This window comes from Myiozetetes cayanensis, unplaced genomic scaffold, assembly GCF_022539395.1.
Source record: "Myiozetetes cayanensis isolate MyiCay16 unplaced genomic scaffold, myiCay2020 scf4, whole genome shotgun sequence".
NCBI classification, from domain to species: Eukaryota; Metazoa; Chordata; class Aves; order Passeriformes; family Tyrannidae; genus Myiozetetes; species Myiozetetes cayanensis.
The window spans coordinates 70809304-70870251 of NW_026087631.1; the positions used below are offsets into that span (position 1 = coordinate 70809304).

A 60948-nucleotide genomic window follows, 5' to 3' on the forward strand; every position below is an offset into this window, starting at 1 on the left:
AAGGGGGGGAGGAAGCAGTAGTGGGGTTCGTTTGTTTGTTTGTTTTCTTTGGGTTTTGGTGGGGGTTTTTTTCTGTTGGTTTTTTTTTTTTTTTCTCTACATACACCCATTAACACGAATTTTTTAATTTTTTTTTTTTTTTTTTTCTTAACAGAAGTTTTAACTCAACAAGCAGTAGGATGGCTCTACACTGCCACCAGTAATGAAAGTTAGGCTTGCCAGCCAAGGAAGGCAGTTTAACCCCTTGGTCACACCTTGCCTTTTAATTCCCTTTGAATAGGCCTGATACAGCTTTGATGGAAAACGCACCCGGTGCATGGTTCAGAAGGCTACAGAATTGAGAGCTATTAAATACTAAAAAGACAAGGTGAGAAACAATTTGCAAAATCTCCTCTTTTTATAGACTGCAGCTATTGAGAAAAATTGAGTAAATTCCCCAGCTACCAAGACTGCAGTCTGTTTCAAGATTCCATCAATTTTTTACGGTACAATCAATATTTATGAATCCCCAAAGAAATATTGCAAAGAGAAACATGGTGAAACATTTTCCATGCAGTTGCAAAGATGTAACGCGGGGACCTAAATAACTTTTAAAATAATCTCAATGACAATCAAAGTGCCTTACATAGCCAATATGGTTTAATGTCAGCGTTTATATTAGCTCTCTTCTAAAGAATAGATGGAAAAAGGGGGGAAAAAAAAGTAAGGAAAATGTTTGCAGTTTAATCTCTCCTAAAGAAGACATTTTACTATAATAAGTATTCTGTAATTTGGTGCTTAAAAATTCAAAGGAAGTGTCATATTGAAAGTTCTTTGATTTTTTTTAATGCATTAAAAATATTCACCATCATAGAAGCAATGGATTTTTCAGTCAGCTGGAAAAGAAAAAAAGATTCCTATAAAAACTAGGCAAACAAATCCACATTCCTTTAATGGCTACTTTAGGTTTAATATCTAAACTTATTTAAATAACTCTGAACCCTCCTGCTGAGAAATATTGAAAGTAATGGATTCCTTTGTGTGTAATCTCCATTTACATGTAGAGTTTAATTTCCCTCTGGGCAGAACCTGTGTAAAACTTGCCTTGAAATGTCCCCCTGTAAAAACACAATGTTTAGGTGGATGCCTTTTATTTTATTTAAAATTTATTTTACACTTTAGAAAAGGCAAAAAGCCAACTCACCTCAGAGCTGCCAAAATGGTGACTACAGTATGAAGTCAAAAATCATTGATCACAGTAAAGGAGATCAATCTGCACCCTAGATGTCCCAAAATTCACCCAAAAGCAAGCTCAGCCCTGCTGTGCTCATCACACTCCTGACAGGGCTCTCCAGTGATGCTGGTACCTCCAGGAGGAACTTTTCTCCCAGGAATTCAGATGGAGTTTGATTTTTAAGTGGAGCAATTCTAAATTTTAAGCCTCTCCCTTGGTGTTTGGATACCCTTTGGCTCACTCCCTCTTCTCAGTCCTGTCCCACTGGACATCACAAAAATTTTAGCTACAAATAGCCCGCTGTGCACATTTTTATTTGGTTACCATCACCTCTTTATTTCTCCTTCTATTTTGTCCTTTTTTTTTTTCCTGACTCAGAAGAGACAATACTGCAAGAGATCCCTCTTAATGAACCAGTAACTTAAAGTATTTAATTACCTAAACCAAAGCCTTAGCATCGATGCTAATATTTTATTTTTAAACATTAGCAAGGGCTAAAGTAAGGAAATCTGATGAATTTGCAAAAAGCTTTCAAGTGAGGCTTATTTCCCCAAATTAATCAGACAAGTTGCAGTCCCAGGTATTTATAAGTCTAGTTAAGTGTTGTTCCCTTGTGAGGTGCCTTTTTTTTATCTCCCTTCCATACTTACTGAGGTGTCTCAGTTATTCAGCCTCTTACCTAGATATCTCATCCAGGGGAATTTCAGTGAGAAGATCTGATATCTGATCTGTTTCTATATTTAATGGCATATTTCATCATGGGGGAATATCTTATTGAACTATCTCCCCTGAAACTATTTTTTTACAGTGAGCTACATTGAAAATAGCAATATTTTAAAACATGCTTTTACTAAAAAATGCAAGGAAAAAAAATATCTTTTATTCCTCGAGGAGGGTTAAGCAAGATTTGCCGTAGGGAAAGTGTGAGGCGGCAGGAAAAAAAAAAGGCTTGTCCTCAGAAAACTTTGGAACATCATTTAATTAAAAAAAAAAAAAAAAAAAAAGTAGATTCTTCTGAAATTAAGGTACCTGAGGATGGGGATGGTGATGAGAAACATCCACAGCAAGGAAGCTGCACCATGATGGCGATGGTGCCGTCTGCACCCACTTCTGAGAAACGCCACGAAGAGTTAAAAACTTCAGTGTTCTTTGAAGCCACACAGCTCTCCAGTTTATAAAATACTTGGTTTTTAAGACACCACCCCTGCAGGGACAAAAAAAAAAAAGAACCCCAACAATAAAGCTGCAGACTGGTTTTGTGATAGAAGCCCCCCACTCCACCCAGGCAGCCAGGGATGACTCGGCCAATGTTTAACGAGTTTACACTGTTACATATCTCTTCGTCTTTTAATCCATTTAATCAACAAAATTTCCAACAACAACGACTGGGGGGAGAAAAAAAAAAACCACCAAACCCGAAACAACAACAACAACAACAAAAAAAAACAATGCCCCCAATTTGTGTTTTGTTCGACTGCGAGTAATATTCATGTCTGCATGAGGATGGCATGTAATTAACATGTCATAATCAAAATGACTAAGTTTGACACATTATAATCACTGCATGGAGATTATAGCATAGCCACAGGCGATCTGCACAGCCTATCTTAATATCATTTGCATAATGAAAGCATGGTGGCAGTAATAGCTTTTTTCTCTTGTTATCATAATTTCACCCAGGGCTGCAAAGGGCTTTGGTACTGTCAGATGTTGCCTGTTAAAAGTCATTGCGTGTTGAAGACTCCAGTCCAAGTGACCGAAGCATTTCCGTGTGAGTCGTCGCAGAAAAATACAGTGAAATAGAGTGGGGTTTTTTTCACTCTGATTTCCCAGAAAAATGTCTGTGCACTTCCATTTTGGGGTCCCCATGAAAGACCTGTTTCTTACCTGGGGAGGCTCCAGTAGAACTGGGCTGTGTTTGCTGGGCATCCCCCAAATTTTCCATGCGCTGGGAGTAACAGGGCATGCTGGTAGAGCAATTCCCTGAAACATCCATGGAGTCGACTCGACCTGGATGGTGATGCTCCAGCCTGGCCACAGCACCTCCATGGAGGATGCCAGCAGTGCTTTATCACTCTGCCCGGATCAGGGGCAACCAGGCACAGCTCTCCCAAGTGATGCCAGGCTGGAAAGTGATGGACAGAGAACGGCTTGGTGACCCGGATGGTGAACTGGTGGTCACTGCTTCCATCTCCTTAGATGGTTCCTAGGTAGGAATAAGAGATCAGCACTGCAGAGAAATGTCTGTAAACCTGAGGGGAAAACAACAACACCAAAAAGAGGTTGAGAATTGACGCCAGGTCTGGCAGAGCTGCTCAGGTTGATGTCCCACGTCCCCATGGTGAAAGCAGAGCCATGGAGTGTGAGGGGCTGGTGAGGGACAACCCGGTGTCTCTTGGCTTGCAAAATGGATGGCACAGCACTGAGGGATGTCAGTTAAATTGCAGTCTCACTTCTGATTTAAGAAGGTCTTGGACCATATGCTGGCATCTCAAGGGAGAAGCAGCTCCACATGGGAAGCAGCTCCCAAATTTTGCCTGTCCCCATATCGTAGAATGGTTTGGGTTACAAGAGAACTTTGAAGGCCATCTAGTCCAGCCCCCTTGCAGTGAGCAGGGGCATATTCCACTAGACCTGATTGCTCAGAGCCCTGACCACCTGATCCTAGGTGTTTCCAGGGATGCATCATCCACCACCTCTCAGGGGAACCAAACCCAGCTGATGGTCACAGTGCCCCTTCTGCTTGGCCAAACCAAACTCCTAAGGACAAATACCCAACACAGGGATGCTTCTGAGCTGAATCTTGGTCTGGACATGAACCCTGTGCTTCCAGTTTTACCTTTGCTCTGGGTAAGGCTTGTAGAGTTTGGTATTTTGTCAGGTGTTCACTTGCACCAGTAATTCTGTGTTTCTTAATTCACAGTATCAGGCTCTTCCATCACTTCTGCGTTGTTTCAGCCACTACACGGTTCAATCACATTAACACACAATAATCCTCCTGCAGACGTTACAGCATTAGGAATTACAAAATTTATCTTATAGCAAAAAGTGTTGCAGTATTTTGTGTAACACAAGCCGATACAATCCTCCTATAAAGAACTCAGAAACATTCCTGCAGAATTTGGAAAATACCAGAGCAGAGGGACTAAGTTATGTGTGCATTCTCCCAGCAGCTGGGTAAAACAGTGCCACATGTATGGAATTACCTGAAATTATTTTTGCATGGTGTGCCGGAATGATTACGTGAAGTTTGGTTGTGGTAACCAAAGGCTCAAGTTTCTTCCTTGTGTCCTAGCAGAGGTATTATGTTGGCTCTTTTTATTTACGTGGAATTTTTATCATATCCACATACAAAGGATAAATGTGCTTTGTGAGGTAATTTTTAAATTGTGATGGTTAAAAGATCAGCAGTTTTCCCTAATCTGAAATTACCCAACCAGGTGTACAGATCTGTATGTACTAAACCTACCTGTCCTTTCAAATGCCAGCCTTGAGTATTTACCTGGGTGAAAAGACAGGACATGCAATATTTCCTGAACAGTAAGAGAAAATATCTCTTGATAGATAGATAGATAGATAGATAGATAGATAGATAGATAGATAGATAATAATTTCAGAACAAAACTGAATTGCAAAATAAAACATCCTTCACGGAAAAATCTGACAGAAGCTTCTCTCCCAGTGAGATAAGCTCTGGCTGATCACTACCTTCTACCTCTTTTATCAGAGGCTGCAACCTTGCCTGGTGCCCATCCAGGAGTCTGAGTGCTCTGCAGGTTCATGTGGAAGCAGCAGGATCTGTGATAACCCCCCTTTTTTTCTGTCAGTCATGCAGCTGCCTGCAGTGGCTGCCACGAGACAACAGTGAGAAGCACTGAGGAGTTGCTGGCTGTCCCCAAATGTGCAGCCCCTTGATGCCTGCAAGGAATATGTATTCTTTTTGTGGTCAGGTGTTCCCATAGCATCATCCCTCCTTTAGAGGGGGACCCCAGGCCAGAGTTTTCCCAGCTGACAAACTAAAACAAGGGTTGTCCTTGCAGAATAGACTCAGTGAGCAGCTTGGTGAAACACCTGTGGGTCTTCAGGCTGCTGTAATCAAAAACTGCTTCTACTCTGGTTGTGGACATCTCATGGAGACCACTGAGTAATTGGTAAGAAGAATTATCAATATGATTCCTCATCTCATGGAACCCCTTGACAAGCCTGTAGTGTCCTACAAAGACCAATTCATCTCCACCTGACACTGGGAGTTTTTTCCAAATAAAGCATCTCTTGAATGACGGAAATAGAAAATCTCGCATTTGTCAGTAACATCTAACATAGAGGAGTGTCATCTTATGTTCACCATACTGGTGGTTTCTATGCTACTTACAGCATATTTCTATCCTGCTGATGTGTTGGACCTTTACAAATAGATTATAAAATATTTATCTTCTCCCATAAAGGGGACAAACAGCTGTTTCCAGCCTAATTTGAACAACCTGGTCTAGTACAAGGTGTCCCTGCCCATGGCAGGAGGGTTGAGAAGAGATGAGCTTTAAGGCCCCTTCCAACTCAAACCATTCTATGATTCTGTGATTCTGATTCAAAATCTCTTCTGTCTCAGTGACTGTGCCCCAACAGATACACATTAGACAAAAGCACCCAGAGACCCTGATTGAATTACATTCAACTCCAATGTTTTGTCACCAGAAAACTGGTATTTCAAACAAAAAAACACCCTGGTGTGGAAAGGAGCTGGGTCAAGCTCATAGGCTGGTGTTAGAGCAATATCAGGACCTTGATGGGGCAGAATGAGACCAGGCATCCCGGGTCCTGCCCTACGCCTGCCAGCCAGACATCATCCTATAGGAAGGTTTGCTGAAGAGTGCCAGATTTGCCATCCTGCAGTTAGGATCATCCCTGCCCTCTCACGAAAACACTGAGGTGTTTTCCGTTTTAGGTTGTCCCATTCCTGTGTCCTGTGAACACCAGCAGGCAACCAGAGACCAGCGTCTCGCAATGCACATCCCATGCTGACTGCACCAGTGATCAAAGAGGATGCCCTGGACTCTGAAAACCCCTCACAGGGCTGAGAAACAGTGAATGAGGGTCTTTTCCACCAGTTTGGCTTCTGGCAGCCTCCTACCGCTGCCACTGCCACGCCTCCTTAAATTCCTGTCCTTAAGTCGGACTAAAGTCAAAGCCCATCTCGCTGTCATAATTCCAGTAGTTCATGTGTCTTCTAATCACATGTTTTATGGTTAGTAAAAATGCCCCACGGGAGCTGATTAAAGGTTTATGAGAACCAAGAAAATCTGATAGGATTTGGTTTGAATCCGACCAGTTTTTTAAGTTTCCTATCCATAAGCTTTTAAGTACTTACAAGCCATTATTTCTGTCTTCGATGCAGTAGAGTTGTTTTTCCTCTTTTTTTTTTCTTTTTTTTTTTTTTTTGTCCTTTTATTTTTTTTTCTTTTTTTTAGTCAGGGGGAGGGGTAAAAAAAAAAAGCAACATAAATCTCAGAGCAGAGATTTTTGAGAATGATTATCAGATTTGGGTAAGATTTATCTTCCTCTTTAAAAAAAGCTTTTCACAATCACAATATAAATGCATTAGCACAAAAGCAGCCTAAACTCACATTCAAAAACATACAGCACTCTGATACAGGGCTTCTTTAGCAGGAAGTACCTGGAACATGAAAACAGCTTAACCCTTTGCCCTCTGGGTCTTCACCCAGAACTTTCCTTGCTTTATACCTAGAAATACAGAAAATTCAGTATTTCAAGCCCTGTAAAGTTGCCTCAGAGGAAGGTCTTGCCTGGCTATACCAAGGGTTTGCAGTGCAGGAGTTACACTGTCTGCTGGTGCGTGTGAAGTCTGGGATGTCTTCCAAACTAGTTTCTTATTTCCAGTAATATTGAACAAGGCTTTTCTTGGCTTTTGATGGGAAACACAGAAACATCATCATTTCAGTCTGTCCTGCAATTGGTCAGTGCAACCAGCTCCACAATGTCCCTCCACCAAACCCATCTCAGGGCTCATGGGTGCCACAGCCTCAGAAGGTGCTCTGATGCAGCTTATTTAGTTGCTCTTTAGTCCTTCCACGTGCTGAAGAGCTGAGCCAAAACACACCACCTCAGCAATCACAGAGGGAGCACCTTCATGCTCTTTTTTCTTTCCTTTTTCTTTCCCTCTCTCTGTAGACTTTCATACGGTCTAAGGGTCTTGCCCTGTGTGAGGCATTACTTATTTTTCTTGACAGTCTTGGGTCCTTCCCTTCTGAGACCAATGAAACACATTGGGTTCCTCCCAACCAACGTGATTGTGTAGTTTCAAGGCAGTGTGTAGGAGACAGACTGAATCAGGCGGGGTGTGCTGAACTGGACAGCTGGTAAGTTCATAGCAGCAACATCGGGGTCAGGATGTCTTGGTTCTGCATCCAACCTCATCTCTGAGGAGTTTGGGGTGAACCTTATTGCATTTCACCTCATTTTTTTTTCACTTACAGAGAAAAATGAAAGAGTGCTTGATTAGAAATACTGGTGAATAAAAAAATTGCTGCTGCTTCTGCTGCTGAAGTGACAGAATCTGAATCCACCACTGTTACACCTATATTCTGTGTTTCAATATGTGGTAGAGTTAAAAGGCTTTCTGGCTGGTTCTGCTCTCACTAATGCCAATTGCAATCAAGAGCACCCTCATTCTGCTCAGCACTGGAAGAAACCACAAAAAAACAACAGGCAGCAAAAGTATACATTGAAAAACATTTTGACAAAAAGTAGATGGGCCTGGGAGCAGTATCCAAAGCCAAGAAAATAAAGAAGAGACAAAGATCTGCACAGATATTCAAGATCCTTTCTCGGGGTCTGCAGTATCCTTCCCCTCCACCCAGAGCCGTTAATTTGATGTCACTTGTTAACAGCCAGATTTCTGGTGGGATTTGAGCAGGTCTTCAGTCTCTGGTCCCATAAATTCTGTTTTGCCCCCATGAAATGTATGTACTCCCATCCTGCAGAGTAGTTTGCAGACTTCCACCCGTAGCACTACAGAGGAGGGCCGTGACACTGTCCTGTATGCTCTCCTTCCCCCTCCATCAGTCTTGAGGGGAAGGTTTAAAATGCATAGCAAAAAAAATAAAGCAAAACAAAACCAAAAACAAAACAACAAACTAACAAAACAAAAACAAGAGAGGGATCACTTGACTGGCACTTATTTGCCAAACCAACCCCCTTCCCCCCCCCCAAAAAAAAAGCAAACAGAAAACAAACCAAAAGACACTTCATTCAATAACATGTAAAGTGCTTGAGAAAAAACAAAAAGGGTGGTCTTACAGGTGGACCTGAAAAGACGGTTTTCTGCAGAACACTGGGTAGAACATGGGCCCCTGTTGCTGTGCACAGATGTTTTGGGGGCTGGCAGCACCAGAGGAAGAGTCTGGGTTCAACCTGCGTCACTCCCAGCACTGAAGACACAGAAATATTTAAGCTGATGCATGTTCCACCCTGGCATTCAACAGAGAGCAATGCCAACTTCTGGAAAATAGAAGAGCCCCAGGGCAGGCTAATAACAGCACTACTTAAGAACGTAAGACAATTATTACCTCCAACTGTGAGAGAGTCTGAGTAATTAAAAAGGGTTCTTTATTTTGATTAAAAAAGATTCCTTTCAGTCTGTCTTTAGTAAAGAGTCTGTCTTTAGTAAAAGCCCCGAATGATATTTTTAGATGCCAGAAAAGAGACTCTCCATTTGATGAAAGATGCACAGCAAACTCATTCGAAAAATTCTCGTATTATCATATTGTCCAAAATCAATTAATTTCTCTTTCTGGCACCCACGCCACTTCCTGGAGAAAATGCAGGTCTAACCCAAAGCTTCCGAAACCTTCTTTGGATTAACAGAAATCCAAAATTAATTGGGTTTAATTACTATAAATTTCCTTCCCAATAAAATCTCAAGAATTTCCAATCATGCTGATTTATTTGAGTAATTAGAAAGCCATTCACAGATGTCACACTGTTAGGTAGTGTGGATAATGTGGGGTTTGCTTAACTGGATCCTGAGACCACAGCACTGTGAAGAATGACAAGTAAAACAACTCCAGTAAAAAGCGAGAGATAAAGGGAAGGCGGGAGATAAAGGCAGTGCAGGGAGTGCCAGTGGCTTCCCACGGGAAACTCCCTACTGCCCACTGTGCCTCCTTGGGTCTGCTGCTCCAAAACAAGTTGCTCTGGTCCTTACATTATGCCCCTGAGTGGCTTTGCAGCCATCATGATTTTGCAGAGGAGGAACCCAAAGGTCCGACAGACGATGCATCCAAACCAGGGTCACCCCAAAGGGGTGGTTTCAAAGGTGAAAGAAGAGCTGGAATGAGCTTTGGAAGGATTTTGGGAAGGTGGTGCAGTCACAGCAGACCCTGTGTCCCCGTGGGCTCACTGCTTCCTGTAGAAGCTGTGGAACAAATGGGATTGTGTTTTCCTGCAAAGTTATTTTGCAGCGCGGGTGATCTGTACATGTGTCAAGGTTGGAAATTATCCCGCCCACCTCCTGACATCGATGACTGGGCTGCTGGGAGGTGGACTGATCACTCTGCCCACCTGGTGGAGAAAAACAGACCAACAAGGGCAATTCCTCTGACCTCATGTGCCTCCCTGCTCTGCCTGTGGAATGGCTGAGTGATCAGGGTGAGTCTGGAAGAGACCCTTAATTTGGTTTTTCTTCCTGCTTACTCTCAGCATAGTGAACCCTCTGCTCATCTGGCAGACTGGCTCTCCCTCAGGAGAGAAAAGTCCATAGATTTTCTTGACTGTCGTTTTTGAGAGTCCTGAGAGTTCCAGCAATTTAAAAACTTGTGGAGAGCAACACAGATTTTGAGTTCTCCTTCCCTCCAAGTGAAGAGGGAGATTTAACACACTCTCCCACAAATGCAATACACTTGATTTCATTAGAAAGGCAATTAGCGAATTAAAAGACAGCATGTCAGGGTCACTGGACTTGAGGGGAATGATTTAATTTGGTGCAGTAAATACAAATAGCAGTTTATAAGTGGTGAAAAACATATTGTTAAAGACTCGCCTGTGAACTGAATCCAACAGCTTAAATCTGAGCTTTGACAGTGAATTCCCCCCTTCCTCTATCCTCTCCCCCCAAATTATCTTGGGTTTGTACATGCCAGTATTTGACTAATAACATAATATTTAAATACCACAGTAATCTTAGTATCGTAATCCTGACACTCACAGGTTGTCTTAAATAAGGGTCAGCTGAAGAACATGGTGTTGTCCAACCCCCCTGGGCTGTCAGACATCCTCAGCCACAAGAAAATCATCTTTACTTTTGGCTTGAGCCTTTAATGGCTCTGAAAGCTGCTGCCTTTGTCTAAATACATACATTGTGCAGCAGTTTAGGAAATAGGTGAAAAGGCTTTAATGGAGAGATTAGTGCTAGACATTGTGAAGCTGCAACTAGGTCATAAGAGATTTCAGAGGTCAGGAAATTTTTACTGGGCTTAAGTGTTTTGTAATGTAGTTTAGTTTGCCCCTGGACTGGGGCGTAATGGATGCTTCGAAACTTGATTTGCATTGATTAAAAATAACCAGGCTGCTACTCTGGGCTAAGAGTCACTTGACAAACTCCAGTATGCACCCATCAAATGCTCTGGTTTCTGCAATCATTTTAATGGGTTGGGGTCAGGTGGGGCAGAAAAGGCATTTCTTGCCAAATAAAAGGCCACCAAAGTCGATGAATCAGAAAATCAGACAGTTAACAAAACCAGAAGCTTTTTGTCCCTCTTGTGTAGTCATAGTCTTCCTAGTCTTTGGTCGGATGGATTAGGGAGAATCTCATTAAAAAATGATGTGCCAACCATTTAAATAAGGTATTCATGGGGAAAGGAGGGGTTTAAGTGCAGAACGAGCCTTCTCTGTAAAATCAATGCTGTTAAACTCCATTACACTATCTCTCCTCCATGCCTGAGTAACCACCTCTCCAATGCCTCTTTATGCCAGAGCATAAACAATAACCCAAACCAGCAACAGCAACAGGCAGGAAAAGAGAGAGTTCCTCTTTCAGAGGAAACATTCTTGGGGGATTATTTAAAAAAAACCAACTCAAAGGTACCAGGTCTTTGTCCCCTCCACTGCTCTTTAACCTCCTCAGCCCAATTTGCCTATTTTCTACTCTCCTACATTTGTCTAATTCAGCAGAGACTGGAGGGGGAGCAACAGAGACACACCAATATGGATCAACATGAAATCAATCAATGTTACGTCGGTGAGAATATACAGAAGTCAACCAACACCTCAGTTGCTGACAGTTCTGTGCATCTCTACTCACATGTCTGAAATGAGACCTTGGTGCAAATTTATTTGGGTGTACAGAGCATGTGGGTCACCAATAATCCATCGTCACTGCCTAAGGAGCATTATTCTGAAGTTAGAGAGGGAAACATAAGCTGTGCCCATAGACAATAAAAATAGCACCTCTCAGGGCCTTGTTCATTTCCAAAGGTAGGTCTCTCTTTGGAATAGTTTATCAAAAAACTATCTATGAGGAACTGTGGATTGGAATTAAAAAAACAAAAAAAAAAGATAATCCTTTACAACCAAAACTTGTAATGAGTCATGATCAATCTGGAGGAAGACTCAATGCTGAGAAAACAACTTTCATGCACCAAGGAGAGGCTAATCCTGGAGTATTGAGTACATCCTCCAGCCCTAAAACAAGAACTGACTGAGATCCAAAAATTGTTGTGAACGTCTTGAAACTGGAGAAAACTTCCAACAGAGAGCAAGATCTCCATGCATTTAGCATATCCAGAGGAAGGGAAGAATTATTATCTTCCATCATGAGTAGAAAAGCTTGCCCTTCCCAGGAGGAAAGTACAAGATACTAGACAAGATCTGTAAATCTGTCAGGAAAGGCGCAACAAAAATCCGTGTCTAGAAGCAAAAACCAGAAAAATCATAGCATGGCATTAATTGCCCCTGGTAATTCTAAAATTAATTAACAATGCATCAAGTAATAGCAGTGTACCAGGGGATATGGTGGATTCACCATTGATTGATGTCTTCCAGCCAAAAATGTGGTTGCTTCCCAGCAAAATGTACTTCAGGCGGACGCAGGTTCTTGGCTCAGTCAAGGAGGTCACTGGATCGAGGTACAGAGCAAACCAGACTGGCCTTCATAAATCTCCAAAATCCTTCCACAGGGTCCGTGCCCTGGGACGCAAAGGATGAGTAGACTAAGGTCAAAGCGTTGGGTCAGCCGTGCACATCTTTGCCCATGACTTCCCTCCCTCCTCCCAGCCGAGAGAAAGCCGTGGGAGCTGCAGACATCAAGCTGAGGAACAGTTGGGTTAAAAACGCTGGTAATGCACTTCCAGTTCTTTCTTCGGAAGGCCGTGCGGTTTTCTCGATGTGTGAGGCCAAAAAAGATGTGTGGCCCAGTGCACTCTTGACAAAAGCATAGATTCACTGGAGCTTACAATTAATATTTAATACCAACAAGTCTTCTGTGATGCTGTGCGGATGTAAATAAGTGGAGAGAATGTGATATTTACCCCACTATAAAACATTCATGAGAGCTAAGCTATTTACAAAAGCTAAATATGACACTGTATTTACTGTAGGTCACCTCCTAGGGTTAGGGATGAAAAGTTTTTGGGCTAATGGAAAGTAACATAATACGCCATAATAACGCAACCACTGTCTCGTCTGCAAAGAAATATCTCCTGGCTCCCTCCCTCTGTTGCAATTACAGGTGGGTAAAGCCGCTACAGGGGGAAATAAATAGTAGTAGTAATAATAATAATAATAATAATAATAATAATAATAATAAAAGAAAAACAGAAGAAAAAGGTGCCTTAAGGAGACTTGACACCTCGAGCCTTAAGGACACTTGATACCTTGGGCTTGTTAGACTGTGTGCTCTCCGTGCTCGTTATCAAACATGTTTGTGCAGGAGCTCGGTTTAGCAGACAGGTATGTGGGACAACTTCACTTTAATTGAAGTTACACTATCCCAGGATTGCCAATTAAGTATCAGAGTGCTTTGACGTGATCTCGGGCTTTCCTTCTACTCCAGTGGAATTCAAATTCCCCCCTGAAAAAGGTTCTTTTTCAGGTACCCAAACCTGCGATCGATACGGGTGGTTAAATGGGACTGTCAAAAATTTAAAATGCCAGTACCCTGGGAGTGAATCCACTGATGAAGGTCTCGAGGCACTGGGCTCGGGATTTATAGGCCAGAATAGTTAGGAATTTGTTTTCACAAACTAACCCCCACGGCAGAGCCCTTCAGCAGCCAGCTGCATTATTCGCTCTGAGTCTCAGAAATCATCAAAGAATTGTCAAATCCAAAGCAGAGTCCTGATTTAGGAAGCATTTGGGTGAAGCAGTATTACAAAGACTCACACAAAAACCCCAAAACAAAACTTAAATTGACACATTTATCTCAGAATCCTGGATTGTTGCTTGGTTTGACATCCAAAAGCAAGCTGAAAAGTGATGTGAGTAATTTCTGAGGTGATAGTCGTTTCTGGTGGAGCAGCAGTAAATGCAACAAGGCAAGGAAGGTTCAGCCTTTGGTGCATGGAGAAGAGAATGTGTGTTACTGTGAGCCAATTAGAAATGGATCAACAGCATCTACCTCTGTTTATCCAGGGGCAGTGGTCACAGCACCAAGGCTGCCAGAGCTCAAGGAGAGTTTGGACAACCCTCTCAGGGACATGGTGGGATTCTTAAGGTTGTTCTGTTGAGGGCCAGGAGCTGTGGGCCCTTTCAACTCAGGGTGTTCTATGATCCTGTGAGTATTTTCCAGCTGATGACTCACCAAGACACCAGTCTTCAGCCCTTTAAAGTTTTTCCAGACAAGGAAAAATTAGGACGACTGGATGGGTTTTTTGTTTAACACTAATTTAACAGATATTAAATGAGAGATAGGGTCAAATCTAGAAATAATAGAATCACAGATTCGTTTAGGTTGGAAAAGGCCTCCAAGATCATTGAATCCAGTCTTTGACTAATGCCCACCTTGTTAACCAGAGCAGAGCACCAAATGCCATGTCCAGTTGTTCCATGAATGCCTCCTGGGATGGGCACTCCACCACCGTGACTCAGGAATAACTCAGGTGGAAGGGACCTACAACAACCACCTAGTCCAGCTGCCTGCCAAAAAAAAGTTAGAACTGCAAAGATGACTTCCTTGTGCATCAGAGAGGATTTTGAGAAACCAGGCGTTAAAAACGGAAGTAGTAGCTGACATCTCCCCTCCTTCTCACCTGCAGGACACCTCCAAGTAAAACGGGACTCCCCAGCACATTTTTGCCAACAACCCTTTCAGCACAAATCCTGTTCCCACATCTTCCCCGAGACACAGTGCTCCAACAGACGGAAGAATCCCAGTCTCACTACGGATACCACCGAGTGACACCTTCTTTCGCTGCTCCTGTGTGGGACCCTGCAGCCTTTCCACCTCCTCCATCACCAGCAGACTCACAAGGAAAGTACACTCTAATTAACGCAACACAAGCTAAGAGTAAAAATCCTCAACACCCCCCACCTCACAATCTCCCACATGTGTCAACAAATTTGAAGTGTCAATGTATTTTTGGTGATCCAGGAGCAAGTGACTTGCCCGAAGTGGCTGCATCTAGTTGGTGACAGAACCCCAAAGTGCTCTTCTTCTAGAGTTAGTGAGCTCTGCTCCCCACACAACCATCTGTAGATCAAACCAGTGCTGGAACCAGTGACAAGATAATGAATGGAAACAGTGGTCTTTAACTAAGGCCCGAGATCTATCTCTGGGGGATGCTCTTGGGAGTGAATCCTACTGCTGATATGCTCAGTGTACATGCTTGAGGATAGATGATCTATCGCTGTACCGTGCAAGCCCTCTGTGATATCTGCTTACTGAATTCCCACAGAGACTGATGAAGTTTTAGTGTGATTGATGAGACAGAATAAGTCAAAACAGGGAGGTCTTTGCAGTTTCAGAACTATTTAAGGTAAGATGGCTCACCCCATCACCTCAAAATTTCCCACGGAGGTTGGAAAATCGCCCTTTGGTGTTCCTCAAGCCGTGGGCAGAGGGAGGTGCTGTGAAAGAGCAGGAGAGGTTCCACTCCTTTGCAGCCCAAAGGTGGTGTGATTTTGGACTCAGCTACAGTCCTGGTGACATCTGGGGCTGCTGGTGACATGCTCAGACATCTCAATGCTCCACAGCTGGAGCTGGATGGAGTTCAGTGGGTCTTAATGCATCTTCCCACCAAGAGAGCTTGTACAAATTGCAAAGGAGGTGGGAACAAAATTCTCAAACGTGGGTATCCAGTGCCAGATGCCTGGTATCTCTAGTTGGGGTCCATCCAAGTGTGGTGACTGAGACAAACTAGGGGGGAAACTCCTGGGCCATGAAGTCCTTGGGAAACTGTCTTTAAGAAGCCCAATGTCAGACCAAATAAATCCCTCGTGCTAGGAGGGTCGGTGATTCCTACCTGAAAATCAGAGTGGTCTATAAGTTTATCATTAAAAGGTATTTCCCAGAAGCAATGAACTTCTGGCAAACACATAGATTTTCTTATACCTATACTGATTGCAACAAGATTTTTAATAAAGAAATAGAAAAACTTCTTAAAATAGTGGTGTCTCATTTCAATAATATTTCATCCCTTCAGCAGAAAAGAAACCCCCACCTAATTTAAATTTAGGGGCTTTTTTTTCAGCTAAATAGTTGTCAGCTGACTTGTTCCCAACAGGTACCAAAATATTTACTTTTATCCTATTTTTTATCCAAATTTGGTAAGACGTGAATATTGAAACCTTTAAGTTTTCAACAAAATAAAAACACCCAAAACTTTTCTCTAACCCGCTTTACACACAAAGCAATTCCCTAAAACAGAGATGCTCAAAAACACTGTCAGTAAAAGTTCTTGTCCCAAGGCCCTGTTTTTGCATCTCATTCCTCCCAGTTTGTTGCTGTTCTCTCAAAAACTGCTCTGAAGCATCACTTCTTCCTACATTTCCAGCTGTAGTGTAGGGGAGTGCAGACAAACACGGGTGCTGTAATCACTTACACACTTTATTTGGGGATATTCAGAGTGCAAGTTATTCCTGAGGAAGGAAAAATGACCCCAGACGGAGCGAAAGAGGTGTTTGGCCATCAGTGCTTTGAAATGCTCCTCCTAGCGCTGACCCAGAGAGTTTGTCTAGTTGCAAATTTCTCCGTCAGCTACAGAAAAGTGACACTTCTCCTCTATGAAAGGTGAGTAAATAGGATGCTGGCGTGGGTTTGCTCAGCGCCTGCTCTGGTTTTAGACAGCCCTTACCTGGGAGCAGGTTCCTAACCTGGCATTTCTGCAAATGAACCCCTGTCAGGACACCAAAAACACAGCATTGTGGCACCCTGTGCTTAGAGATGGTTACTGAAGAGATGATGGTGAATGCACAAAAACTGGCTGCAGAGTGGGGAGGCAGATGGAATGCTCTGCAGCCCAGAAAACCAGCCCCTGAACTGGGGCTCTCCTGCCACGTGCAGCCTGCAGGGATGACATACAGGATTTATTTCCACCTCTTTCCTGTTCTGTGTCTTAACACCACATGCCAAAGCTCTGCCCCTTCCCGTGGGAGGGAATATTTCTCCGTTTACCCTGTCCATCAACAACATCAGTTCACAACTACCAAGTCATTCGTGCAATGAAATGTCGTCAGAGGAGACTTGGACGGAGGAGAAGATGCCCCAAATTCTAGTCCAACCTCCAGGATATGGAGAAACCTTATTTTTGTCTTCTCAACCCCATCTTCCTTGGTCTGCTGCTGCATACAAAGCTAAAAAGGAAAGCCACCCCCCTTTAAAAGGCTGACAACTAGAACTATGACATTGTGAAATTGATAATGCAAAAAATGTTTAAATATCCTCCCTGCCGAGCTGTGCTGAGTAAGTCAGGTAATCACTAAGGGGTGCACAACCATTTTATGGGTCATCAAGTGATAAAGCTAATATGCTGCTTAAACTCCCCGGGAGAGAGGTCTCATTTGGTTGCATCAGGCCATTACGCAGGGTTGTAAAAAATGCAATTGTTTGATTTGCCTAAATACAGGTGAGATGTAATAAAAGCCCTTATTTGCCATCCCTTGCTGTGTTATGGCAATCTCAAAGCAAGGACTGACCTTTTTATTTGTTTATGAAGCACTATTCTTTACCTATAGTACCGTAGAAATAAAACTTAAGTATTTGAATGCACGCACATAATCTATTAACAGTGTGTGTGTGTGGGGGATAAAAAGCAAGGGCCTTTCCAACATGAAGCAACACAGACCAGGAAACATGATTTCCTTGAGTTCACACCAGTATGTTCAGGCTCAGGGGAAGGGGAGAAGAGGAGAGGAGGGGATGATGCTCTCTTGGTTAAAAGGAGAAGGGATCCGAGCACCCTGAACACCGGAGCAAAGAGGTCAAAGAGTGAGAAATAAAAGCGTTCGCCGGTGTGGGGGGGAGAAAGAGAAAAAGAAAAGGACCCCGAGAGCATTACATCTTGATCAAGGAATGACTGATAATATTCCACAGCACCATCTTTCAGGCCCCTCGTTTGATGACAAAGCACGGCCAACATCCCACATCCATTATCCGCTTCCCTCCCCGAGGCGAGCGCATCAATAACGCTCCCTGTGCCTCTCGGAGCCGCGTCCCCCCGTCTGCGCCGCGGCCGCTGCCGAGGGCTGGTGGGCATTTCCATACCGCCCAAGCATCATTACAGCCCACCAATCCTTCACCACTCGTGCAGCAGATCCTGCTGCTACACAGGAGACGCGGCTTTAACCAGTTCCTGTCCTCTGGGGATGCTCCGTCCATCCCGGGAGGGCAGCAGGGAGAGCACAGGGGGCTCTTGTATCACGTAAGGTCTGTCTCTCTTCCCTCTGCACCTGATTACAGGTGATAAAAAAAGCTCGTGGTGTTTTGGCAAAACCACCCCTTTGTCTGGTTTTGTTTTGGTTTTGCCTATCCCCCACCTTTTAATTCATCAAACACGCCCATCCAAGGGTGGGAACAGTTTGAATCTGAATTTAAATGACTTCAGACTTGTTGCCATAATTTGGCTGGATAATGGTCTGGTTTGTTTGGCCATCTGCTGCTATCCAGGGGCAGAGTAGGATCTTGGCACATGTGGTCCCATGGGCCTGATAGCCCACACCAAGTTGGGGGCTGTCTTGCCTGTGTTTTGATTTCCTCCCAAAAATGAGCAATGGGCCCCAAGACCCTCAGAAGTCTGAGCTCCTCACCTACCAACCCTGGGTGAAGATGTGGTGGTTTGGCTTGGGGAGATGAGTTACAGACTGTACTGGGAGGCCGGTGTGGATCTTGACAGCGTTTCAGAGAGGTGTTCAAGCCTGCAAGAACCAAAAGTGGCAATTATTTTATATTATTGACTATGGACCTTCCCCAAAGCTGTAGCTCAAGGAATCTGCAACTGAGGTATTGCCAGTGTAATGCAGATAAGTAAGGTCCCAAGCAAGAGGAACAGATCCAGGAGAGATGTTAACCAAAGCTCTGACTAGTATGAGGCTAAAAGAAAGATATGAGTTACCTGCCTGGCTTTTCAGAAGCCCTGAGTGACTCCTGGCAGGTGCTTCTGCACATGTGTTTTCCATTTTATAGAGTACATGAATGGGTTGGGTTGGAAAAGGCTTAAAAACTCATCTTGTTCCAACACCTTCCACTAGACCAGGTTTTAATCTGGCCAAAAAGGTGCAGCTTCAGGTGTGGTGAACATCAGCATGGAGACAGGAACCCCCCGGCTGGAGCTGTAACAAAGGCAAGCTCTGCCACATCTGCCAGGTCCAGTCCAAAGCGGATTATTCCCTACCTACTGGAGCTGACAGCAATTCCCATTCTCCCCCTGCAGAAGCCAACCACACCCTGCCCACTCTGCCTGTTCATCACAGGTTACCCAAGATGACAGCTGGTGGTGGAAAGCAGAGCACACCTAAGAAAAGCAGCAGAAAGCTTTTCTTCAAATTACTGGTTCAAATCCCAGCAGGATCAGTCGTGGATTTGAAACTAGATCAGGTAACTTCCAGGCAGCTTCGTGAGCTGCAGGAAAAGATTACTTAGTTCAAGTCCTTTAAAAACAAAATCTCAGCAGATCAGGAAAATTTCTGTCTCTTAACAGAGCTCCTCATTCACTCCTAGGATAAATGGGAGAAATTCCAGGCAAATCAGCAGGTAACATCTGCAGTGAACCTTTGACAGTGTTACAAAATATATAGGAATTTTTGGAGGTAGAGCATCCTCTGTAAGGAGAGAGAAACAAGAATAAAAAAGGTTCCTAAAAACATCCTAGACCCACCAGGGTTTTGTTTTGGTCTTGGAGCAATGCTGGGGAGCTGGAGGCCATTCCTTCTGCCTGCCTGACCACAGGTTTGCCCTGCCTACATGCTGCCACTAGAGCCAGGGCTCAGCCTTCACACCATCAGCTCTACACACACCAAATCGTTTCCCTCTTGGCAGAAGAAAAATACTATATGTGGGACTGCCACCTGTACTTAACACGGAGGGGTGAGGGCCAGGCACCCTCCCACCTGCCCCAGGACGGGCTGGGAGGGGAAGGTCAGTGCCATCAAAGCAACCAGCAGAGCAAAGCCAGTTTAATAGCAAACCTGTTTCTAATTGCCCACCGTATTAGAGCTACACCTTTCACCACCTGAGACCGCCAGGAACCCATTCAAAGCCTTGCTTCCCAGCTTATACATAAGCCCCTCATGTTTTATTATAACCCTGCCAATTTTTTTTACTTTCATTTATGTGCGGGAGAAAACAGCCCCTTCGCCAGCCGCACAACACACAAGGGGACTTTTTAAAAAACCCTTATTTCCACATACATTGCTTCCAGAAACTCCCCCTGGCAGATCCCTTCCCTCCCCCCCTCCACCCCCAGCTTGGATTCCTGCAGTGTGATGCTCAGTGCACAAATGGCTGTGTGTGACGTGCTGCCAGCACCCTCAGCAGCAGGGTTTTTCACCTCTCCTGCTCCGTGCTCATGCGGGCGATGGAACCACCCCGGTGCTCTTCACATCCTGGTCGTGCTGCTGCTCAGGGCAGTCTGTTGTTTAAGTCCTTTACTCCATGACTGCAGTGGCTGCCACAGCATGGAGGTGCTCCAAGGAGCTCCTCAAGTGCTCCCTGTGCCAGCAGCTCTTACTGTGGCCTCCAGCTCATGCCTAAATCCACATGCCTAAATCCATGTGCCACCACGTGTGTCCTCCCTCCGTCCCATCCCCGCCAAATCCAGTTTCCCCGCAATGTGACTCAAGCAACGGGTCAGAAAGGGGTTGTGGGAGGCAAAGCACGGGGAGCAACTCAGCCCCACAACATTTAGTGTCCTGACCATCACAGAATCACAGAGAGGTTTAGGTTGGAAAAGCCCTCTGAGGTCATCAAGGCCAACCGTTCCCCAGCACTGCTAAACCTACCACTAATCCGTGACCCCAGGTGCCACATACACATGGCTTTTAAACCTCTGCAAGGGTGAGGACTCACCCCTGTCCTTGGGCAGCTGCGCCAGGGATGGACAGCCCTTTCAGTGAAGAGATTTTTCCCAATAGACAACCTAAACCTGCTCTGGCACAGCTTGATGTCATTCTCTCAGAGTATGACCTTGGGGTTTCAAGTCCTGTGGGATGCACCATGAGCTGATTTTGCTCTTCTCCAGTCTCCCAACCTCTGGGCTACCCAAAAGCCCCATATTTCTTTTGTGGGACAGCAAATCCTGGCCAGGCACAGGAGGGAATTGTATCCCCTCCCCAGGCCAGGTCTCTGGCACTGAGCACCTCTCCCCTGCCTGACTCACCTTTCCCTTGACAGCCTACACCTCTGACAGTTAATTCCTCATCACTGAATTAATATTTCATGGCAGCAGTCAGCACCAGGACACCACCACGACAGCTGCTTCAGAAGCACGGGTGGACTATCCAGGAAGCCTCATCACTAAGTGGGTTAGGGTTGTTCTGGCGTTGCAAGGCATTTTTTTTGGCATGGCTCAAGGTTATGGCAAGGCCACTCGCCAGCAGCATCAGCACCTTGCCTTAGTTTTCAGGCAGATGTGGGAATTCACCAAATTACAGCCAAACCCAGCCATGCTCAGTGCTTAATCCTGGCTCAGCTGAGCCCTGGCCACCTTGTCTCCGCTTCCTTTTTTTTTTTTTTTTTTTTTTTTTTTCCTTCCTTTCTTTTTTTTTTTCTTTTCCCTGTTATTTAAATCATTTTGAGCAAGAAAGTAGGCCATGAAAAAAAAGGGGTAGCATTGTTTTAATAATTAGCAATTACGATCTCTGCAATATTAATTGCATATTTCCATAGCAAACACCCCCCTGGAGGGGAAAAGTGAGCGGTGGTTAGAGACCGCCGAAGCCTAAAACTGGAATTCCTGGGAACAGGGAGGGGGAAAAAAGGGAGAGAGAATATGAACTTCTTACATTCAAGTAAATTACTACAGGGATTCCTCAGAAACCTTTAATTAGCCCTGCTCTGCTGCCACATTGATTGGTCTGAAACTCATCAATTATTCAATGGCAGCAGCTCTTTCTCTCTCTTGCTTTTTTTTTTTTTTTCCCCTTCTTTTCATCCTTTAGGTGGAAGAGCCTGTACTTAACCTGCTGGGGCGTTTCTGTTTCCATGCCATTGAGCCATGGTCCAGGAAACTCTGTTGGATTTCCAGCCTCCAACCCAAACCCTTCAGGGACATGATATGATCTCCATGCTGGAGTTTCTGTGCCCTTGCCTGGCTGGGGTTGTTTCTCCCCAGCGGGGCCAGCACAGTTAAAGGTGGCCCATGCTGGTTTTTAGGGATCACTCACCGTTTCCACCATTGCAGGTCAGCCTCCAGAAGTGGGGTTTTCCAGAGGACAAGGTGCTCCCCACACCTGGCATCCCACCAGAGGGAAATAAGGTGTCGGGGCTCCTCCCAGATGAGAGGTGCGCTTCCACGTGGGGAAAGCTGTTTTAGGGAAATCAGAAAAATGAGATCCAGCAGACACTCCCTCCCCAGCTTTGAGGTGAAAATGGGGCTGACCTGGATTTGGTCCTGCCCATTCAGACTTGGCCTGGGAAGATTAGAGTCCTGCATGCACAGCACCATTTGCAAGTCATTATTTTACTGGCTTGTGGCAGGAATAACAGTGATTATCTATCCTAAACTGGCCACTTTCTCCAAAGAACCACAGTTTCCACATGTTCATTTGCCTCATCCCTGGAACTGTTCAAGGCCAGGCTGGATGGTGCTTTGGGCAGCCTGGTCTAATGTAGGCATCCTTTCCCATGGCAGGGGGGTTTGGAATTAAACGGTCTTTAAGGTCCCTTCCAATCCAAACCGTGACGCAGGTTCACAGGCTGCACAAGATGTCGAGTCCTGCAGCCTGCTCACCTTAGTGCTCAGGAAAGAGACAAACTCACTGGGAATACACCCACAGGTGGAGTTATGTATTCCAGGCTTCAGTCCAAACCAGAAGCCTTTCCTTCAATTTGTAACTTTGAGAATTTCCAGTCAGCTATGCAAAATTCGGTTGATGCCAAATATTCTTTTTTTTTTTTTTCCTTTAATAGATGATATTTTAATTTTTTTTTTCCCCAAGTTCATCCCATGCCCACTTTTTAAGTGGGGTTGTGGGGTTTTTGCTGTTCCCAGGCTAAGTGTAGTTTTTTTTGTCCCCTCCTCTGCCCACAGAACCATCTTTAGTCTCACGGGAAGATAAGCTCATAGAATCCTAAACTGGCTGAGGTGGAAAGCACCTTAAAGATCATTCAGTTCCAAGGAATTCTTGGCTGAGAGTGGTGAGGCTGTGTCCCAGGCTGCCCAGAGAACCTGTGGCTGCCTCATCCCTGGAAGTGTCCAAGGCCAGGTTGGATGCACGTGATACGAGAAGAAAATTTAAATACCGGACCTGGACAAGCCCTCTAAGCATGACAAGCCTGTGCTTGTACCTCCAAAAAAAGCCATATTTAAACCAACAGGGAGAGAAAATCAGGGGAGAAAAACTCCTTTACCATGAGACTGGTGGAGAGCTGAGCCACCCCAGTGTCCATGCTGCCCAGAGCACTCCACGTCCTCCACTGTCAAATGGATCAAATTGAAAGGTTGTCCTCTATTTTTTAACCCCGGCAAAATCTAGGAGAAAAACAGGCTGTTCAACCCATAGGCAAAGGGTTTTTATTTTTCTCCTTGGGTTAAAAAAAATTGATTTAAATGATTGTTTAATTCGACTGCACATGTTTTATTTTATTTTTTTTCCAAGACAGCTGTAGGAACAAGGGCTTCAGGTTTTCAAAGTAATTTTGGGTCGTTTCAAAATACTGTTCAGAAATTTAAATATCACATTTAGATTAACTTATAATGATGCCTTACTTCTAAATTTTGGAAGCATTTTATTTCTAGAAAAAAAGCGTTTAATTCGATGTTAAGTAGTAAATGCTGTTTGGCAAATTTATTCACCTTTTGACACGGGGATGATTTGTCTTCTCCTCCTGCGGCTTTCCTTCACCTCTGATATGCTCCATAGGTTCCTTGGTTTAAAATTTGCTATTTAAAGTAGGGGAAAGGAATTAATAATTTGACTACCAAAAAAAAAAAAAAAATTTATTACATTACTCCAAAATCAGGACTTCTGGTGTCTCAGAGAAGCACCAAGGATGTGTCTGAAGACGCTGGGAAGTCTGGGATGGTCCCACCAGGCACCCCAAGGTCTCCTTGCTCGCTACTCCCCCGTTCAGGTTTAGCTGCAAAGAAGTCACTGATGAATACAGGCAAAAAAACAGAAATCCAAACCAAACAAAACCTGAACCCCTTGCCCCAAGAGGGGGATAAGAAATGATGTATTGACTATGAATTTCATTTATCTTCCCACCTTCCCCGGTTCGAGCAGCGGCAGCGGCGCCGCTCGCGCTGCCTGTACACATATTAGCCTGTGTATTTCCCATCCTACTTATCCCCTGGAATTTATTCTAAAGCTCGCTTTTGGAAACCCATAAGTAGGACATAATTCGGAGGATTTGATATTCTGGTCGATGTTTTGTCGAGTAGTTATTCTGCAAGCCCCGGCATTGTGGGGAGATGTGCCCTTAAATACTTGTACAGAAAATACAGCAAATATAAATATATATAATTTTGTTTAAGTTGTGTTGCATTGTAATATGTAACTGTAATATATAAAATCAGCCCTACAAATCAGAGACACCGGGAAACACATTTGGTTTGCCTACCTGTGCTGGACAAGTATTTTAAACCTGTTTTACTCTAAAATGGGTGCGAAAGTGTTCCCTTGTTTGAGGCAGCTGGAGCTCATGACAGACAGTCAGGCATGACAGTGACACACAGAACTGGCAGGAATGTTGCCCGTTAAAAAACTTTTTTTATCACGGATAATAACGTCAGTCCCTTTACCGAGATCACACACTCATCCCAGCACCTGCTGCGGCTGATGGGACATCGGAATTCCTCTGTATCCTGTGTTAAAATCCAAAATATTACTGTTAGAAGTCATCCAAAAATATTCATACTGCAAGCTTTTTGAAAACCACTGGATTATTTTCTCTAGTTTTGAGGGCAGTAGAAGGGAAAAGGTGAGAACTCTTTTCTGTCTGACTGTGTCACATCTGCCTTCTGAAAGCAAGTGAAGAGGAAGAAAAGTGAGAATGATACTTTTACTCATTTTTCAATTTTTGTTTCCCATTTTAATTCAAAATACAGGTGGGAAGCATTACTGATTTCTTAGGATAAAGAGGAAGGTGCTCAAATTCCACCAAAGTCGTGACACTGCTTGAGGACTGACCAAAGAGAATTGGTCAAAAATTTTACCAAAAATACACTTTCCCCTTGACAGTGAAAGAACAATTAAAGAAAAGAAAAAAAAAACCAAACCCAAACACAAAAACCACACAACAAAAAGAAAATAACCCAAAACCTCCAAAGTGTCTTAAGAACAAGTATTATTTTAGGGGAAGTATTTGATTGGATATTTTTGGGATATATACATATTTTTTTTTGTAGGATATCGAAAGAATTTGCCCCAATTGCAGTTTTTCCTTTGCTGTCGTAATTTTAATTTCTCGGTTTAAAAAAAAAAAAAAAAGAGAGAGAAAAACAACGAAGTCAGAATTTTGCTCTTTAAATACTTGTCCCCTCATCTCACAGGAAGGTGAGGATTTAATTGTTGCTAATTTTGTTAATCCCCTGATCTAGCCACCATTGATCCCAACCCTTTCCACACGCGTCACTAAGATGTAACCCCATCCCAGGAGTGCAAGTTTACTCCCTGACTGCACAGAGGAAGGACTGAGTGGGCTACACACCCACAGAACTTGCCCAAAGACACTTAGGAAAGTATAAAAAAGGGCTAAGAGTAAAAAAAAAATCAACCTTCTCTGACCCCAAGGAGACCTTTTTTCCCTGGGATAAGGCTTCGTGCTGCAACCTTTTGCCGCAACGCCAAGAGGGACACCGAAACTCCACCTGCACCACAATTTTTTTTCCCTGAGCTGGTGGTTTTAAGGCTGGATCTCTACAGTACATGAGAAAAGGCTTTCTCTGTTGATTTTTTTCCTCTTTTTTCTTTGTTCCCCCCGTTCACTCCCCGTCACTAAAGGAAAAACACGTTTGCGCATCCCTGCCTTTAAGAGAACGTGGGTTACTTCTCCCCTCTCTCCTCCCTGCCCCCCCAAAAAAAATTCAAGGAGAACATACAGTTCATGAAAATTTAATGCCATATGTAACAAAGCAAAATGAATATTTAATTGGGGCTTTTATGTGAAACCAGATAACAAAACCAGTTACACACAGAGGGGGAAAAAAAAAAATAAATAAAATAAAATTAAGCCACTCTAATGTTTGATAAAAACTGGTACTGAAGCAGTTAAGCTATTGGCAACAAGCGGCTCCTAATAAACACTCAGCTAATTCTGTAGGAAAAGCACTAATTAGAAAAGCAATAATAATCGGTGTAATTGCTCTAAATTACCCTCCTCACAGAGAAGTGTGTTTGGATACTGCAACGCAGCTGCTCCTGCTCCATCCAGGCACTCGCAGCCAAGGGTGCTCCGCTTTTCTCTGCTGCCCTCTCCAGGCCCAGGAAGGTGGAAGAGCTGTCACCTCTCACATCCCAGGGAAAGACGGGGATATCCCACACACTGGGCATTCTTGGGTGTCCCAGCCTGCCCTGGTGGCATCACCTGGGTGTCACTGGCTCCAGAAAACGCAACGTGGGGCTCCAGAGCTGGGATTAGGGTGGATAAGGAGCTACAAGGAAGGGTGATAGGTCCCTCTGGATGTCCAGCTGCTCATTATCTGCCCAAATAGAAGGAAAAGACCTTAGTGGTTTGGGCACATTAGGTAGGTCAGGGTTTCGTAGATGTTGCTTATAGCATGGCAGGGCTTGCAGCAAGAGCTGGATCCTCCTTGGGGATCACCTTCTGCCCACATCACATTGGCAAGGGGACTCACAAGCATGCAGAAGCACAGAAGGGATGGAATCCATAGCTCTTAAAGCACAGCAGAGAGCCCTGTGCAGTAAAGCTCAGAGGGGCTGGAGATGACCACTGTACAGCTGTTGCTTTAGCCCGACCCCACTGGCTTCCTCCAGCTGTGACGCTGAGATCCTTTTCCTCCAAAAAGCCTGATAAGTTAGTTGCAGACCAAGAAGCCCTGCAGTTAGTTACCAATCTACACACCCACACAAGTCAAAACCATTCTTGACTTGGTGGTTTGATGAACAGGCAAAGACAAACCCATAAGCATCCTATGGTGCCTCCTCCCTGGTCTCACCAGCTTTGACAACACAGATTAATTTAATCCAACAATACCTCAACTGTAACTCAGCAGCATGCAACTATTAGCTAATAAAATAGAAATGTTCACCTATTGGAGGATCCTGTGACCTTCACCTGGAATCTTTGGCTTCCCTGGTGCCAGAGAGGGGACTGTGACCCTGTCCCTGAGTCACCACGGCACAGCTTCCAGATAGGCCTAGCAAAAAAACCATCCTAATGCAAAACACTTGTTCAACAATCCCAGGCTGGCCAGCACCTGGAAAACAGCCCTGAAAACTTGAATGGTTGTGGTCTGAATGTGTATTTTGTACTGCTGAAGGCCACACACCCTGCTGCACTCTCATAGGCAACTCTGCTTATATTTCATAGGTTGTCCTGGCAGCAGAATTTGGCTCTTAGTATATAAGGTCAATTTTTTTGACATTACATTGTTTAATGGGTAGAGTTTTCCAAAATATATCTGCCTCAGCTCTGTGTGATGGAACAGTTTGCCCAGAGAAAGCTGTGGATGCCCCGTCCCTGGAAACATTCAAGGCCAGGTTGGGCAGAACTTGGAGCAACCTGGTCTGGTGGAGGGTGTCCCTGCCCCCACGGCAGAGGGTGGAATGAGATGATTTGAAGCTCCCCTCCAACCCAAACCACTTTGTGACTCCATATGTAAATGTCCTCAGGGCTGGGGTTTTCCAGGCTGGAGGCAGGGATGGTGCAACAAAGCCCTGGCAAGTCATCCCAAGTGGTCATGGAGTTCACCTTTGGACCTTGAATCTACAGATGTCAGACACGCTAGGACAACTCCAAAGTCTTCTCCAAAACTGCATGGTATTTCGATTCATTTCACTTCCACCGCTGTAGAAGTGATGATCTTCCCCCCCACCCTTTTAATTTAATTTCACTGATCTCGATGGGGGCATTACAGAGGAAATTATTCCAGGAACAAGGTAAAAAGGTCGGAGCCTGTGCCCAAATTTCCTCTTTGGGCAGAAAAGAAAAGAAGAAACCTAAACCATTGTTCTGGAGAGTCAAACCCCTCCTGATCTTGGTTTAATCCCCTCCCTTCGTTGGTGCTGCTCACAGAGCACTGCAGCCTCGGAGAGCGGACAGTCACGCTCCAAGTTTCCCTGTGTAATTACGTTCAAATCCTCGTTGCTTCCATGCATGCTTCAGTGTTATTTATATTGGTTTAACGATCCATTAAACAAATACTGTACTTTGGGAAGTGCTACTTTGCTTGTGAACAATTACAGTTTCTCCAGCGTTCAGCAATGTTAACCACAAGAAAGAGGATGATGGTGCAGAGCTGGCTTGGAGTAGGGGCTTGGAACTGCTCTTAGCAATATCAACATAACCCTTTCTGTTTTTTTTTTTTCCCCCCTCTATTTCAAAACAAATATATTGAAGAATTGTTTGTTTGTTTGATTGATTTAAAAACCTTTCTATAAAAACATAAATTAATTGCCACCTGATGGCACTCAAGAGGAGATCCCTACCCACTGGAGCCCCATCCTACAAATACTTCCAGAATTTTGGTGCAGCAGACAGGTTCCAGGCCGTGAGGCACATCCCACGAACTGACCTCACCTTTCTCATCACAGACACTTCGTGTCCAGCCATGCACACTGAAGCACGTCCCACAGTGACCACGTGTTTGGAAGAGAAGGGAAGGTGTGATCCTGGACCCTGGTGGCAAGCAGCCTGGCTCTCAGCTGTCCTCAGCCCTGGAATGACCACGGGTTGGAAAGGAGCTCACAAATGCCCTCCCAGAAAACTGGAACCTGCCCCAGGACCCTGGGAAGGGGGAGCACTGGGTTTGCCAAAAGAGGGGCCCTGAGGGCAAGAGGAGCAATGAAGGAAATCCAAGTGCAAGGGAAGAGACTTGGGTCACTTCAGAGGCAGATTTCAGATAGATTCAGCAGGGAGAGATGACAGGAAGGGTGGTGCCTTGCAAGCCCATCGTTTCAGCCCACAATTAATTTAGTTAATTTTTTTAAATTTTCTCAACGGTCTTCAGCTGGGCAGCTGAGCTTATTTCATCCCTCCAGGCTGCTGCAGGCACTAGGGTGAGCCCCAGCACAAGGGAGGAGGGTGGGAAGGAGCGGGAAGGAATAGGTGGGGACAGACCATCCCACGGCAAAGAGGTACACAGGGAGGCTTTGGGGACATCGGGGAGGATCACAGGGACCTCCTGCAACCCTGGCAGCTCTCGGGGCTCTGAGATCCCATGAGGGCTGGCAGTAGGAGGACAGCTTTGTGTTCCACCTAATTAGGGTGGCTGGGTCCGCCTGAAACGTGTGCCGGCTCTTTCATGTGCCCAGTCACCCTTTACTCCTTTCCAAAGTGGTCTCTTGTGTCTTAAGACCGGTCTTATTGTGCTTGGTCTGGCAGAGTGGAAAATTTAATTTTAAACTAATTAGTTCCTAAGTTGCCGAATATCCTCAAATTACCAGGCATCACCTTTCCCAAAGGGGAAGAACAACGTAACTCACCTGTATCCAACATTTGACACTGCTGGAGTCAAGAGCAGGCAAACAAAGGGTCCCCAATTGCTTATTGTCTTGGCTCAAAGGTCAAGAGTCGTTTATGACAAAGCTCTAATTAATAGTTTATTACCCACAATTACCATAGTCTCTTTTGTTAGCATTTAATATTATTAGCTAAAGGTTTGCTTTGAATGCAGAATGAGATTATCTTTGAAATCAACTTGTTCAGCTTTCCTTGGTCTTCAAACAAGGCTGCCCTCTGGCTCGTCACTCCGTGTTCCTGGTCTTCACCTGACACCAAATCATTGATGTGCTGTTGCTCTGATTACTTGGTCACTGAAAGGTCATATGGATATAAATACTCTTTTCCAATTATCCTCATAAATGGGCCAGTAATCACACAAAGACCATCCAGCTCTTCAAAGCTAACAACAGCAGCAATTACCTTCCACGTTTATTTTTTCGAGTTGATACAACACCTGTGCTACTCTGCCAGCATAGAAAAGTGGAATTGTTTAGGTTGGAAAAGCCCTCTAAGATCAACAAGTCCAACTGTTCCCCCAGCACTGCCAAGGCCATCACTCACCCCTGTTCCTGGGTGCCGCATCCACGTGGCTTTTAAATCCCTCCAGGGATGGGGACTCCAACACTGCCCTGGGCAGCTGTGCCAGGGCCGGACAACCCTTTCCATGGAGAAATTTTTCCTGACAGTTTTCTATAAATGCAGGAGTTTTCAAAAAATTACGTTGGGTTTTGTTCCTTCTCTTTTTTTTTCTGTTTGTTTGTTCGTTTGTTTGGTTGGTTGGTTTGGTTTGGTTTGTTTGGGTTCTTTGTGGAGTTTTGTTTGTTTTGGGTTTTTTTTTTGTTTTGTTTTGGTTGGTTTGGGGTTTGTTTTGTTTTGTTTTGTTTTGTTTTGGTTGGGTGGGTGGGGTTCTTTTTGTTTTGGTTTTGTTTTGTCTTGTTTTCTTTGAAAGGCACCAAAAGGAGAACCCAAGCATCAGGGTGTGGACACGGTATTTGCCCTTGGGATGACAACAAGCTTCCACTCCCTGGTTGTTTTTGGAAGGGGCTTTGGGTTGAAGCAGCCCAACGTTTTCATGGCACCAAAGCATCCTCTCTCCTGGCTGGTGACCTGAGCTGAGAGCAGTGGTGGGGACATCCTGATGGGGTTTGGGGAGGGAAAGCGCAGGAGGGGCTTTGCACTGAGCAGCGCAGCACCCAAGAGGGTGCTGCCTTGGTGCCACCTCTGCACGTGGGGTCTGCGCCGGGCAAGAGGAGACAAAAATTATTCTGCACAAATAAATAATATAATTCTTGGGCAGTTCTTGCATCACCATCATCCTTTTTCATGTATCTTTGTCCCACTTCTTGAAACCATGTCTGTTTTCTTAGTGCTGAACACGTCATGAGGTCCTAGTGACAGCACTAATCTCTGCAGATGTACAGAAGATTTTTCCATTCTGTTGCAATTAAAAAAGATAATATAACAGGGGGTATAATAATTTAAGAGTTGAAATGGAAGCAAACTTTTTTTTTTCTTTCAGAGGGAGCACTTAAAATTGTATTTTCCCCAAAAAGAATAAAATTCAAAATATTTTGTTTCGAGAGTGTTCCTTTGAGACATTCCCTGAAGCTTTTATTAAGTTCTCCTCCCGTGACCCAAACAGTTTGGCAGAAAAAATGCTAAAAATCACAAAATCAGGGTTACTCTTCAACAAGGGTATCAGTTTAGGAAGTTACCCCAGGTTTCCTTCAATGCAGTGTGCCATGGACAGCCATGATTCTGGGGATCACGGACAGACCCACGTCCTTGCCTGTCCAGTAAACCCTAGAAAGACGCTGGTATGGCCACAAAATGCCATTTGCACCCTGCAGAGGAGGTCACTGATCTCACCCCATTCCCCAAGGCATGCTTTTGAGTTCTTCTGTCCCTTCTCCTGCTTTTGAGTTCTTCTGTCCCCCGTAAAACAGCAGGGACAACCGCGGGCACCCAGCCTGCAGCTGTGCCACCACACCTGGATTTTGGGGATGCTGGTGCTTGGCAGAAGCCACTCTCCAAGCTCACCGGGCACTTCACGCTGCTCATCGAGCAGCTGGCATCCCCAAAAGTGGCACCTGAACCCTGTATCACCTCTGCACAGGGCACAGGGACGATGTGGTTTGAGCTCTCCCCAGGATCAGCTGTCGCCGTGGAAAAGCGACATCACCAAACCAGGATCCGCATTTGGGAATTCCCCGGAGACAGCTCACCCAGCCCGAGCTCTCGCATTCCCTGTTCTCTGCTGCCATCAGGAGGATGTTTCATTTTATTCAGCTAAAGGCTGAAAAACCCCAGTGTGTTTTCCCCGGGTTTAACCAGGGGAGTTGATTTCCCTGGTCTTTGGTCACAGAAAGATCCCTGGCAAAAAGTCTGTGTCCATGATTCTTCTAAAACTCCTTTAATTACTGAAAGGCTGCAGTAAGGTCTCTCTGGAGCCTTCTCTTCTCCAGGTTGAACACTCCCAGCTCTCCCAACCTGTCTCCAGAGCAGAGGGGCTCCAGCCCTTGGAACATCTTCGTGGCTCCTCCAGACTTGTCCCAGCAGCTCCACATCCTTCTTGTGCTGAGGATCCCAAAGCTGGATGCAGGATTCCAGGTGGGGTCTCACCAGAGCAGAGCAGAATTCCAAGAGTTGCTTGAAACTGCAGCGTTTTTAAAGGTTTTTAGAATGGTTTTGCGCTTCTGTGGAAAGCATTAACTACTTCAAAAGGTGTAAATCACTATTTTTTTGTGCCACAGCAGCAGCAACAAAAGCCCAGAGTATGACCTCAGCACTGAAATTTGGACAGAGCATTCTCATGCAGAAAAACTGGGAAAGGGTGATGGAGGAGCCAACCAACCTGACCCTGCTGAGACTCAGGACATTGCCAAGGTGTTGGGTGCTGCTGCAGTAGGATGTGAAGGGTCACTTGTAACCCAGGCCAGTGAATGTTATTATTCCTCTGAGCATCCACCTCTGGTGCTTTATTCCCAGATCTTGCATTGCATTTCAAACCCTTCCACCACTGAGAAAACCCCCAAGGGGAGTTTTCCCTCTGATCCCATCTCTTGCCAGGCTGAACCCCTCCTCCCTGGCTGGACAGTAGATACTGGTTTTAGCAGCTGCACACCAAACAGAAGAGAAATACCAAGCTCACACTGCAGCAGGTTAAGTGGTGGGGATCTTCCCTCAGGTGGCCCTACAAGATTCAGCAAGACTGAACATCCTCTGTCAAACCTGACCTAAACTGGTGAGTGGGCTCAAGAGGCCACATGAGAACCCAGACTGACAATGGCACAGACACAACTGTCTGGTCAACACAACTCAAAGGCCACAGGAGATATTCTCAAGTTAGGCAGAAAACCCACAAAATAAGCAAATAGGAAACCTGAAGAAGGTATTTTAATTTTTTCCCCGTAGATTCTGATTCATCTATGAGTTGTCAAAAACCTCTCTTCTGGTCTTGGTGAAAACAGGAGCTGGATGAGAAGCTGTGGCTGCCCCATCCCTGGAAGTGTCCAAGGCCAGGTTGGACGGGGCTTAGAGGAACCTGGGATAGTGGAATGTGTCCCTGCCCATGTCAGGGGAGTGGAACTGTGTGTTCTTTAAGGTTTCTTACAGCCCAAACCATTCTGTGATCCTATGAAAGCAAAGCTCCCGTGGTGTGGGGGCCAGATCCAATTCTTGGAGCACCAGCAGCACCTCTGCTGATCCACAAGCAGAATGTGGCAAAGGCAACAGGAGAGAGAAAGAGAGAAACAGCCACAGAAACAGGCTCCTGCCTCCCAGTTTCACAAAGTGTTCGTGGCCCCAAAGTCCTCTGCCAGCTCCTATTTTTAACTCTGCCCCTAAAGTAAATAGGATGCTCAGGTGTTGACAAAAGACTACCGGCAGAAATCAAGGTTAAAAAAGCAATAATTCAGCCAACTAACTGCCATTGCTGTTCCTCCCTATCTCTGCATTCTTGATAAACAAATTCATAACAAGATTTTACTGCTCTGTTCCCTGGAGCAGTCTATTAGTCTGTCGTTCAACATGCACTACCAGTCGAAGCCGAGCTCCCACAACACAATATCCCTTAAGATGATCTCCTTTGCATTCGCTGTGATGTAATTATGCTAATTATCCAGCCAGCTTTAATATCCTCATGTTTTCCAGGAGGTTTATGATCAAACCTGTTCCTTTAATTTACTTTCCCCGCCGTCGGAGCCGGGGTGTTCTGATGCGCTCTGCCACACGTACGCCTCTCTGTGGGCCCCTCAAGGCCACGGGGAGCTCAGACATAACTTCTGCCCCAGCTGACAAGAATTTTAAAAATTGCTTCTCCTAACTAGCATTTAGCCAATGCTTGATGGCATCTCCCACCTATAACGTTACAGCGACAGCGCCCGTTGCATTCCAAGGTTCTATCTTCTTTCTTTTTTTTTTGTTGGTTGGTTTGTTTGGGTTTTTTCCCCTTGCAGTGGAGTAAATTCCCTGGGAAACCTTCACATATTTACCCTTCCACTTGATACGAAAGCCCTGCCTGTTAGACTAACATTTATCCATGCAAAAGAAAAAAAAACCACAACAAACCAACCAACCAACTAACAAAGAAACAAACCCAAAACCCTAGAAATTTTGGAGGCTGAATCCTTACAGCTACTATTAAAAAGATGCGTATTATAAAACAGATGCAGAGACTCAGAAGCTGTCCTGTCAATGACTGGAATGAGTTTCTTTAAGTAATACATATGAAAAATATAATTTGACATAAAAATATCATTATCTTCCCTAATGCCTGAAATACAGCTTGGTTCAAGCCCTACCAGAGTGGATCATAGAAAGTCCTCCTCATTCAACGAATATTAGCTTACTTAGGAATATTTTCTTTCATGTTTATAAAGTTTCAGTGCAAGTGCTCAGCAGAATATGGGTTTCATTAGTTCTTCCATTTCAACTTTTGCTGTGTGCTTCCTTTTCTTAGGAAAAAAAAAAAAAAAAAAAATCTGAATTTTGCATGACTTGAGGCTACCACAAAGTTTTCTCCCCATAAAATGTGATTTAAATAGCAAGAAATGTTGGCCGTAATCAGAATAAAAAGCCAAACATGACCCAGATGCCTTTTCTAGAGGTTTTTTTTTTGGTGTGCATCATTTCCACGAATTCCTGGGGTGTGTGGTGGCCTTTAGGATTGTGTAATCCAAAAGAGTTTTCATTATTTTCTTTTTTTTTTTTTCCTCACCTCCATTACCATTTAACTGAATTACCTCATGGAATCACAAATGGTTTGTGTTGGAGGGGACCTTTAAAAGCCATCTCATTCCAACCCCCTGCCATGGGCAGGGACATCTTGCACTATCCTGGGTTGCTCCAAGCCCCATCCAACTTGGCCCTCAACACTTCCAAGGATGGAGCAGCCACAGCTTTTCTGGGCAGCCTGTGCCAGTGTTTTACCACTCTCACTGGAAAAAAAATTTCTTCCTTGTATGTCATTATGTGATAGAAATTACGTTCATTGTAATATTTCATAGATTTTATTCATGGGTTCAGATTTACTCATGCTCTGTGTGTCCCTGCAACAACCCCAGCACAGCTCTGGAGACATGGAAAGGGTGAGGTGACTTCTGCAGGGCCTGGAGCAGCACCAGAGCTGCCCACAGCTCAGTGCATGGATGGATGAAGGTCCATCACACCTCTTTAATTTTCCCCCTCAGATACAGAAATACAGCTCCAGTGGACTCCACACAGACAGGGGGGAATGGGCTAAACAGGGTGTTCCCTGAGTACAGCTGCTTTTTACTCATGCTGGATCTTATCCCCACCTAATCCCATCAGTTTCCATATGTCACTGATTCAAAGGGCAGGGGGTCAGTCCTCCGCACCAAAACACGGCCATGAAGCTGCTCAGCCCAACACTGCAGGTGCCCTCGGGGCTTTATGACAGGACACTGCCTGGAGAAGATGTGGAAGATGCCAAGACCAATCCCTTGGCTGAACCAGACATGGACTTAGGGGGCAGGCTCTGAGGGAACTCTCCTTCTCCAAGAGCTAAGCTGTTGTCTGCCATGAGGAGTCAGGTTTCCTCCATCCTCCCACCACAGCCTGAGAAAGCAAATGAGGGAAACAGATGCCCAACCCACAGCCAGGCACAGGGACAAAACAGATCTTAGAAGAGCCTCCCTTCAGATACTGGTAGATGTTGAAGACTTGCCTCCAAACTGCTTCACTGGCCAGAATCACCAGAGCATCATTCCGTCGTCTTTGGAGCTTCACAGGGAAACAGCAAAGCTTGGGAAATCATAGAATATCCTGAGGTGGAAGGCACCCACAAGGATCATCCAGTCCAGCTCCTGGCCCTGCACATCCCAGAATGTGTGCTTCCACTTCCCTGGGGAGCCTGTTCAGCATCCTCTGGGTGAAGAACCTTTTCCTAATATCCAACCTAAACCTCTCCTGACACAGTTTCATGCCATTCCCTTGGATCCTGTCACGGGAGAGAAGGGATCAGTGCCTGCCCCTCTGCTTCCTGAGAGATCCCAGGAGAGTTCAGCCATGCAGTCTGAAACATCTCAGAAGGACCCTGGGCATGAACCTTCTCAAAAGGAGAAGCATCCAGGTTTCCTGATCACATGGGAAATAAGCAGGCTGGGTTTATTTACATTGGGCTAACCCCACATCACATGCCTTTGAAATAATTTCAAAATAGATCCCCTACCTGGGGGTAAAAAAGCAAAACTGCACTCAATTCATCTCCTAGAGCACTCAAGGACAAGCGGGAGGGGAGCTGCTGAGACAAGCAAATCCTGTTGTCTTTACACCAAACCCACAGGGAAATTGGGGCTGCCTGACAGAGGAAAAGGTAATCTTTTTGATATAGCAAACCGTGGTTGACAGACCAGAAAAGCTTTGCATGAATGCCTTTTAAAGCAGCCCGGAGCTTTAGGGCATGAATGCGAAATTCCTGTGTCTACCAGGACCATGCCGAGGCTGCTGAAGTTGCCTGTGTGAGCTACCCCAACCAGAAAAGATGGTGTTTGCTAACACTAAGTGGGGGGAAACAGGCTTTTGTTCCCAACCACCGAACGAGTCCTGCCACAGCGCGAACGGTGACCAGGTTGTTGTGGGAAAGCCTGGCAGCGGAGCAAAGGGAGCACAGCTCCAGCTGGGAACACCTGAAGCAAAGCTTTCAGACGAGACCTCGAGTGAAGAACAAAGACCGCGTGCCCACGAGCGACAGACACCGTCTGACCACGGAGGTTTGGCGGGCACCTCGACTGCAGGATCGAGTTTAGCAGAGTGGAAACCAATGCCCACAGGAGGTCAGGGCTGCCTTGCTAGGGAGTCACAGGATGCTCAAAAAAACACCATTCTCACAGCAACACGTGATGCCAGTCAAGCTTGGCATCCACCTGATACCCCACTGTCTTCACTGCAACCACTGTAGGGTGTCTTCTAAACATGTTCTTGTGGCTTTCTCCCCCCCTACCCCTCCCTCCCCAGGTTCTAGTTTGGTAAGGCTTAGGGTTTTACACCAACCATCTCCAGAGGGGAAGATGTCACCTGTCAATGACGCAGATCAAGAGATTTCTTGCCCAGGTTGCAAGATAATAAGGCTGGAGAGTTAAATAACAACGTAGCACGGACAGTTTTTGGAAGAGAAGACAGTCCTGTTGTTGGGAGATAGGGAGAGGGGTGAAAAACCTGAGGAGGTTTAGAAGTGGCCTGAATTCATGCAGCAGTTTTGGGAAATGCTCACATCCACACAGAAATGACTGTGCCATACATAACAACATCTGGAGGAACTGAATGCCTACCCTATGTGGAACGACAGACCATTTTCATGTTGTGTGGGAAAGGAAAATTCAAAGTGAGAAACACTCAGCAGAAGGCTTGTCATAAAAATTTAATTTTGATATAGTTGGAGACACTTGGGGTGACATCAGCTCAGGGAGGTTGCCTGGCTGGAGTGATGGGACCTAATTGTCTGCTTTGCTTTCATTCAACAGTCCCATGTAATCAACATCCTCCATGTAACATTTCAGCTCTGTCAAAAGTGCTGACTTTTTTTTTTTCCCCTTTTCCTCTCTTTCATCCAAATCTAACAAAGTGTGGTTGCTTTTCTTGTGTAGTTTGAAAACCACCACCCAGCACCTTTGTTCAACAAAGTCTTTTTCGGCATTTTATTTTCCCTAAAACATTTTCATCAGCAAAGGTACCTCCATTATTTTCTTTTAGGGAGTAGTAATTTTCAAAGAACCGAGTTATACCCAACAGAACATTAAAGCCCAGGTGCCAATTTGCTTTTGTTCCCTTTTGTGCCATTACAAGCACCAGGTTATATATAAAACCCCACGAGGCAGTGACACAACATGTGTCACTGACCATTCTCGCCAGCCTTCTCTGAGAGGTGAGAAGTGCACAGACTGTTTACCAGATCACTTTGGAAACACACATTGGGTTGATGCCCAAGGTCAAACGAGTTTCTCTTGCAGCGGGAATCAAGGTCAGTGAAGGTCACCTGCCAGGCGGCTCTACCCTTACAACAGGCAGGGGTGGGTTGCAGCAGAGTCACATCTGCAAATTCCAAAACTACTAGGAACAAAAATAGTCAGTCAACTGGTGTACAACTAGTTTCATAAATATCAACACCTGTTTCTCATTATTTTGCCTCTTTGAAGAAGATACTTTCCCATTTCAGCTGGTCAGAAGGCCAAACCCATCTTGGGTTACAGTCCGGTCACAGCACCTCCACCACTGTCTCATCAGCCAAGGGCAAGAGAGACACCCTGAAGGGTCCCACTGGGGTGAAACCAGACCAGCTCCACAAGCCAGAGGAAGGGGGACACAAAGCAAAACACCTCTGTAGTCAAAGACAAGTAATTTCAAAGTTTCCGTGACTCAGAGCTACGGGCTGCCAGCGGTGGTACCCCGTCAAAAAAAAATGCTGTGGCTTAGTGCAGTCAGCCCGAAGCTGGAAGACAGGAAGGTGTGGGTCTTAATGCTGGTGCTGCAGATGCATCCTCGAGTAACGGCGACCAAGAAATTCCCCAGTTCAAACTTCCTTGGAAGTACGAAGGGCTGGTGCACACGCGAGAAGCGCCCGAGGACTCCAGCGAAAGGAGGGCATAAAACACTGCCCACTGACTGCACTTATCCACTTTCCATCTGTACACAGATACTGTTCATCACAGTCTGCCTCCCCTGGCACTCCTCCACACAAACTTCCAGCGGATCGTTTTCCCTCCCAGGGCTGTGGAGGTTTGACGCCCGCGTTGGGAGAATCCGATCCCTCTTCTGCGTGAAACAGCCCGTATACAAACACCTTTCGGGGGGCTCAGCCTAAAGAAAGACATCTCTTTTTTAACTTCTGAAATGACGACGTTACCTCTTTCATATTCAGTATTTCATCCCTTTTTCTTTTTAATCTGCACACTTAATTAGCTCTTTTCTGGTGCTCTAGGTGAGGTTTGGCTCGTCGCAGAGTCCACATTTTCTTGACCACACAGACAACAAAAACACAAGAGATCCCATGCTGCTCAATGCAACATGGGGTTTCATCAATGCCAGTTGGAGCACAGGACAGTAAAGAATACCAAAAGAGAAGCAACAGCTCCTGTACACTTCAAAAGGCACACCTTGGAAATCATAACTTTCAGAATTGGTTCAATCACAGCTGGGGGGAAAAAAAGTCTTACAGACAGATCTCCGTGGATGCAAAACACACCAATATTAGCATCCGATACATGAATTTTAAGCTGAACTGGATCTGCCACTTAAACATCCCATGCCATGGGGAAGAAGTCCACAAATTCCTCCCTTGCTCTTCCGTTGTTTTAATTCAGCCCCATGTTTCCTTAGGTAGATGACTTTCAAAGATCAGGCCTAATATTAAATAAATATAAATGCATTTCGAAACCTGGTTGGTTTTTGACAGGGTTATAGCAAATTTAGGCTACCAGCAGTGTCTGCAAGCAGACTGGAGCTCAAGCCACAGCCAAAAATTCACCTGTCTTTATTTTTTGTTAAACACCCAGTTGGACACAACAGTCCCAATGCCAGTAATCAGTATGGCCAGTGCTACCTACTGCAGTGATAATTAATGGGACATTAGTTCTTCCAAATGTACCCAGATCTTTTTGACTGCACCAGGTATGGGGGGGGGAGGGGGGGAAGGCAAGGGGAATCTTTGCTTCTCCCAGGCCAGAGATTCAACCCAAAACTCTGCTCATCCTCCTAATGTGAGGGTAAATCATTATTTATGCTCAGGTAATTGTCTCAGCCCCTTGGAGCAGCCTGGGGGAAGCACTGGGTACAAACAGATCCCAGAACTTTACAGCCACCCTTCGGCTGAGCTCAAGGGTTTTGACACATAACAGGGGTGTATGTTGACACAGCAAACACATTTGTGACCAAGTGTCCAATGTTTGAAATTAGGTCTCTTCAAGCATCACTTCATCAAAGCTTTGGTCCATCAGCCAGGCAAGTTTCAACCCAGTGCTCTCAATCCAAACACAATTAAATTATTTAGACAGTTATGTGCAGGCCAGTTCCTTTCCTACCACCCTCACCTTGTTTTTAAGTAGACAACTTTGAAGCTGTTTTTTTTTTCTCCCCTCTTCTAATAGGACTTCCTGTTATTGGCAAATAAGTATTTTGGAAAAAAATCCTCTTTATTATTCTTCCTCAGGGCCTCAGAAGAGCACAGTGTTTTCTCCACATTTTACAAGCATGGCTGCTGTTTGTCATGCAAAAACTCCAATAACTTCGGAGTTAAGTGCCTTTAGAACAAAATCAGGAGACAAGGAAGTCTTGAAGAGTTTCAGTCAGTCCGGATCTCTGTTAAATCCCTGAAAAAATAAAGCTCTCCCTCTCAAACACCCACCACAAACCACCTTCAACCCACGGGATGAGATGCACGAGTTGCTCTTGAGGAGCACTTGAACACTCCCAAGGATTGTCCAAGCACTACAGAAAAAGCAAAAATGCCTTCTTCAGAATCAAAATTCACACAGTTATTGCAGCAAACCTCTTCCCACAGATGCTGTGGGCTTTTAATGACTATTTATTTCTAAGACTGCTTCTCCTCATGGTCAGGTAACCACCAAGAGACAGGCCAAGTGTTGATTCTTTTGTCTTGAACTCAAGCTGCTCCAGAAGGGACTGTGCTGAGCCTTGGCTTTGACAACAACAGAGATGCAAATCTAGATTTGCCCTCCTCTCAGCCCCATTTCCATTTAGCCTGCTTCTGTGCTCCAACCACTCCTTCAGTGCTGCAACAAAAGGAAAACCAGTTTTATGATCTCTAACTAGCAGATACATATCACGAGTGTTGAGAGAGCTGCTCAGGGTGCTTTTGTGACCATGTATCACTGCTGAAGCTGAGCATCAGTCACTCTCTTTTTTTTTTTTTTCCAGCTCCACCACTTTTCCTGTTCTGCTGAACCTCAGTATTTCTCAGCCCTGGCTCTATGCCCATTTTAATTTTGTACGCTGCACAAATCTCAGAGTCTGAGTACATTATGAAGACGTTTTCCCTCACATCAGTACTAACATCAGCGTTGCTAATAGCTGTGGTTTTTCCTCCCATTGGACTCTCAAGACTCCTGAAGCCGTAAAAGAAGAGATAAGTGTACTTGTCTAGAAGGGGATTATTGTTTCTAAATTAATGTTATCATTTCCAAGGCCTGACTACAAAAAGAGGAGATGCTGGCATATGATCATACACCTCAGTGCTGTAGATGCATCTCTTGTGCAGACCAGGATCCTGTTTAGGAATGTCCAGTCTGGACGTGGACACTCTCCAGAGCAACCACAGTCCTTCCCACACAGAGCCCACCTCAGTGCTTGACAGTCCTCCCATCCTGCTGAGACTGCTTAGCTCCACATCCAAAATTAATTGGTTCCCCACTACAAATATATTTTTTTCCAGATGCTACAGCACCAAACTTAGTGCCCTTGGCCATTCAGCAGACCACGTACAAAAAATACATGGCGAGTAACTTTGAAGTGCTTTCTCTGCTGTTAGTCTGGGTAGTGATTATACATTCAACCCTCAAGTGGACCTTGTTGAGATTTACCCATTTATGCTTGTAGGAGAGAGACCAGCCCAAGCTCCGTCTGCTTTTCCCAGCTTTGGAACCCAGCACATGAGGAAGCACAGCACAGACACACAGCACAACCAACTCTGCCTACACACAACCTGTGTTCAGGTCAGCAAGAAATGCCACTTGGACCTTCACCTGAACCACCACCCCTTCAGTTCACTGTCCTTCACATGGTATGACTCAGTGGTGTAATTCTTCCCCCAGCTCACCAGTCTCAGCACTGCCTGCTGTTGTTCCAATGGCAAGATCAGTGTGGTTCTCCTCAGAGCTTCAGGGTGATCAAATCTTGGCCCCTCTCCCCAGAAACCCGCCTCTGCCGCCTGAGGCTTTTTGTTTTTAACCACAGACTCCACCAGTGACTCCACGGGGAAAAGAAGAATACACCAACACACAGGTGTGAAAGCCCTGGGGAATCCATGCTGAATAACCCCCCGCATGAATCTCACCAGCTAACACACACCTTTTTCTCATCTTCACTCTGTGAATCCTACAGATCAGCTCTCCAAGGACGTGCAACACAAACAGAAGAGACAGGACTTCTGAAGTGTTTCTAAATTCATTAACGCATTAGGGTTATTCCAAAGCAGTTCATGCCTCTAGACAATTCCAGTGTACCTGTGCATCTCCCTGAAGAGTTCTAAGGGCGCAGAAGATAACCCTGGGAGTTCTGCAATGCCATGGCTCTTCACCTTGACCTGCCTCTGCTCCAGCTTCCTTGGAAACAGGGTGCATGTTTGAGGCTCTGTTCTCTCTGTGTAGTTACTCCTCGATCAGAGGTGACCAACTCCTCCTGAAGATTAAACGCGAACTGATGGAGAGCATCCAACTCTTCACACAGCTGCAACCACTGGCAGCCCAAGTTTAACGATCTCCTACACTCAGTGCCACCACGGCTGTTCCTGGAATTTTACTTCAAAATGAAAAGGCAAGTAAACAACACTTCAGAATCTGCAGTCTCGGGTACACGTTGCTCGTAAAAGCTCAATTAACTCGCGAGGCATAAATTTTTTATGGTACCTTACTACAGCTTTAGACAAGCAAATAGAGCAACAATTCTGCTTTTAACAGAAAAATCAAGAGTGACAGAAGCTTTCTTTCCTTCACCTTCCCCTGTTGGGAAAACAGTAGGGTTGGAGCCTATTGACACTTCAGATCCTATTCCAAAAGGAACAGGACAAGCAACTGGGCTTTATCGAATTCATTCTGACTAGATCTTCTACACGGGGAAAAAGGATCAAGAGCATCGAGGTCTGACGTATTTACATACCCATTGTCATTCATTTTTCTTCTGCCAACTAACTAGATTTAATCCTGATTACAGTTAATGAAACAACAGCTAATGCAACATCAAAGACTGTTCTCAGCTTTGAAGCCTAGATTCTAGTTCTTGTAGCTGTGACAATCCAGGACTAGGAACTTACTCCACACACTGTGCTTTCCCAAGACAATGAACAGCAACCTCAGTTAAGAGAAATTTTTGCCCAAAAGAGGGAGAAGATGACCAACACGACTGAAGATTATTTTTAAGTGGCTTCTTTTAATGCATTTTATGGTGGGGTATTGGGTTTATGTAGCCAGGTTTTGGTAGTAGGGGGATGGAGGGGTAGCTTCTGTGAGAAGCTGCTGGAAGCTTCCCCATGTCTGGTGGAACCAATTCCAGCTGCTCCAGGATGGACTCAACGCTGGTCAAGGCCGAGGCAATCAGGAGTGATAACATATTTAAGAAGGAAAAAAGTTGTTGTGCAGATGTAATTGGGTCTCAATGGCCACTGAGAAGAGCAGAGTGAGAACATGTGAGAGGAACAGGTGTGCAAACACCAAGGTCAGTGTGGAAGGAGAGGCAGGGGTGCTCCAGGCTCTGGAGCTGAGGTTCCCCTGCACCCCGTGGTGAGGCAGCGGTGCCCCTGCAGCACATGGAGAGCCACAGGGATGCAGAGTTCCACCTGGAGGAGCCCACACTGGAGCAGGGGGATGCCTGAGAGAAGGTTGTGAACCAGTGGGAAGCCCGTGCTGGAGCAGGGTCCTGGCAGGACCTGTGGGCCTGTGGAGAGAGGAGCCCATGCAGGAGCAGCTGTGCTGGTAGGACCTGTGACTCTGTGGGGGCCCCACCCTGGAGCAGCCTCTGCCTGAAGGATTGACCCCTGGAAGGATGAACCATATGGGAACAGCTCATGGAGAACTGTTGCCCATGGGATGGACTCACCCTGAAGAAGTTCATGGAGAACTGTCTCCCGTGGGAATGACCCCAGGCTGGAGTAGGGAAGGAGTCCAATTCCTCTCTCCCTGTTGAGTGTCAGGAGCAGTGATGAACTGCCTGTATCCCACAGTCCCATCTCCCTGTGCTGCTGGGGGTGAGGAGACAGAGCTTGGGAAGGAGAAAGGGGTGGGGGAAAGTGTTTTTATTTTATTTCTCATTATCCTGCTCTGATTTTGTTGTTAATAAATCCAGTTACTATCCCTGGGTTTAGCCTACGTAGCCCATGACCACCACTGATCACCAAGTGATCAGTGAGTGATCTCTCCTGTCCTTATCTCCACCCACGAACCTTTCACTGTATTTTCTCTCTGCTGTCCAGTTGCAGAGGGCAGTGACAGAGCAGCTTTGGTGGGCACTTGGCATCCAGCCAGGGTCAACCCACCACAGATGGTTATTCACTAGCCAAGTGAATAGTTCATCAATAATTTCTAGCAGTGGTAAACTTTCAGACCAGTTGCAACTTAATTCCCTGAGCAGGTCCTTCTAGCAGCAGTTGCTAATACAGCTGGCATGGTACTTGCTATTTCTGTAATTCTTTTAATAAAGACAGTACCTCACTGAAGCTTCAGTGTCCCCAAAATTAGGTTATAGTCAAGCTTGTTTTGGTAAAAGGAAGACTGCTTCATACTCAAGTAAAACACTGCGTGGGTGGAGTATAGTGAAATCCTGTATTTCACAATATTTTAACTCAAAACCCAGCTGCAGTAAAATTTCAGTTTGCAATGCTAAAAAAAGCTGTAACCACAATGAAGTGCGACAAGTTTGAAGGCTTAAAACAAAACACAGTTCACTGTGCCAACAATTCAGAGCTGCAGATGATTATCAAACCCCCAAACTTCACACCCTCCCACTTCTACATGAAAAGTTGGGACACATGAAAATAAGAAGCTTAGTGAAGTGAAGTAGTTGTGATTTCTGGCATTAAGTGTGTTAATCAGTTCAAAGCTATTATTCCTAAACACCTTAGCTGACTACTTTGACAGCACCCAAGAACCTTTCAAGGTAGATATTCATACTTGCTTTATGCATTTAAAACAGGCCCCTCAGCCAACAGCATAGGCTCTCTACCAGAGAGCAACTCAGAGCCCTAAATTCAGACTTTACCTCTCCCTGCTGATTTTACAGGGAGCCTCAAGTCAAATTATTTATGCTGCTTGCCTGCGATTGGTCTCAAGGAAGTTAAGAACTGATTAAGCACAATGTCCTGAATAAGAACAAGAAAACATCAAAGCTCTCACTGTGGTCTAGATTTGTATGGCACCACCTGGAAGTCCAAGGACTCCATGCAAAATGCTAAAACGTGGAGAATTCCTGTTGCACAGTGCTCACCACCTACGTAGGAACCATGCATAAAAAGAAGGGGGAAAACATGCAGAGATGATGCCACTCTACTCAAGTATCATAGTTTAAAGCTGAAAGCATCCAGGCACTTGACACTGTTCTTGAAGCCTCAGCCCCAAAACAACTTCTAAATGAAATCAGGTTTTTCTTTGGTGGAGGAAGGGTTCTGAAAAGTCATCTCCGTGCCTCCAAGCTGCCAAAAGGTAATTCAAAAATAATGTTTAGGCTTGGATGTTTGCATCAACTACCTGATTTCTGATTACTTGGCTTTGGCAATGCTATGAAAATCAAGCTCAGGCAGGGCTAGTGATGGGAGAGATCTGAACCCAGGCTCATGAAATGCCAGTCTAAACTTAAGACAACAGTTACATACAGAGTTTTTCCAGCTTCATGATACAGGTAAGTAGCTGGCTGCTCATACTTTAAACATCTCTATTTGAGTGCTCCCTGCTCGCTATGTAAATATTTAACAAAACAACCTCACTGAAAAAAAATCACTATTCGATTTTGGACATCAGTACTTTGACTGGCAGAAGAGAAGAGGGATGAAGTCACACTCCTCATGTACCACAGGCATTCCGCACTCAGATGTTTGAGTGGGCACTGGTCAGGTTTTGAAGAAGAGCAGAACAGCAGTGGGATAAGTCAGAAAGGCAGTGGATTAAGAAACAGGAGTAGGTTAAAGTTACTGAAGAACTGACAAAGGCATTTAAATGAAATACTAGGAAAGTAAGCATTTCTAAGCACAGATAAGTTCCCTTGTGTCACTAAGCTGTGGCTGAAACAGCAATGGCAGGAGAGAATATTTTAATGGTACTAATCAGAGGTTAAAACCAGTGACCTCTACACAGACTGAGACGGTCTTGCATCAGGCAGCACCACAGGTCCACGTCTGCAGGGTCCTCATACACTCCTGGGAAGTGCACACTGAAAGCAAAGGGCACAGTCGAGTCGCCACTACAATGTTCAAGGCAAAGCAAGTAATACCACCACAACTGAAAGAGCACATTCAGAAATCCACAGCGAGGAGACCACAGAATTAGGTCACCCAACTGATTCAAGCTGCAACCTGCTCATAAATACAGAGTCTGCACCCAGACAAGTCGTCTCTTATCTGACCGTTTCACAGGTGAAAGCAAACATCTGAGTTAGTAGGATGCAATTTGATTGTGGCAGGAAAAAGCAACTGCTTTAATAAACGAGGAGTAGAAGTCTGTACCCAGACGCAGAACCTCCAAAACAGCTTTATGAAAAATCATATTAACCCCTAAAGTCTAAGGAATTCTCAGCCACAATTGTGCACTTGTACCATTTATTTGGGTGGGTTAGGATGACTCTTAACCTTCAACAAAAAATATAGACAACAATTAATAAAAAAACCCAACCATCATGAGAATTAAAAGTTTTATTAGTGTATTCACATATTAGGCAAATGCAACACGCATGAAGTTTATTTCTTAGGTTCACAAGTTCTACCAATACATTAGTCTAGTGGTAAAACTAGCATAAACTGGTAACTGCTTTGCCAATTTTTGAAAGGTGTCTGACACACATTTTCAAGGCTTGATTTTTGGTATTGCTTCTATGTCTTAGTCATTATGACAAAAATATCCATCACGATCATCAATTCAGTCAACAGATTAAAAGCTGTAACACTGGTCATATTTTTGTTCTCAAAGTTATCACTAGCTGTACTTACAAAGTACAGTACTAGTATAATGGATTAAACAATGGGAAAATAGACAAAGGCAATCCTGCTACTGCCACGATAACAAAAGAATGACAGACAGCTAGATCACAAGATTGTTAGTAAGATGTGTATTTTTCAAGTCATAATAACCCTTCTATACAGTTTCCCAATCCCATCCCCAGCCCAGACTTATCTGTAGAATATATTTCAGAATATTTTCAATATGGTGGAGTTGTAGTGTCCAAAGGTTCACAATAACATGCACTGTCATGAAGAACCTAGAAGTCCTCCTTCACCAGTCATATCTCAGCAACCGCTATCCTAAAGGTTTTGCAGAAGCAACTACTTTTAATAACAAGACCCATTATGACATAATGAATGCGTATGATCTGGTGTGTAAGTAAGCTATACAAAGCCACGCAGATCAAAAATTTAAATTCCGTTACTGAAATATGTTAAGAAGCTGCATCTATTTAAAACCTATACAAAAGAGTAGTTTACCTTGGGAAAGGATTTTTCAAGGTATTTGGCTCCAGAAACTAAACCCCATCATGTTCAGTGAAAAAAATACAGACGTAAGGGGTAAGCCAATAACCTTATGTACTTAATCCAGCATCAAATGCTATAGTAAGTTCTCACTCCATGAGAAAAAACCCACTGATTTCGAACGACTTAAGGTACAAAGAGTGCCAAATTACACACACTGCCAGCAACAGCGCTGGCACCAGATGCATCAACTCAGGTGAGTAGGGAAAAGTAGACTCCTAGTGTAATGGATACTTGGAATTTATAATATGAATTCATTTTAGGCCCCATTAAGTATATAAAGTGTCTTAAGATGTCACAGAGGAATCTCAAGACATTTCTTTCCCTTCCAATGGAGGGATTTTCTTTTTCTTTAAGAAGGCAGCAAAAAGTTAAGCTTTTCTACAAGGAAAGTCTGCTTTTTATGTTTAGGACTACTCGAAAAACCTGCTTATATAAAAAAATATAAAAGAATAAGGGAGTAGAGTCTTGGAATCTTATGAGATATTTGCCCCAATCAAAAAAATCCAAATGACTATTTATGGGAACTAAAATGTAGAACAGCACAATACTGTGATATTTGAGATCGTGATACATTATCTGTACGTATACTTAGCTATTCATGTTATTGATAAACCATTAGGACACTCAATTATATACCCAATAGAAACACCATTAAAGAATCTTTAAAACTGTCACTTTTTTCTGAAGAAGGCTTTTCTATACACTAAATTTTCATCTAGTATCAGAGTATAGGAAACAGAATCCACAAGGTGCTTTAACTGATGAGACCTCAAGTGCTGTTTTTCTTTTTTTCCTCTCTTTTTTTTTAACCTTTTTTTTTTTTTTTTCCATTTTTAAAAACCTTTTTTTTTTTTTTTGGATAGTAAACAGTTCATGGGAACCACACACAAATACTACGACAGAGGAGCTGTTATATTGAGTCTGTTGTCTGGACTCGATGTTTAGCCCACTGGTGAGGAAGCAGAGAGATTTTAGGACATGCTGGAGCAGCGAACTGAAGGGGAGCCCATCTGAGTCAGTACTTTGTCCAGCCACTGTAGAGGTCCGTTCAGATGAAGCTCAATCCAGCAAGGAGTGCTTGTTACCGTTTGGCGCCTGGAAAGCAAAGAAAGAGGAGAGTGGGAAGTCAGAAAGCAGCTCTGGCTGACATGAAGTGCTCCACCGTGTGATCAAGTATGTTTCCACACATATCTACCTCACAGAAAGATAAAAATCTGCAGCCATTACCAGAACTGTTATTAAACTTTTTTTCAGTCTTTGAAGAAAAAAAAACAAACCAACAACAAACCACCAAAATTCCAAAACACTCCCACATCTGTAAGACACATCAATAATTACATGCTTGTCCTAATACATCAAGAATATTCCACTCTAGAGAATAACAGTGGTATTGGCTTCAGGGCCACACCAAGAGACTTTCTTGTAAAAAGAAATTCAGACAGAATTGTCCAGCTTGTGCAGTGCTCACATCACAGGTACCTGCGTGCAGCTGTATCTCAGCCTTCAGAGAGTCTGCATGCATAAACAGGGTTTTGAGACACTCTGAGAAATATGGAATAGAAACCCTTGGCTCTGTCCTGTCAACACAGCCAAATGCTGTGGTGATCATAAGGTCTGGCTTTTTGGAGCAAGTGGCATGATAAAATGTATAAAGAAACTGGGAGATGTTGTCAGAAACTCAACATCAAAACACAGTGTGTGGTTATCCTGTGCTAACTGATGGTATCTCAAAGGAACACCAAACCTTATCTCTGATTTCCTGTAATCTTACACTTCTACATGTGTTTTGTACTGTAACTTCCCCACACAAACAATTTAAGTAAAAATTGCATTTCCCTTGTCTTCTGATACTAAACTTGCCTATAAATTTCCACAACAGAAGCCCTTAATTAAGACACCACAGTAAGCCTCAGTAAAGCTGAAGGACTGACAACCAGAAAAGCTTCATTCACTTTCCTGCATATCCTTGTTTCAGAGACCTGCTACTCAAAAAATCTTCCTTCTCATCTCCAAAGTAAAGAAATCAGAATTGGACACAGTTTGCCTGAAAAATTCCTGTTATTTCACTGTACCCACTCCAGGCATGGGAGTTTTCCCTAACTAAACTGGCAAGACTACTGTTGCTAAGCCAGTTTTTCCTAGTAATTCCAGCTATCCCAAGATTCAAAGGCAGCAGATTAGTCAGACACAAACCCAGCCCCTTCAGTTTTACTGTCAGCACTGCAGCCCTTCGCTTTAAGGAAAGCTGTTTATATAAACAGAGGAACTGAGAAGGCAGAAAGATTAAGCCAGTGAGAAGATTAGAGTTGTCAAAAGTTTCAGATTTTCTAGGAGAAGACAAGCAGCTGGGGACTGTGCTCTCTCAGCACTCAACAAAACATTGTTATCTTAGACCCTAAAGGCCTATGCCCAGAACAAAGTGATACAACAGAAGAACAATCTAAACCACAGGAAATATAATTCCATTTAGTCTCGAATACTCTCCCAAAGAAGGAAGTTCATTAATTCCAACTGCTGTCAACTCCCCTACAATGTGTTTCACAACATACTTCCTCAAAATTTTATAACTGGTTCTGTTCAACAGCCCTGGCTTTGCACTACCACTGGCAAAAACTGATAAAATAATGAGAGTCACCGAGCAACCACTTCAAAGCTAAAAATTCAGCCTCTGCTACCCGTGGATTTCCAGTTCACGCATCACTATTTACTGTAATCACCTCTATTGAACTTTCTTCAGAAGATGATGCTAGACCTCGATAGTTCCTGCGATAACGTGAACACTTGAGCGGTGATTTGAACTTCTACCATCCATCCAAGCCACCATGTGATGAGCCAGAAGCTGTAAGCTACTTTGCCTACAAAGCTTATAAGCTTGGTAAATAAATAAAATGTATCACCTTGCCGTACCTGCACGTTTATGCACATATGCACATGAAGTGCAAGTAATGCTTTGGCTCTGCCCTAGCCTGTTCTATGAGAAAGGTTTTTTCACACAATAATGAAACACGGAAGTTTTAACAAGAATGATGGGTTTTTACGGTGCTTGCTGGTCCATTTTGACAAGTCAGACTACATTCATTTAAATTCAAGGTGGTGTTTGCTGGAGCCACCTCTTCTTGCTTTAATCTCCAACTCAAGGTCAAAACTTACAAGTTTTGTGCATCAATAATTTATTAGCATCACCTTAAACAGAGATGCAAAGAAACTAGTTCAGCATTATGTCAGTAATCAGTTTCTGTGCTATTTTGGCAGTCTCCACTGCAGCTTTTTCAATCCTACGGTGTACGGTTTACAGTTTAATAACCAACATTCTCCCTCCTTAGAAACAACTTGACCAAAAGTTGTAACCCAGCACTTACACTCCATTCACTTCAAGCTGCCTCCAGTGTAATGTGACTGATTAAGTCTTTCTTCTGTTCAGATTAGAATGCTGTATTTAATTATGCCTAAGTGTATACATACTCCTCCAGAGCCAAACCCAATAGCTCTTTAAACCTGAGCCAGATTTTTTTCTTGTGCACCTCTTCCTAACATAGAGGTACCAGTTTATTCCATTACTCAAATTTCCCATTTCATCTAATTAGACTATTACAAAATTGGCTTCATTTAGCTGAGAAACCTCCCCCACATACTGACGCTAATATTCACATGTACGCATTTCAAGAGCAGACAAAGCAATCAAACCCCTCCCAGATTCAGTGGAGCCTATATGCCATCATTCAATTTCAGAAAGGATATAGGTCTTTAAAAAATCATTATGTATTGCATTAGGGTATTGATGTGTCAGACTTCATTCTTTCAGTGGACAGTTCCTACAGAGGTTTAAGGGATTTGTTTAAAACCACATCTCTAGCTCTCCAAAATAATGAAATCTTTGAAACTGCTCTGTTAGAAATCAATTACTTTCCTTCCTGAATTCCCATGCTACATTAGAAACAGGCACTGTCCTCAACTACAGCTCTCAGTTTGGGCTAACAGAGAATACAACTGGAATCTATTCAAAAGCATCTAAAATGCTATTTTTTCCACTCAAAGGACTGTTTTTAGAAGTTTTACTACACAAACACAGTCGTCTTCCTCCTGCAAAGCTTTTTCCACTACAAGTTCCAAAATATTTGCCATCCCTTAAGCGTGTGCTCTCCAGCAATTTCATTCTGCAAGAAGGCACTCCCAGTGACTCCCAAATCTTCCCATTGGGTACCATCAAACCCCATCCCGCACCACAACCTAAGGAACTCACATTACACTCCAGAACAGACTGACTGTATGTTCAAATGATCAAAATGACTGTATGTCTAACAATCAGCAAATAATCTCACAGCACAGGCTGTGAAACTTCTAGATGTTGTCAGGGATTTCACCATAACATGCAAGCCAGCGGGACTGAGCTAAGGGAATAAGAACTTTGACGACACTCCTTGCTCAACATTTGGCTTCAGTGCAGCACGAAAATCAGTTTATGGACTTCATAACTTAGCAGTTCTAGAGATGAGAAGGAAGAAAAAGGAAAATATGGGTTCAATTTGCAGGCAGCATACCCACAATAGCACTGAGAAGCCTCTCTGTATGGCTCTCAAGCCAGACAGAAATCCTATGTTAGTGAAAGAAAAATGAGTAACTCTAAAAGCAAAGAGATTTTTCTCTTACCTGTACTCAGCCCCCCATCCTTTAACAAAGCTCATTCTTATGGTGCACATTCTAGTAAGCTGATAAACTGCTTCAAAGCCCTGATTCACAGACTGAGCCAGAAGAGCAGCGAATTCCTGGTTATTAAAGATTTTTAGATTGCATCCTAGAAAGAAAAAAGAGTCAAAAAGGTGCAGTCAGTGAACACTTGTGTTTGCTCCACAGAAGCCCGAAACTATGCAGAAATTATGAAAAGGAAAGCAAATGTCATCCAGCGAATACCTTCACTGGGTATTTTCCCACGAGACCTTTGTAGGCTACTAACCTGGTGGAATTTTGCACACAGTTGCAGGATGCCAGCCATATCTTTGATTACAGTTGGGGCTCTGAACAAAAATCGCACTATCACTTAGGCACTCAGCAAAAACTTCTCCACCAATGTAATAGAGACGCACTCCCCTTCCTGTAGCAGAAGTCACAGGTACTCTAGTTACGATATGACCCAAGCAGATTAGGAAACAAGGGAGAATTTTTTTTTTTCAGAGAAGGCCAAGTTTTTCTTCCTTACAACAGAAACAGAAATCAATTATCCACAGGACCTCAACTGCTGTGCTGACAGCTGTAGCAGGAGCTGAACACAATTCACTTGCATTTTTCTCCCACGAACACACGATATTTGGAGGAGAAGCAGAATAAATCTTGGTCAAAAGCAAGACAAATTTTCTACCCATATGATGGCTTGAAACCAAATCCAAGCTCAGAAGCAGCGTTCACATTAAAACAGAGTTAAAACTTGTGCTAATATTAAAGCGTTGTATGTGAAGCAGCACAGGCTACTGTGGCAGAGAAGGAAAACACAAGTATACCACTTCAACACTCTCTGCTTACATGCACCCACACTGTTTCACAGCCCACTGCATACCCCTGCATTGCTTCTTCACAAAACAACAGGACTTCATTTAGCCCTATTACAAAAAATAACTGTAAGAAATCATATTGCCCACTTTTAAATTCTTATTTTGTTCTCTTTCTGAGACTGGAAAACAGATCTGTATACATTATTTGAAGCAGAAGGTAAATAATGTACAATTGATCTTCCAAAGAAAACTATTTATAATTAACAGATCCTTTAAAGACCCTAATTTCCATTCCCTTTTTTTCTTTAAAACAATTTTTCAACAAAATGTGAGCTACTCCATTAAACAGTGAGAGCTCATTACATTTTTGGTTCTCCTCATTGATCATTTTGACCAGTCATCAGCACAGGCACAGTCTAGGTTCCTGCACATCTAAAATCCTGTTAGACATGCATTTGGATTTGGCATTTGGACTTGGCACAGAGGGAGTTGAAAGGTTCTACTAAGGAGGTTGAAATTTTACTGAAAGTAAAAAAAAAAAAAATTTTGTAAATGTTGCTAATAAAAGAATCCAGGGGAAAAAAAAAAGTTTACTGAAGAACCAAAAGCCAAGACAGTGCATTGTGGAAGACAACTTTCTCTGATTAACCATTACAAAGGAAATCTTAATCATGTCAGAACAGTGTGTTATTTCAATGGCAGCTTTTCCCGTTTCAGAGAAGAATTCAAGAAGTACTACCTATATCCATTCTGCATTTCATAAACTAGAATAAACTAGGTAATATTTTGTAATTAAAGCTTAAATTTCAATTATAAGCAATTCTTAATATAAATGCTGCCCAGGACAGAGAGGTCCAACAAGGAGCCTGAAAGGTAAAAACCTGCCTCCTGGGCACCATCTTTTTCCACAAGGCAAGAACAGCAACACGAGGAACAGAAATCTCACACAGCTGAGTGGCTTCCTCCTGTGCAGTTGCCTGAGAGCTCTGTGACTGCTGCTGCCACCAGGTTAGGGGCTACTGACTGAGGAAAGGCAGCTCCTTTCAGCTCCAGCCATCACTACATCTCCCTCTGATTTCAGAAGCTGTGACCTCTGTGTCTTTCCACTTCTGTCCTCAGCCAGAGAGGCCAAACTTTCCTTGGCAAGCCCTGAGAGGGAAGGCTGATGTCTGGTAGCACAAGGGTGAAAGGAACCCACCAACACACATCCTACCTGGATCATTCCAGATAAATTAGCCGACAAAATGAAATTAGATAGTTAAAAGATCAGAGATCTTCACCTATATGTCGTCTTGTCATTTCCACCGTAGCGTTTCTGTTTACATTGGAAAGCAGACCTAGACAAAATCTCTCAGAATTTGATGGATCTGTAAAGCCATCTACAGTCAGAGAAGGCTGGGACGCCGTGGAAGGTTTCTCCCACTCTTTGATTCAATTCATAATATGCTATTGAACACCAAAACGCAGGCTCCGAGTAAGTAACTGGTTGCAAGTCTAAAACAAACAAAAAAAAATTTAAAAAAACCCAAGCTTCACACAGAATTTGAGGCTGAAAGTAGATCTACCTTCCCTGCTATTTGTCTCTCCCAGAAATGGCAGCCATAGGCTTCTCAAACTACTCAAATTATGTCTTGCTTGCTGTCCTTTTTACCTACCCCAGTAAACAGAATGGAATTCAGTCTTCCACGCAACGGGAAGGAGGAGGGGGAGAAGGGGTGATCTAATCTAACCACAGCTCATTTAGTTCAGTACTTGCATTTTGCTCGGCAAAATGATTAAGCTAATGGTGCTCTGAGCGCCAGACGGTGAGACATTCCTGTTGCCTTTCTGTAACTTGCAAACGTTTTGGCAACGTAAAAGAAAAGATTAAACTATCAACCACTGAACAACAGAAAGGAAAAAATAATATGAAAATTCTGTTCTCTTGCATTACACTAGATCTTACACTGCCTCTTTATCTGAAGGTAGTTCTAAGCTCCTTCTACTCTCCCTTACTAGAGCCCGGTATCTTTCCTGTGCATCTTCAACTTTTCCTGTGCTGCTTCCCCTTCTTACCTACCCTAATTACTTACTCAGCATTCTGAACAGTATTTTCCTGTCACATCCTGTCACCATTCCTTAAACAAACCCAGGGCAATCTGATCTTCCCGAGGCGTTTATAAAGACACACAGCAGTGGCACCTGATCAAAGCAGGTGGGCAACTAACGTGGGAGCAACAACTGTGCGGCAGTAGAGGTGAAACAGTACATGAGAAGAGCAGCACAAGGGAGACAGCAAGTCTGGACAGCAGTATGGACAGGCAAACATCCTCTAAACTACTTATTTTATAAATTCTATTCCTGCACACACAAACATATCACTCCCTCTTTGCTAGGAGCTCAACAGTTACAGAAATAGAGCAGTTGTTAACAAGTTGTTAACCTAGCCCTATTATATTTAACATCAGGAAGCCAACCCAACAGTCACCTCCTAATACAACTCTTAATTTCTTAAAGTACATTTGCACTTTTAAAGTAATTATAAAGATATAATGAGGAGTCATCACACACAGAGAAATAATTATAAGTATTTCCAGCTTACCCAGACTGTGATTAACTGGAGAGAGAGTACTAGGAGACAGCTCTGCTGGAGATCCTGTTGAAGCAATACAGATAGTTCCAGAGCAAATGGATGTCGTTATTTCAGGTGGGTAGGCACATTATCTACATCAGTTTTACACAGACATTTTTCGGAATAAGAAACCTCAGAAATCCTACAACCAGTTTTCTGGAATATCACACACTTACTCTGAATTAAGATTTCATTCAATTTTCCAGACTTCTGGGAACCTACCCCTCCTTGTAAAGACCCAATTAACTGTGTTGTATTTGGCAGAGCTCTCCCTTCATGCACACTCTGTGAACATTATTTATGCACTTCTCCAGTGAGAAGGTAGTGACTTCCCAAATTCTGTGAAATAAAAGCTAAGAAAGAGTGGATGAGACAAGTAAGATATTGCCTTTCTGTTTTCATAGCAGAAGGTTTATCTTGGAAATGAGAAGGTTTAGGGGTGACCTAATGTGGCCTTCCAGTAGCTGAAGGGAGCCTGCAAGAAAGATGGACTGTTTACAAGAGCAGGCACTGACAGGACAAGGGGGAATGGTTTCAAACTGAAAGAGGAGAGATTTAGATTAGGTATTAGGAAAAAAAAAATCTTTACTGTGAGAGTGGTGAGGCCTGGCACAGGTTGGGCAGAGAAGCTGTGGCTGCCCCTGGATCCCTGGAAGTGTCCAAGGCCAGGTTGGACGGGGCTTGGAGCAACCTGGGATAGTGGAAGGTGTCCCTGTCTGTGGCAGAGGTGTTGGAACAAGATGGTCTTTAAAGCCCCTACCAACCCAAACCATTCTGTGATTTTATGATTCTGTGATCTCCAGAAAAGAACAAGCTAGATCTCCTCATTTGAGGAAATTATTCTTTCCCTGCGGGAGGAAGTTAAAAATTCAGAAAAACAAGAATCCTCCAACACAATTTGCACACTAAAAGGCAAAATACAGAGAGGCTTTCACAGAAACATTCCCACAACAACTGCTGATGTCAGGCTGTTATTTAGTTAAGGTATCTATTGTCTTACAGTGGGAAAACATTGCAATTCTTACAGAAACTGGTGCAGCTGATTCCAGCTAACTAAAAATGGTTGCTAGCATAAGCTAACCAAGCACACCCAAGTCCACTGGCACACAGCAGGAGGTTCTTATCCAGCACATTAAGTGTGCTTTGTCCAAGTCTAAGGTCAACCACATTCTGTAGAAACCTCTTCCTACAAAGGCACAAATACCTAATGTTTCTATGGCTTTTTCCATAGAGCTTTACATACAAAAATTATTTTGAAATGCAGCAAAAGCAATAAGGCTGTCAGACACAGGTTCTCAGAACACAGATTGTCAGCAACCTGTTTATTAGGCCAACAGACGTCTTGTTTCAATGAAGCTGTTTACTAGGGGATGGTTGAAATCAATTAACTATTAAAATCTATTTTAAGGATTTCTGGTGAAGATTTAATTAGACTTCTGTTATGTAACAAATGTGATGTACTTAATATAGCTTAGAATATTTTAAAAGCATTTCCCTAACAAAAAATTATTGTGCCTCACGAAAGACTGAAAGTGGTATTTTAAACAGGTTGTACAGAGGAAAAATGCCATCACCTTTCGGGCTGAATTCGTGCTCCTACGCAGAGGGATCACAGTTACTAATCCAAAGGCTTGCAAGTAGTAAGAAATAAATGTTACCTGTATCCATGCTTTGGTTCAACTGCTGGTCACTTGTTTCTCCATCTTCACTGATATATCCTGGAGGAGGTGTTTCTGTTAAAAAAAAAAAAAAAAAAATTCCAGTGACTGCTTGAATGACTGGGGAAACTTCTGTAGGACTTGGTGTTTTTATCACCACGTTTTCACAAGCCTCATGATACCTGTGCACTGAATCAGAATGTCACTTTGAGGTTCCTTTTTCCTTCCAGTAGGACTTCAAACACGTTAACTGCCTTATTCTATGTAAAATGTCTCTTCTCTTGTATGCCAGTCAATTGCTCAAATATGTATAATTAACAGACAACCCTTGTTTGTTCCATTTAAGACAAGACACAGTCACTACAATGAGTAACAGTTTTGCAATTGTGATCAACAGCTTTCATATTTAGTAGAATTACAAATGAATAAAACCATCTGGTGGCTTCCCCCAAAAAAATAACGTGAGCTATCTTTATGTAGTATAACCACTAGATCAGATACCCTCCCACACCTTACTGAAATTGTTAGATTTAAAGATTATTTTTCAGTTCAGTCCCAAAATCCTTCTTTCTTCAACACCCAACAGTTGATTTCTCTCATTTATAACAACTATATTAACTAGTTACACTGCACAAGCTCTATCAAAACCATCAGCTATTCTTTCAACTAGCTTTCTTTAAAGACAGTTACACAGACCAAAGTAAGATCAGAACCAACTGTGAAGCATTCTGACACCAGAAACTGTGTCTAATTCCACAGAAATACCTTTCAAAACCCAGGAGACTATGCCTGTTCCTCTTCTCCATTCAAAATGTTCTTTGTAATCCAGATAATGAGTTAACCAACTGCCTTTCAGGAAATAATTTTCTTTGAACTGGGCAAATGTCTTTTCCTACATATTAAAGGCAAACCCTGGATTTCTTCAGTGAAAGTGTTTGAAGCTAACTATCTCTACAATCACCTTAGAATTGTCTCTGAAACTTCCAGAGATTAAACACTTTTAATTACATTATTACCAAACAGCAGAAATTTAAAGATAAAACCTTTTTGCTTAAGAAGTAAAATAAAATTATATCAAATATCATGTCTAAGATGTACAGCAATACAGTAAGATCAGAAGGAAGTCAGAGAGAGGAAACTAGATTAAGTCAGTTGATTAAATTAAAATGAACTGAGAGAATTTAATCTTGGATTAATTCTCTAAAACAAGTGTGCTAAATAGAGATGTGACAAAATTCAAGTGAGAAATTAAAAGGGCGATTAAGGGAAATCTCCACTAGAAAGAAGTATGATAACAAAACTCATACTCGTTTTGGACATTTTTACTGAACCCATTGTGACAAAGTGGACTCCACCCTTGTCCAAATCACTTGCTATGGTTAAGCCCACAGCCATGGTAAAAGGTCAATACCCATTTCCAGTCCAACCCGTGCCTCCCATTTCCAGTTGCTAGTCTAGGCTCTTTGGCACAGATTATTTTCCGTGTCCACCTAGTACTAAGAATAGTTTAGGGTCAGAGGTTGAGCACCACCACAGCTGGAAATAAAAGCTCAGGTGCAGCATTAAAAATTTCCAGTGGAGTTTTGAATGTTGTGAGGAGTGTGGAGGCAACGCAGCTCAGCACATCCAAAACCTGGAAGGGAACACACAGCTCCCAGAGGCCACCCTGCACCTTCACCACTACCTGGATCCAGCTGCAGGTGAAACCAACCTCTCTGGTAGGCCAAGCACTGAGAGAGAGCACTGGGGTGCAAAGCTACCACAGTTAGTCTGACCTGCTGCTAAGGAAAACGGTTCCCTCAAGAAGGCTAAGGCACACAAGACTTATCAGAGCCTGGTTAAGTGTTCAAGATTAAGTCAGCAAGGTCAAATAAAGCAAGATTCCATGATACGAACACAAGAGGAGGGTGCCAGAGACAAAGAGAAGGAGGCAAGGTGTGGTTAGCTGCATAAATATTTGAAGGTCATGTGAATATCTGCAATCACCTTGAACAAACTCCCTGCAAATAACTACTTTAGCTCACTTCCATAGCACTGGATTTGTAAAAGGTGGCTTTCCAGTAAGTTGTTTGCAAGTGCTATCGAAAGCCCTCAGATCGAGTCAAAAAGGACACATAAGTTAAGAAAGCAACACCAACTTCTAGCACCTTAAATTGCTCTTTATAGGTGTCAACTGATGTAGCCCAAATTAAACAGAAGAGATCAAATTAACTGGGGTTTTTTTTAACGCCAGTTCAATTCTTGGGTATATTTGAAAAAAACACAAGCAACATCCTGTGTAACACATGTAGATACTATCTGTATATTGCACAAATTCGAGTTTCAAGGCATTCATCTTATTCTTTCTGAGACTCCAGATGTGAACTTTTCAGCTCGCTCATAACAGGAATGCACTAAACATTTATGAGCAAACTTCAGCTTTACTTGGTTTTAGCACTCCGGGCAACTTCCTGAAGAGATAGGAAACAGGAAGCTGGAGCAGGAAACAGAGGTCACTGATTTCATTTTCAGTAGGGATAACAGGGTTTTGGGTGCACTGCAGCACACTAGCCTTGGAGTTTGTTTTGTGGTGGGAAAGGGGCAAAGAGAGGGAGGAGGAATTCTTAGTAGTTCAATGTTGTTATACTGTTCTTTCATACTAAAAAGACAAAGCTGCATGCACACAACAGCAACAAAAAGCCAAAGCAGACCTTGACCAACGGTGAACTGCAGATTTTAAAGCCACTGCTTTGCACTCCACATACTGCATGTGATGAGACTGAGCATCACTTCATTACCTCAATCTCCAAAGCACAGCATTTGCCAACCCCTGCATGTTTGTGAAACAGGCTTAAAGTTTAAGATGAAGGTCTATTTTGTACTCGTTAGCATTCTGAATCTTGAACAAGCTACTCAAACCAAGCAAGCTATTGTGAAACCACAGCAATAGGGCTGCACACAGGACATCTCAGTTGGCTAGGGCATGGTGTTAATAACACCAAGGTTTTGGGTTTGATTCCTGTAGTGGCCATTCACTTAAGAGTTGGACTTGTTGATCCTCGTAGGGTCCCTTCCAACTAGAATATTCTGTGATTCTGTGATCGTGTTCTGCAAACAGAAGTGCTTAGGTATTTCCATTGGAATTAACACATGAAATCAACTAGATCTAATCTATTGGTGAATATTTCAATTAATTTGATTAGGAGGATGGAATGACCATCTTTGTTCCAGTGGCACGACGCTAAACGTACTGCTTGGAGTAGGAGTTAAGAAAATACCTGGTATGTAATTGCTCTGTGGCTCAATTCCAGCTGGAAAGTTAGTGTTTTCAGGAATGGAATGGGTATAGTCATCGAGAGGCGGCAGCTCCGTTAGAATCTCAGTGTGCCGTGGCACTAGCACAGGAGGCAACACTGGAAAAGAAAAATTAAAAACATTAGTAAGACCCTCAAAATACATGATTCTGTAAGGTAACAGGGAAAAAAAAAATCTAAAACATCTCAATTTCTTCAGCTGTTTTGAAATTTTGTGAATCTCAGTACTGCTAATAGCACAATTACTGGAAGAGATGGATTCCTGAGGTGCCCCAAGTAAGACTGTTCCATACTAGCAAAGGTAAATCATCTCTGTTCTCCTATTCAGACAGGATCATACTTAGCCAGTTGGAAGCTGCTAGCGGTCCTGGAAGTGTTTATCAGGAGTATTCAACACATTTGTAGAGATTTTTCAGTAACTTTACTATCAAAAACTATCAGGGGTATAACCTGCCGCAACAGGAAGTCAGAAGCAGTCCTCCTAC

At 43.7% G+C, this 60948-nt stretch overlaps 1 protein-coding gene across 1 annotated transcript; it reads right to left on the minus strand.

Moving 5' to 3' along the window:
- Positions 1-47581: 47581 nt before the first annotated feature.
- On the minus strand, positions 47582-54340 carry LOC126647591 (mothers against decapentaplegic homolog 3-like). Its single transcript, XM_050329941.1, has 4 exons — positions 54182-54340; positions 52370-52507; positions 52066-52210; positions 47582-48513 (listed from the first exon to the last, which is right to left on the minus strand). The coding sequence occupies exons 1-4, from the start codon at positions 54198-54200 to the stop codon at positions 48390-48392; spliced, it is 426 nt and encodes a 141-aa protein (XP_050185898.1). The 5' UTR covers positions 54201-54340; the 3' UTR covers positions 47582-48389.
- Positions 54341-60948: the final 6608 nt, after the last annotated feature.

What these genes read in the sequence shown, in the direction of transcription:
- LOC126647591 (XM_050329941.1), bottom strand. An exon ending in TGTGTGCAAAATTCCACCAG is followed by an intron (nt 52,211 to 52,369) that starts GTTAGTAGCCTA and finishes TTTTCTTTCTAG; the next exon opens with GATGCAATCTAAAAATCTTT. An exon ending in GGATGGGGGGCTGAGTACAG is followed by an intron (nt 48,514 to 52,065) that starts GTAAGAGAAAAA and finishes TTTGCTTTCCAG; the next exon opens with GCGCCAAACGGTAACAAGCA.